Source organism: Elaeis guineensis, chromosome 5, assembly GCF_000442705.2.
Source record: "Elaeis guineensis isolate ETL-2024a chromosome 5, EG11, whole genome shotgun sequence".
NCBI classification, from domain to species: Eukaryota; Viridiplantae; Streptophyta; class Magnoliopsida; order Arecales; family Arecaceae; genus Elaeis; species Elaeis guineensis.
In genome coordinates this window covers 30614128-30682559 of record NC_025997.2, presented here as the reverse complement: position 1 = coordinate 30682559, position 68432 = coordinate 30614128, and the positions used below count along the sequence as shown (strand labels likewise).

The 68432-nt window shown below is 33.5% G+C and overlaps 1 protein-coding gene and 1 pseudogene across 1 annotated transcript; one reads left to right on the top strand and one right to left on the bottom strand.

Annotated features, from left to right (window-relative positions):
- The first annotated feature begins 7997 nt into the window (after window positions 1-7997).
- Window positions 7998-21609, top strand: LOC105045239 (receptor-like cytoplasmic kinase 185). The gene is made up of 5 exons (XM_010923445.4): window positions 7998-8398; window positions 9173-9369; window positions 9650-9839; window positions 19303-19694; window positions 20746-21609. The coding sequence occupies exons 1-5, from the start codon at window positions 8266-8268 to the stop codon at window positions 21349-21351; spliced, it is 1518 nt and encodes a 505-aa protein (XP_010921747.1). The 5' UTR covers window positions 7998-8265; the 3' UTR covers window positions 21352-21609.
- A 2364-nt stretch (window positions 21610-23973) lies between these two features.
- LOC140858141 (probable feruloyl esterase A) lies at window positions 23974-30417 on the bottom strand (annotated as a pseudogene).
- Between the last annotated feature and the right edge of the window lie 38015 nt (window positions 30418-68432).

Here is a 68432-nt window from a genome sequence, read left to right as displayed (position 1 = left end):
GATCATAAGAGCTTGAAGTACATTTTTACACAGAAAGAATTAAATATGAGATAGAGAAGTGGTTAGAACTATTAAAAGATTATGATTTAATAATCAATTATCATCCGAGAAAAGCTAATTTGTTGCTGATGCCCTTAGTAGAAAATCTGTGGAAATATGGCGGTTTTAATCACACACCAAAGTCAATTGTTAAAGGATATAAGAAAATGGAATTAGACATCCAAATATATGACTCAACAGTACGGTTAGCCAACATGAGGGTTCAGCCAACACTCATTGAAAGAATTTTGTTGCCCAGAATGATGATCACAACTAATAAAAATAAGAAATTCAGTGGAAGCTGGTGTTCAATCTGAATTCAAGATACATGAAGACGGTTCGTTAAGGTTCGAAAATAGGATTTGCGTACCCAATGATTCAGCACTCAAGCATGAAATACTTCAGGAGCACATCAGACCGGTTATACAGTTCATCCGGAGGTACAAGATGTATAGAGACTTAAAAGAAATGTACTGGTGGAATAATATGAAGAGAGAGATCGCTCAATTCGTGGCTCAATGTTTGGTGTGTCAACAAGTTAAAGCTGAACATCAGAGACCTGCGGGACTACTTCAACCTCTTGATATTCCAGTTTGGAAGTGGGAACATATCACTATGGATTTTGTAACTGGACTACCAAAGACTCCCAGTAAAAATGATGCAGCCTGGTGATTGTGGACCGATTGACAAAGTCTGCACATTTCTTCCAATAGAGTTGGATTTACCTTGGAAAGACTAGCAAAGTTATATATGAAAGAAATTGTAAGACTACATGGAATTTCAGTGACCATCGTATCGGATCGAGACACCAGATTTATATCACAGTTTTGGAAGAGCTTACACAAGGCATTAGGAACAAAATTGAACTTCAGTACAGCTTTTCATCCACAGACTGATGGTCAGTCAGAGAGAACTATTCAGATCTTAGAAGATATTTGAGAACCTGTATTTTGGATATGAAAGTTCATGGGATGAGCATCTACCTTTGATTGAGTTCGCTTACAATAACAGTTATCAGGCTAGCATTGGTATGGCACCTTACGAAGCTTTATATGGTAGAAGATGTCGATCACCGATTCACTGGGATGATGTCGGTGAGCGAAGAATATTGGGTCCCGAACTTGTTCAACAAGCAGTCGAGAAGATTCAATTAATTAAAGATCGACTTCGGGCAGCACAAAGCAGACAGAAAAGCTATGCAGACAACAGGAGATGGAAATTAGAATTTCAAGTCGGTGACCATGTGTTTCTCAAAGTATCTCCTTCAAAAGAATCTCAAGATTTGGCATTCGTGGCAAATTGAATCCTAGATATGTGGGTCCGTTTGAGATTTTGGAAAGAATTGGTGAGGTGGCTTATCGACTTGCCTTACCCCCTTCACTTGCAGGAGTACATAATATTTTTCATGTTTCTATGTTAAAGAAATATTTACCAGATCCAAGTCATATCGTGGAACTTGAACCAGTACAAGCCAGGAAGGATCTAACATATGAAGAATATCCGATACGGATCGTAGACCGTAAAGAACAGGTGCTGAGAGTCGCAACATTCCTTATGTCAAGGTACAGTGGAGCCGACATTCAGAAAGAGAAGCTACTGGGAGCTAGAGGAAGAAATGAAGCAAAAATATCCCCAGCTCTTCGAGACTACAGGTATGAAAAATTTCGAGGACGAAATTTTTTTTAGGGGTGAAGAATGTTATAGCCCAACCAAGCCCCGCAAAAGCCCAAAAAAAAAAAAAAAAATAGAGGTAAAATGGGAAGAAGACTCCCGGTAGGAGTCTCTTCTCCGGCGAACCCAAGCATTAGGATCCTAGGACCCCTCGAATCCTAGGACCTCTATAAGAAGTCCCCTTCCTTAGATCGAATCGGCCTCTTCCTCTCTCTTTTCTCCGTTTTCTCGAAATAGAGCGCGGACACAGTTGGTCTTCGCCGTGATTCTCTCCGAGAAGTCACCGGAGGTCAAGGTAAGCTTCCCTTTTTCCTCCCTTCCTTCCTCTTCCCCCGTGCTTGTGCGTGGTGGCCGGCGACGAGCGTCGCGATTTTTGGTCGGGAAAAGACTCTGTTTTGGGCCCTTTTTCGTGAATTTCCGACGCCGGCGATCAAAATTGACCGCCGGCCATGTTTCCTCATGACCGGAGGAGTGGCCCCCGTCGGACGCTGGCCTCGCCGTGGCGGCCGCGGCCCGAACGGCGATCAAGGCCGGAGGACCCGTCCTCTGTTCCGGCGCGGGAAGGGTGAGAAGAAGAAGAAGAAAAAGAAGAAAAGGAAGAAAGGAAAAGAAAAAGAAGAAAAGGAAAAGAAAAAGAAGAAAAAGAAGAAAAAAAAAAAAAAAAGAGAAGGGGCGGAGAGAGAGAAACTCTCTCTCTCCTCTCTCTTTAGATTTTAAGATTTATGGAATTAATTAATAAAAAAAAATAATAATAAATAAATATAATCAGGGTATCCATGGATTAGTCCGAAAACCCTGGATGCTGTCGACGAATTGATCATCATGGGGATATTAGATTTTAATAATTTAGTTATTTTTAATTCGATGAAATTTGATTTAAAATATGATATTTGACATATCAGGTTCAGAGAAGGATTTTGAGACCCTTAGAATTTTTAGTTTGGATTTTCTTTTGAGGTAAGTAGTGTTTACTTTTACTGAATTTATCTGGTAAATTATGAATTAAATAAATTTATGCATGCTTGCGATTGTAATTATTTATTGAAATAATTATTAAAATTATTTATGATGAAAGTTAATTGTAGAAAATTATTTATGATTGAAGTTATTTGTGGAGCAATTATTATGATGATATATGATCTCAAAGAATGTTATAATTGATTTGACTCGAATATCAATTAATTTTATTATTCTTAAAATAATATATGAATTGGAAGATAATATGAAATTGACAACCTGACTGTGTCGAGGACCCCGCCAATGGGGGCATATACGTTGGCAATTGACTGTCCTGAGGATTTATGTCGCCAGTGAGACCAGCGACATGTCGCCAGATAGACCAGCGACAAAACCGCCAGCGAGACCAGCGGTTCCAAAGGACTTGGCTGCCAGATGATTCGCAGCCCACCGCAAGCAGATACGCGGTATTATGACCCTGCCACAGGGATAATGTGGTCATAGTCATGGTTGGTAAGAAGAATTTAAGAAATTGATGAATTTAAGAAGAAAAACATAATTAGAAATTATGATGATTTGACTTTTATAAATGATTGACAGTATGAATATGATTTCATGAAATTATATATTGATTTGTTATGCATAGTATTATTTGTCTGATTTATTCAGTTAAAGGTATACACTGCTTACTGGGCTGTTTAGCTCATGATGAGTTTTATGTTTTTCTTACAGATCCAGAAAATTAACATGATGCGGAATTTCGGTTGGGAGAGCGATTAGAGATGGAGTTAACTCATTGATTTAGGATTTTTTTCTCAGAATTGATTCAAGACTTTTAGTTTTGTTTTAGTGTTGACTTTGTCAGACAGTTATTTTCTTTTGAACACTGAGTTTTGATTTGTTATTTGAACTAAGTTTTGATTATTAAATATTGAAAATTTTATTTAACTATTTGTGAAGATATCATGATGAGATGCCTTGCATGCTTATGAAAAAAGTATTCTATAAGTATGCGGCGGTTGCCATGACTCTCGATTCAAATCTCGGATCGGGGGCGTGACAATATCTTAGCTACATCAAAGTCGAACGGAACAAATCCCTCAATGTTTTACTTTTATCAGGCCAAACCTCAATTTAAAATCTAACATCTACACCCATGCCCCGGTCGATAGGTTCTAAAATCCAGCTCTCACGACGATAGGTGAAATGAACAAGCATAGAGCAAGAGGAGCAAGAAATGGGTGGAGGTGGTAGGAGCAGGAGCGCACAGCGTGTAGGGAAAACTTGAAGGTCTTGAGGAGGCTTGTTCGAGCGTGGGCCAATAAAATCTAGTCAAAGCTCAACTTTTGGTCTCACAACATGAGGTCATGGCGACCGTTACGAGATTGGGGACGTTCGGACTAAATCCTCCATGGTAACTGTTGCTGTTTGCCTTTTGAAAAAAATCATATATATCCTACACCAGATGGTCATGCACCACCTCAGTCAAGTCGTCTCATTCTTGCAGGCTCTATCACCATGCACTCATCTCGATGATCGATCCAAAAGAACGGAATGACTTGATCGGTGCGATGCATGGCCACGTTGGTGCATACAATACAGGACATAATTTGTCTTTTCTCTAGAAGACGAGCATGTCAAAACTAATTTCTGTCAGAACTCCATGCATTTTATTTTATTTTTCTCTCACTATATTTAATTAGAGGAAATAAGATATTATATAAATTAATTTTATTCATTCTAAATTTGATGCCGACGTAGGGACACATGGGAATAGTCGGGATTCTTTTGCGGTACGTGTTTTACACCATAGAGAGCTTATACAATACTCCATAACAATAATGTCATCCCTCGTCAGAGACAAATGGATATTTGGCATCCAATAATTTTTCCTACGACATGCTCCATTTGGCTGTCGCGATATATGATGTTCTATGTTTGATAGCCGTCCGTCTTCGTGTCGGGATGACATAGTCGGTATAGAGGCTATGTAGCCTTCTGCAGCGCAGAAGTTGTACTGCAAAGGATTTGGTAACCGGCCTACTGGGTTCACAAGCTATAGCATAGCCTGCTAAGTCAATCCAGCCACGAGCTAGGAGCTTAATATGCCAGTCAGAGAATCATACTGGGGTACAAAATCTATGGAAACTCGTGATTCTTCATTTGTTCATGAAATAGATCTCCCTACTCTATGTGCTATTGTTCAAGTAGGATGGGAGAAAGCCGGCCCAACTGTACTTTGGGTAAGAGCTGGACTCCAGCCGGTTGTCACCCTAGTTTTCTTGTATTTTTCCTGTGGCAATGGTTGTAATTACGGGCAAGTAAAAGAAAATATATCAAAGAAGCCAATAGGAGATCTCTTGTATCGGTTCTCTAATATATAATATGAATTCTGAAAGTGCATCTTCATCCCAAAAAGTATAACTTCATCATGGACCTTGCGTGGAGATCAACTCCACTATGATGTGTTCTATATATGGTGTTCTTTCTCATTATTGCTATCGCATAGTTTAGCTCCCAAGACCTGCATTCATTCTCTTGTTCAGTGACACATGCCTCCACCTATGAATGCAAATTAATCTATCTATTAATATGAGTTTCTATGGGTCTCTAAATTTGAACTCAATTTAATTCCAAGCTATATGTAAGGTGGTGAACTTTACATGTTTTACCTTACTCTCAAAGTCTTTCTTTCTTTAATTTATTGATAGGAATGATACCTGCGAGATGCACGGTTTTTCAAAGATTTCCTTCGATTTTTTCTGAAATTCAAAGAGGTGGTGAGTTTTCTCTCTTCTATCCATTTAATGTCTATATATATATATATATATATATATATAGAGAGAGAGAGAGAGAGAGAGAGAGAGAGAGAGAGAGGTTTGAACTTATTTAGATTTTCTTTTCTATTTTTTCTTTTGCGTGCATGAAATTTGTTAATAGATGTTTCTATTAGCTCTACTTTAAAATTAAATTTCTTTGTGCATGCATGCAATTTCTTTTTGTGCAGGTGGAAAATTTTATTTTTCAAGTAGAATTTTTTTTGCATACAAATAAATAAAAAATTTAACTAATTTTTCTTTTCTATGCATGCATAGATTTCTTTTATAGTATAATCTAGTTAATTTTCTCTTTTCTTGCCTCTTAAAACTCAATTTTAGTATGATTGAATTTTCTTGCATAACTTTTTTTTTGTATGTGCATGCATTTCTTTTGTGCATAAAATTTTCGTGCCATTAAAAAACTAATTATAGTATGATTGAATTCCTTTGCATAAGTTTCTTCATGTGTGCATACATATTTTTCTCTGTGCATATGAATTTTTAGTTTATAAGTGTGTACATTTTTTTTTAAGTGGATTTTTGCGCATACAAATCATAAACAAAAGCTAAAATAAATTTTCTTTTTTATGCATGCATGGATTTATTTTATTTGAATCTAATTAAACTAATTTTCTTTTTTTTCCACTAATTTTTTTTTTATGTACGAATGCAAATTTTAATGCATGCATGAATTTTTCTATGAGTATATGCATGGAATTTTTTTGATGATCGGAACTTTTTTGTGCATACGAATCATAAAAAAGTTAAAAGTAATTTTTTTGTGTGTATGATTGTCACATCACTAAATGTGTATGTGATTTTAATATAAATTAATCAATTCAATATAAATCTCTTTTTAATACGACTTACAAAAATATCTCAAATTTTTTATGAATTTTAAATATCTTTTTATCATGACTTTCAAAATTATCTCAATTTTCTTATGAATTTTAAGTTCCAATTTAGACATTATTTACAGAATTGTCTCAATTTTTTTACACATTTCTTTCTAATTTTTTGAATTTTAAAGAGTGGTTGGGTTTTATCTCTTTTTTCGTTGCACTAATCACAGCTATCTAGCTACCTCTCTCATGCATCTAGTAGAATTTTATATCAAATTATTTAAATATAATAATTCTTTTTAATTAAAAAGTTATTATAAAAAATGTAAATCTCTAGGCTACTTCATTGATATTTTTAAAAATCAAATAAATCAATAATGTTATAGTAAATAAGTCGAAGACCCACACATTGCATGGGACCGAATGTACAAAATATTTTTTTTAGATCTGATCAGATTAAAAAAATTATATATAAATACTAAAATAATATTTATTCAAATTCTTATGATCACTTCATATTCTCAACTACCTATATAAATAGGTTTTAATTGTAAGAATATAATAATATCATATATTAATAACATAATTTAATGTGAAGAGGTGCTCTTTTCAGGTGGCATAATAAAATTCATTTGAGAAGCTAAATTGACAATACTCCTTCACAGAGTATTGTTATATATATATATATATATATATATAATAGCTTTAATAAATGCTTCCTTAAGAATTATCTATAAAAAGCTATTAAAAAAAATCACTTCCCAATATTTGCCTACACCTCATTAATAAATCCAATACTATAGGATATTTCAGTAATTGTCATCTTTAGTTGCTATCTTTAAACAATGGAGTTATTTTGTAGCATATTTATGATAATTTTTTCCATCCATAACCTCATTCTTTTTTATCTTGCTATGCATTAACCATCTACTAGAAGGTATTTATTGCTCTCTTTTTTTTTTCTAAGATTAAGAAAATAAAATTATCATTTTTATCTTATATCAACTCATGACTCAATCCAATTATTTTGGAAAAATAATACAATATTTTTAGGAGGTTGTGCATAATTATCAAAGAAACAAAATTTTTCAATATGCTAGTTTTGAGCTCGTGCATTACGCACGAGTTTTAAATTTGATCATATTAAAAAATATATATATAAATAATAATATAATATTTATTTAAATTCTTAGTGTCATTTTATATCTTCGATTATCTACATAAATAAATTTTAATTATAAAAATATAATAATATCATATATTAATAATATAATTTAATTTATATAAATAAAATTTAATATTATTTTTTTATTAACCTAAAATTTGAATTTAATGTTTGAAGGATTGTTAGATAGGAGGATACAAAGCATAGAAAAAATTACTTAAATGGATAATCTCATATGCTAAAAAAATTATTTTAAATTTTTATTTTATAATATATATATTAGATTTGCAATTGCTGGTAGAAGCTACCTGAAAGAATAGGTACATAGAAAGGTTCACCTGGGAAAGCCTTTCCCCTTTTTTTTTTTTTTTTAATTACAGAATTACAACATTTACCGTTAGATTACGGCATTATGCGCTATTTTCTCTCACTACCCTCCCTCACCCCTTTCTTACACAAGTGCTGACTTTTCTCGGCTTCTCTCTCTCTCAACCCGGCCTCTCTCCCACTCTTATTTCCCTTGTTCTTTCCTTGTTTTTAAATAATAATTTTATCTCACCTTCTCTCTTCGTTCCCGTTCTCTCCCTTTAATCCTCTTCTTTCCGTCGTAAAAATTCGATCTTTTCGGTTCTTTGATCTGATCGTGGCGAGAATACTAGACTCTGCTGCAATCAGTAAGAACCGCGGAGGAGGTGAAGCGGCGCTGCTGTTAGAGCTCCCAGTCGGAGGATTTTTTTTTTTCTCTGTTGTAGATTTCCGTTCGTGATTTGGGATGGGTTGCTTCCCCTGTTTTGGATCGCCCGACCAGGAGAAGGAGGGGAAAAGTGAGGTGAAGGGAGGAGGGGATTTCAAGCAGGAAGCTCCGGCAGCCCCATCGTCGCATCATGTGGCGAGGGTCAGCTCTGGTAATTAAATTTCAAGTTTTTCTTCTCGAATATTCGCTTATCTTAGTGATTTTTGTCTGTCCAGTGGGCGATACTTGTATGATCTTGAGTTTTTCGGGATTTATTAAATCTGTTTGGTTTTGATTTAAGTCTGATCTAGGAATTTTAATTTTATGTCACAATTTTAGTAAAGTAAGAATCTTTTTCTAAATAAGAGGGGATTGATGGCTAAAATTTGTTCTTTTAACCATTTATCAGTATTTTGCTGGATAACGTTGGGGCTGATTGGAGATCAGAAACATGTCCATTGAACTGTAATTCTCTCGCTATGCATATGCGTGGATCTTCTCAAAGAAGGCATATAATTTTTCTTTTCCACTAAAAATGATGCTGTCAGTTGCTTTATAGCTTGATCAGGAAAAGATAGTATTATCATTTGTTATTTTAAAAAAAAATGTGTAGCATTGTAACTGTGTTCTCAAAACAAAACTAGAATTGTGGAAAGACGAGCACACTCCACCTCCATTTATGTAAGAAGAACATGATTAGTGCAAATGACTAACTTCGTCTTGGAAAAGAATGTACTCAACATATGTGGAACTTAAGAATGTGCTCCAACCTTAACTTGGATTCTGTCTCCAATGACTAGCATATGCATGCTTTAGATAATTTTGATTATGAATTCCTCAAATCTTGGAGTCCAACATTTGAATGGTATTGCTAACTGCTATAGGTTGAGTTCTTGTTCTTTTTAATTTTCTTATTCATTAACTTTGAGTCGCTTGGTGGTGCTAGACAAATCGAAGTCCATGAGCGGTTCAGAGTCCAAGAAGGAAGCTTCAATACCCAAAGAAGGAAATGGTGCGCATATTGCAGCACAGACTTTCACTTTTCGTGAGCTTGCTGCTGTTACCCAGAACTTTAGGGCAGATTGCTTTTTGGGTGAAGGAGGCTTTGGTCGTGTATATAAAGGACGATTGGAGAATGGACAGGTGAACTTTTTATATATATACAGATTAATGCATCGGCATTCCACGAACATTACCTTCCCTGCCTACAGAATTGCAATGTTGAACATGTGCACTGAAGTTGATCTCTGATTCATGCAGTTTATCTTGTTTCCACATATTAATTTTATACCTTAAATAGATAGCCCAGAGTTGTTTACATATTTACAGATATACATAGTTTTGTGTCTCTGTGTTTTTCTGATCAATCTTGGTTTCTAGCTGTCTTCTGAGTTGATTCAAGGAAATACTTTATTTTTGGCAGGTTGTTGCTGTGAAACAGCTTGACAGGAATGGCCTTCAAGGAAATAGAGAGTTTCTGGTGGAGGTTCTTATGCTTAGTCTCTTGCATCACCCTAATCTTGTCAATCTGATTGGTTACTGTGCTGATGGTGATCAACGCCTACTCGTTTATGAGTTTATGCCACTGGGATCACTAGAAGATCACTTACATGGTTAGATTCCATACTTTGTCTATGCTGGTGATAATATTGCTTTACTGTGAAGGCATTTCTATTAGTTGTGTTGGCAGTCTGTTACAACTTCCAAATGTATAATAAGATGCACTTATCAAAAATAGGGAGGGTCCAGAATGTTCTCAAATCATGCATGTTAAACCAATTTGATTGGCACATTAGTTTCCATCAGTTATGCAATTCTTCTCACAGATATTGGTTCTATATCTCTATATTTGGATTTGTAATTCAGAATTCCATTTCTGGGTATACTAGGATTGCTAGGGGTAGGTTTAGAGGGTTCAATTTTTTCTTTGACTGTATTTTGGTACTTATATTTGACTATCTTTTGACGTAACAATTAAAATTTTGAGCTTTTCTGAACATCTTGATGCGAAACATGATAAGCATTGAGGGGAAGAGAATATTTTAGAAAATGATCGAATATGGAAAATATTTCCTGTAAACAGACATAGGGAAATATTTTTCGGTTAGGCAGTATTCTTGTTTCAGCATATGAAATAGATATGTACAGTGAAATGGTATTATTTGTACCAACCAGCTATCTGTGTTAGTATTGGGAAACTAGGTAACAAAGAACTGCACTCACTTAGCAATTGTAAAGCCTTTCTGTCAACTCACTGTCAGCTTTATGTTCAACCTTATTATTAATCATCTTGGTTTTGGTAAGTTCTCACATACCATTTTTTTCACTTTAAAAGGTACATGATGGGCCCCAATCTAACTCATATTTTTGTGTGGAAAACAAGTATTCTTTTACCTTTTTGGAATCATTTTTGGAGAATTTTGAATAACTAAACCAACTTATGAATCTAAAGCCATATAATATTTAGGAAAAGTGAATAGTTGTTACTTTATGGAGTTTTAGATTTACTAAGAGTTTAAGCTTGAGTCAGGTACACTGAATTAGAACTAAGGCCATCATGAGGTCGGAGTACTTTTAGGAAGAAGAAAGATTACTTTCTCATTGTTATGTTCTATAATAGGGTCCATGTAGAGTGATGAACTTGAAGGATTTATTATTTTTTTTAGAAAAATCTTTTGTTATTATCTTCACTTATTGTTCTCCATTTTTTCCTCGCGCATAACAGAAACATGGATCTACAGTTTGTTTACAACCCTGTGTCAAATTGTTTGCAGAAAAGGCCTTCCTGGGAAGTTTTTCTATTCTTATGGTGTAGTACTAGCAACCTTCGCTATTTTTTTTCCTAAAAGGGTTTGCAAGTCAATTATAAGTTGAAAACTAAATTTGCCTAATGAACTTTCTAATTAAGAAAGAAGTTACTTCAAAGAGAATCCTAATGAAATATTAGTGGGTATGAAAAGGAATAAGAGAAATGGGAAGCAGTGTAGTTAATCTGTCAAGATACGACCGAGGTGTACGTTGAGATTATTTGGAGTAGTTTTAGTCATTATGAGAAATGTAGTATTATAGGTGTTCAAATTTGGTTGAATTTTTGGAATGTGTAATTTGATTCCATTTGAGATTCTCCAATGTGCCTTAATGACAACTCTGAATTTTTTGAGTTGTCACATGACAGTGTAGTTCAATTTTGGCAAAATAGTCAAAAATTCTTGTTTCTTTGCATTTATAACCATTCCTCTTGATCCTACATATTATTTTATCCCTCTGCATGATAGTCCCGATTCTTTCAGTTTTTCACTCATCTCCTAATATTAGAAATAGCTGAGCAGATGGGCGTAACCTTTCTGTATGGATAAGATAATTGGCCCTTAATTTGGCTATTCTTTGATCACATAAGTCCAAAAGCACACTTCTAAGCTACCATAATTATCAAATTGAAGTCATAAAAATCATCTGGGTGTTTTTGCCCATATAAGAACACATTTAATTTTAACATATAGCAATTAGCAAGTTATCTTCTCTCTATAAGATGGTTAATGGGACTTCTTTTTTTTTTCTTTTTTTGATTGGTTAAAGAAAGTAGATAATCTTGCGTTTGCTTGAGTGCATCTACTGCAAGAGCAATTTTTGTTTCCAAATGTACTGAATACCTTGTGACTAAATTACTTCTTTTAGTATTAATTTTTATCTAAGGGAACTTGCATGCTACTCATTCATCTTCCAAAGGTTAGATGCAGTAGTTCATTTAACAATAAGATACCTAGTTTCAAGTGCAAACCTTGTCAAGTAGATATTGAAAAGAGTTACAGGTTCTTGAAGTCCAAATTTCATGGTACCATGGAACCATTACAAAATTGTCATCTAGGAAAGGACAAGAGAGACATTTTTTGTAGGAAATCTTACAATACTTGATAAGATCTAGAGAATAGGCTAAGTCTTTGCAGCTGTGAACTAACGTCTGCCTGTTACGCTAAGTGTTCAAACATAAGATTATGATGCATAAATAGTTGTCTTCCCATGAATTGCTGAGATTCCCACTAAGGCTTCCCATATTTGCTTTTTGTAGGTGCAGTCCATGTGATTAATCTTTGCTAGCCCAATTTTATAGGGGATGCCATACAATTTGCAAATGGTTATCATCAAGGCTTTAAGAATGTCCATATGCAAGTTCACTACTTTGTACCATTCTATACCAAAGAGTGTAGGTATCAATATCATCATGTCTTCCTAGGATGCAAAGGAAATTGGCCATCACTACCATCATCTACTATTACTTCGACACCAGTCCATCTTGGCGATTCATGTGACACATATCTATGCTTCTGGATACATGTCAGACATTTCAGATATGTATCAACATGTTATTTTTTCTGTAGAAAGGCACATTTCCAAAACTGAGCCTGACATAATTCTCCTATAAATCTCATAATAACTAGAGGTGGAGCTTTAGTTGTCCATCAATCTTGTTTTCAAGATGGAGCTAATAAAAATCTTAGGTAGTGTTTGGATACCCAAATTCTGGGTGGAATAAGGGCTTATTCCACCTTATTCCCCCAAACAGATGAAAAAGTGGTGGTAGGCCACCCTGATTTAGCAATTCCGGTCAACCCTCCCTAATTCCAGGCATCCCTGGTTTAGCAATTCCATGGTGGACCATGGAATTGCTTATTCTAGGTCTTTAATGAGCACTATCTAGGTACATGGAATAACACTCCATTAATTGCACTGGAATAAGGGCTGGAATAGCAGATTTCCAACCAAACAGAAATTTGGAATAACAAGGGTGAATAGCTATTCTATGAGAATTCGTATTCCTATTACAGGAATAAGATTTTGGTATCCAAACACTATCTTAGTGAACTGTTATTTTAACTTTTGTGCTTGAGTGATGTTTGGAGTTCAAATTAGGAACATGTATCTCTATAATAATAGTCGATGAGGCATACAATCACTTGTCTTTTTATTTTGGAGTTCAAATTAGGAACATGTATCTCTATAATAATAGTTGATAAGGCAAACAATCACTAGTCTTTTTATGTTTCTTCCCCCTTCTGTTATCATCCTTGATGCTAATGCCGCTAAGTTGTAAATAAATTTAGCAAATTATCGATCTTAAACTTCATAATTTATACTTGTGATCACTTATTTAAGTATACAAGTCACCTCTGTCAACATAGCTGTGACCAATATTCACATAGAAATCGAGAGTAGCATGTTCGTGGTTATATATGAGTTTATCAATTATCAGATAAGTTAGCACTTATATTAAAGAAACACTTGTCAGTTATATATAATATCAAACAAACTAATAAGTTTTACACAGAACATTTCCATTCTGCAACATTCAAACTTTTTTTCTCTTATATGTCCCTTTGTCTTGTATCTTTTCTCTAGCCAGTTCAAATACTTGGATGCACATCCACATCAGAATCATGTCTATGTCCATGTAATACCGCCAACAAATACTCCCATCCATCATTGGAATCAGTTGCCCCAATCCTCATTATGCTAATCAAGTAAACTCCTGAAAGGGAAAACTTGCTCTTACAATTTTTGATGGTCCAGAATAACGCCGTGTGCTATAGAATATTTGAACACCCAAACTTGATTTGAATATCGACCCTTAAGATGGGCACGTCTTTGGTATTAGGCAATGCACTTGATGCTTGTGATAGAGAAACACCACTATGGGCAGCTTTCCAAGAGGAAGTTTTATATTATCAAAAAGTCAACTAATTTCAACAAGTGATATATTTCCTTTTGCACCTAATCTTATGAAATAATATGCTTATTTTACCATTTTGTGTCAATATCTTTCATGAAGAGTTTGTTCACCCATACATGATGGAGTTTAGGTGGATATTTTGCCTACATATTGTACGAAACAAGTCCATATTTGCAAATCTGCATCTATTTCTGTGCCACATTAGCATGTCTGACTGGTGAGGCATCCATTTTAATATAAGTAACACATTTGTTTAATGCCTTGCCTTGTAGCTATTTCATGAAAGCATCATAATTAATCATCGATGACCACACTCAATTGATGCTCTGCATACATTGTTAGGTATTTTATAAGTTATTGATCTTTAGTCTTTGGTGTTTTTCACATTAATATTTTTTGCTTTCACTAGTTAGATTTAAGTATTTCCACCTAGAAGTATTCCTTTTCCATGAGAAATTACCATGCTGGCTCCAATAGAACAGCTAGATTTTTCAACTTTCTAGTTTAAGACCTGAACTGTGCATCTTTTGATCATGGTCTGATTCCAGGCCATATGGTGAACTGCAGAGGTAGGTCTCTTTTGATGTCCTGTTGTCTTTCTGAAAAAGAAAAAAGAGGAAAAAAATGAAGTCCAGTAGTCCATTTTGGACAAAGATGCTCATGCTACGTTATTTAAGATACTTGGCTCTAGTGTATAAAAGATTAGGTAGCTAAGAAGGCAAGGAGTATCAATGTAACTAATTCAACTTTCTCCTGCATCAAGAGCATCTTTACCTTCAGTTCTGAAGTCATTCCTAGTTATTGGAGATCATCAATCAATTTGCAAAAGCACATGATCATCTGCCCCAAATCAGGGATTTGAATTGCCTGTCAACCTTTTGCCATATTCAACATCCAAGCAATTAAAATGTCACCTTTTCAGTTTAATGTTTAAATGAAAACAAACAAATCATTATCAAATCAGTTATTCATTAGCTGCCTTGCCATTGCTTGGTGATGTCTTTCTACTTGCTGAACACTCGAAGAATTTTTCAAAGGCTTCAGCCACCAACCACCAAAATGTCAGCATATAGAATGTGGGAGATAGTTATGACTGGCCCATGATGACAACATGTGGGGATGGTTTGAGTAGTCTTCCTATATAATGTAACAAAAAGGTGCTCTCCACACATAATGGAAAAGAATGCAAGGGTAGAGATCCTTGATGAGTCCTCTTGGAGAAGCAAGTAGAAGCATGGTTTTCAGAACTGTCCCAAACCGGATGGTTCGGGGCATGCTGAACCGGACCGGCAAGGAACCAGAACGGTTCCGGCCGGATTTTCGAAAATGGTCCAAACTAGTTGGTTCGGTACGGTTTCAAGTTGAACCGTCCGATTCGGTACGGTTAAGTCCGGTTCGATCTAGTTTGCCTTTTTCTTTTTTTTTTTTTTTGCTGGTTGTGGGACTTTTTTTTATTTTTTTTTATTTTCGGTACGGTATGGTACGGTACCGATCCACAATTGGCACGGGGTCCAGTACCGGTATTTAAAACTTTGAATTAAAGAAAAACTTCAACATTTATTTGAATGCTGAAGAACACAAATGATACATAAGATTAGATGCCTTTCCTCCATTATGGTCAAAATCCAATGGCATAGAGCATGCAATCGACTGCCAATCAGTTGAGCTGATCATACACCCTGCTCATGTTCATCCGAATGTTCTTGATCATGTTCTGTAGCATGATCAGATTGCTCTCTAATGGTCATCTCACCTTCGCATCTTCTTTAGTTAGCGAATATGATTAGATCATCTAATTATATAGAAAAACAAAGATACAGAGTAAATTTCTTAGGGTTGCCATCTTTAGGTGGCTTGTTAAAAACTGTTTGATAAAGATAGGAAATCATTTTGGATTCAAATTTTTTGCATGTACACCCCAGGAAATTTCCAATTTTACATGTATGCCCCTGAAAATTTTGATTTTACTCAGGTTGCACTGGATTTATTTTCGTTTTGTACGAATGCCTCTGCCATTCACTTCTGTCACCAGCCATGGGACTAAGGGTCAAAGTGAGTCTTCATTGAAGTTAGTCTTTAATTACAAATGGCCAGATTGCCCCAAAAAAATTAAAACTTTGATCTAGAGGAAGGACAAAATAGTCTTTTCCATGAATAATGGCTAGTTCTGACAGCTATTGTGATGGAAGCAGACAGCAGGGCTTTTGTACTACAAAGAAAAAAAAATCCAGTGGCATCTGCACAAAATCAAAATTTACAGGAGCATACAAACGAAATCAGAAATTTGCAGGGGCGTATACATGCAAAAATTCCTGTTGAATTTACTCCTGGAATTGAAACATTTCTATCAAGCACAAGATCTTAGCAACCAAAGACTCGGAGCTTGCCCCATATGTGACCCTTTCCTTTGAGTATAACAGCATATTTCACAAAACATCTTTAAGAATTCTGTTACTCACTCTACAATACTTTTTTCTTTTCTTTTTCTTTTTTGTTTTCTCTTATTTTATTTGGTGTCAAACCAGTGCATCCTATTGTAGTGTGTACTGTAGGTTCTAATTGAAGGTGCTAAGGGCACATAAACACATTCATGAAATCCATAGAGATATTAAGAAGGCAATGAAGTCTCCATGATGAACGGTACTTATTGCATGTGGATGACTTTTTATTTGTTGGTGAAGGTTAGATTATGTAAATGGAAGTAGGAAGAATTTCATAGAAGATTTTATTGTCAAATTCTTTAAAAATGTCTTTGTACTTGTTTAGTATCATCTACCATTTCAGTTTCTAAATGATTTTGCCATATCATGTTGTTCCATTTTGGGATTGGCACTTATCAGTATTAGAAAGATACAGACATATTGATGGAAGCTTTCAATCGAGACAAACCTTTTTTTTTTTTTCTGTTCTTTCCAATTAGTTTTAAATGGCATACTGATGTTGAATCAATTAGTTTTTTTTTTTTCTGTTCTTTCCAATTAGTTTTGTTTCTGTTCTTTCCAATGGTTTGATTTCTGGGGCACATTGTTTGTATGAATCATGGAATGCCGCACCTGGCCGAACAGCCCAGTACATCCCATATCATACTGATCTTGCACCATACCAACACTGTAATAGGATGGTGCCTGTATTTTGATGCTGATTACGTATGCACTTTTGTTTGTGATCACAGGATATTAGCATTGTTGATGAGAGTATTGTAAATAATATATTTTCAAATGTCAATTATCTTGGTAATGATTACTGCATTTGCTTTCTATGATGCACTATGTCAAAATGATGTAATTACCAAGCAATTTCTCTGGATATATTTCTTATCCTCCAGTCATCATGAGGATGAATGTCCAAAGGAGCGTGCAATTATAAATGGACTAATGCTGATTCACCTCTAAAAAAAACTTGCAGAAGGATGCTAAAGTTAAACAAACTTTTCTAAATCAGGGCGATCCTAATGACATGTGATCTTGGACGGCTGCCAGCTGAGGTGCAATATAATGGACCTCCACGTTATGTGGTTTAAGTGCCTAAAGCATTGGCAGCTTTATTTTCTTCTCTCCAAATATTAGCATGTTTCCCTTCACTACTTTGCCTCGTCCATACAGGGTAGTTTTGCTAGCAATCTATTTAATAGTAGTATTGCAGTTAACCTGAAGCAGCTGTTATTTCCCAGTTCTAAGGATCTTAAAACACTTCTGATTAGATATAATTTTTTTTTTCCTGCACGTTCATAAGGATTTTAAGGCTCTTTTTGAGGTTTATATGGAATAGATTGTTCTGGTCAATGATCCCTAGTTTGTGATATTTGAGTTTTCTTAGGAAGACATTCCTCAGAGAGGCTGACAGTTAATGAAATCCCCCTGCATAAACCTATATAATTTTAGCTTGTTTTTCATTTTATCCTGGAAGTCAATGACCACCTATTTTCAAATCCTTAGCAACGTGTTTATTAGGTTATCATGTTTCCTTTTAACCTTGAATATGCTTAAAGCATATTTCATCCTGAAAAGTTGATTTAAACTATTTCAGTTAATTGATTCTAGGAATGTATCTTGTCTTCGGTTTTGAATAATATCTTGTTTATGAATTTCAGTGCCCTCTTCTTGACTTGAGTCTGAGAGACTTCCTACCGTACAGTGGCCACAAGGAAGTCCTGCATTTCTTCTGGCAATATAATTTTTAATAGTTTTTGCACTTTATACCTTATAATGCTACTCTTAGCTTCCTCTGGTATGATCATTCATCCACCTGGGCAGAGCAGGCCGCACTTGCCAGCATTGTCAGATCTCAATGGAAAATTCAATTTTGGCCTAGATGTAGAGGAGCGAATATGAGTTGGAAACATCTTTTTCTTGATAATAGACTCATCCAACGATTAGAATATAGATATGTATGAAAATGTTGAATAAAGATGTTGATTTAAAGATGCAAGACATTGGATGAGTTTAAGACATTATCATCATTCCAATTGAGTCATTTTTTGAGTGGGACAAAATATGTGCTTGTGGGAACTGTCCTAAGATGATTTAGATGATACAATCAATAGCAGAACCAAGTGCAGAAGTGGAATATTTAAAACAGATCAGTTCACTGACTGGTATTACTATTAGGTTGCATGTTGTATCACATGTTATGCATTAAGAGTTTGGAAATTTGATATAAACAATAAAATCTCGTATGTGAATAGACAAGTTGAGGTTGGGTTTGGCTCAACCAAAACCAACCATGTTAGGTCTTGAGCCTAATCTTAATTTAGTCTGACCCATTAAGGAATCAACCTTGCAACCATACCCTGACTAGATCCAAAGAAAGGTTGCACGGTAACCTAATTAAATCCAATGACAGAAGGGGGCTGGTGAGTGTAGGTCTTTATAATGGAAGGAGTTAGCAAGATACAGCTTTGGGCAAGAAATTCAATGCCATTGGAGACTTGGAATAAAAAACATCCTTTACAATTCAAATTAGATTTTTTGCTAACTTCTTAAGCCATCACATCCACCCATGAGGACTGCTACGTTGCCATCCTCACTTGCTCTTCAAGAGGAAAAGTAAGCTAGCACTAGGAAACAGACCAAATCGGCTGGGATTTCTATTAATGATGCCACCAACCTAACCATTCAATGCAATTTGGATCCAATTGGTCAGCCAGGTTGACCTGGTTGCGATCTAAACTCATTGGCATCCCAACTTGTATAAATCAGTCTTGATAGTGAACATCACATGCACTGAATTTAGACGGAACGCTGCTTTAATTTGACTCCTGATGTTAAGATTTCTTTTGAGGTGCATATTTTTTCGATAGTTCAATAAGATGAATCCTTTTAAGATGGCTCATTTTACCTTCTTCTGAGTAGATCTTCCATCTGACAAGGAGCCCCTTGACTGGAATACACGGATGAAGATAGCAGCTGGTGCAGCTAAAGGATTGGAATACCTGCATGATAAGGCAAATCCTCCAGTAATTTACCGAGATTTCAAATCATCTAACATCCTTCTTGGAGAAGGATATCACCCAAAACTGTCAGACTTTGGGCTTGCAAAACTTGGTCCTGTAGGTGACAAGACTCATGTCTCAACAAGGGTGATGGGAACATATGGTTATTGCGCTCCTGAGTATGCTATGACTGGACAACTTACAGTGAAATCTGATGTCTACAGTTTTGGTGTTGTCTTCCTTGAACTAATTACAGGGCGTAAAGCAATCGACAACACTCGGCCTGCTGGGGAGCAAAATCTGGTGGCATGGGTAGGTTGCTCTTATATTTTTATCAAAAAATTATATGTGTGGACGTATGTGACTTTGCTTCTAGCAAAAGGCGAGGGTATCTACTCTTTAGAATCAATAATGGAAACTAAAAATCACATGTTGTGGTAGTCTCTAACCTATGCATCTAGTGGGTGTAAAAAAAAATGATTAGTTAAAATAATGTGAGATGATGCTTTTCTATGATCTAAGTATTAAAATGTATTTGTTTTCAATCTTTCTATATTTTAACATGTACAAATCATGATCAATAAGATGGATTCTCAATTTAAATACTTTGTCTTGTATTTTAGCAGACTGGCACAATGAAAATCATCCATTTGGTTGGAATATGCATAGGTCAAAGAAACAGGTGATATTTGGTTTATACGCATTTTTAATACTATACATCATGCTCGTTGGTATAGAACTTTGATTTAATGCTCGATTGTCAAATTCGGAATTGAGAGGTGTATGTACCTCCTCCTCTCGAGTGGAGCATAGTTCATGATATATGTACGTACCCCAACTTTTTCAGAACAGGTCCGAGTCAAATAGCAATGCTTTGAAGCACTTCTTTTTACGTTACGTTATTTCAGAAACCTAAGGACTCCATCGTATGGACATGTAAAATATAGGATTTTCAATCCTAATAGGAAAAGAGGGAGGGGGGATATATACCCAATTTAAAGTGAGCAAATATAATTCCATACTCGATCTCATAGATACATATAAAATTCTGTGGAAAGCTGTATTCAATGAAAGTCATATGCAGGGCTCGGAGGGAGATCTTTCATATCTTTTGATACATGCACACACATGCATACGTTCATACATGCGTATGTATATGCATGGCTTGAGCTAAATTACTATTAAGTAACCTTAATACAAGGATTTCTACAAATCAAGTACATGAAGATTATTTTTAGAATTCTATTTCTCATCTTTATGTCCATAATACTCTTGAACTATATTTGCTATATTCGAAGAAAGGAATCAATATGTTTCATTTGTTATTTGATAGAAATCATCTTCTTTTTGTACTTATCTGCAGGCTCGACCATTATTTAAAGACCGAAGAAAATTTCCCAAAATGGCTGACCCGTTGCTACAAGGCCATTACCCAGTGAGAGGCCTATACCAGGCCCTGGCTGTTGCAGCAATGTGCTTACAGGAGCAAGCGGCAACTAGACCTCTTATAGGAGATGTTGTGACTGCACTTTCATATCTTGCTTCACAAGGTTATGACCCGAATGCTCCTGCTCAAAATAATAAAGTTGGTCCATCTACTCCTAGGGCTAGGGACGACCGAAAAAGCCTTGGTGGTGGGAGCCATCAACATGGTGTTCAATCACCACATAGAAATTCTCCTGACTTCAGGCAGAGGGATCTTATCCGAGGAGCAAGCTATGGAGCAGATATTGGCAGAGGTGGTGCCGGTGGTGGCTCTGGACGGACATGGGGGTTGGATGAGTTAGAGACAGAGGTATCTCAGAAGGACAGCCCAGTTGACATCGGAAAGGAAAGGGAAACCCCAAAGAATGTCCACCGAGATTTCAATAGAGAGCGTGCTGTTGCCGAGGCTAAAGTATGGGGTGAAAATTGGAGAGAGAGAAAGCGGACATATGCACAGGGTAGCTTCGATAGCACAAACGAGTAGCTGAGAGGTGGTTCCAGACAACCCTTTACAGGGTGCATTTGATCTTTGTTGGTCTTATAGCAGAAATGCATGTATAGGTCAGCACTCTGTGGATCAGAAGGCATCATCTACACCATCTTGGTTCCATGTTCTCTCTGTGAACAAGATTGATGTTCTCTGTCATGAGTGCTGCTCCTTTTGTAATTTTTCGGTGGAGAATCAGGTCAGATGCCTCTCCAGGTATTTCCTGGATGGATGTAAAGTGTTTTATGAGTGGAAGCCTTGTCATTTCTCTGTGATGAAAACCAAAGATAAAAAAATGCATCGAAAATATAGAATTGCATTCCAGAGCAAAAACATGTAGCCTAGCACTGGTATGTTTTATGTGCAATTTGTTGCACTTTGTATTTAGGGCATTTCGAGCCTAAAGTACAAGAAACGATTGTCATAATTTTGTCCATAGAGTTGAATCGGAGTTTCCTTTGGTAATACCTATATTTCATATGACTACCTTACGTCATTTTTGTGTCATGATTCTAAGCATTGACGAACATTGGCCGTGATCAGTTGATGTTCTCTCTTGATTTCTAGGTTTGCATTTTAGTGATGTGCTACTTTTTTTGACCTGTATCTGATCAGTGTGCTTGACTGTGGTTCTGATGTTCATGATCATATCCTGTTATAGAATTATATATTGAGATAAAGTTCAGCTATTATGTTCCAGATACTGCTGTTCATGCAATTTCCTCAGGCACCTTATCAGTTCAGCAGTTTCCACTTCTTCATTTGCCTTTTTAAACCCTTGCTCGCTGAACTTAATGTCATGAATTTCGAATCACAAGCCAATTAAGATGGGCATGTAGGAGTTTTCTATGTTAGCCTTCAGCAACGCCAGTCTCAGTTGCTAATGTTCATTTATGCATGTAATTAGGTGTCATTTAGTATATTTTTTTAGTGCTTTACAGTACTTGCATGGCTTCAAGGTTTACAGTTGATGGACAAGAAAGCTCATGTCTCTGTGAGTGTGATGGCAGGCCTGTTCGTAGTAAATGTGCTGGCTAATAGACTGATGTTGATTACTCAAAATCATCGCAGCTGATTTAGTCTGATCCAAGGCGAGGGATGAACTGATGAGTACCTGAAAGCAATCAATGTGAGCTTTGACTTCGATGTAATCTTTTGGCTTTCAACTCTATGTGCAAATTCAAGAATCTAGATTAACATTCTCTGTTAAAATATTAAATAAACTGCCTTACAAGTAAATAAGAAAACATGCTTTTTGGCAGCACGAATAACGATTACAAAATTATACAAACTCCAGAGTTCAATCTATTCATGGTTCAACGGCTGTAGTTTTCTATTAATGTTGACATTAAAGATCGGTTTATTTCCAATAAGTTTTTTAAGGAATTATATTGCATCTATTGAAATCTAGTTGTTCAGTCTTTCCACCCATGTTTGTATTAAAAGAAACTGGGACTCTGAGCTTGTTTCGTTTAGTTGTTAATTAAGTGTAAATAAGCTTCTGGCCAGGCCTGAGCTGCTCAAGTCCTGTTATCTCCCAAGTGGAGAGGAATGAAAGCCAGGATATGAACACTGGTAATACGGGTGAATGCCATGTATCCTTAACTCTCGCAACATTTACAAAACATTCTGTAGTGCAGAAGTGAAATTTTATATGGAGTGCAGCAGTTGCCAATCAAAAAGGGACTATGACTGCCGATGATAACTCGTAGCTCGGCTGGTTGGTACTTCTCTCCATGAACAAGATGAGTGTAATGGTGAACATGCATGCTTGAGAGCATGATGCCGAGCTTGAGATGAAGTTGAGCGTGTTCTATGTATAGCATTCATTCCCCAATTTGGAGAGGGAACAGTGCATTTAAGCATTTGATCTCCCACACACATCCCCATCTGCCCCTCCCTTGATTGATTGCACTTGTGGCGACCTAAACTGCTTCATTCCCGGAACACTCCAACAACTCCAGAACAGGGTTAAGTTGCTAATTTTTAGCAAAAATGCCTAATTTCCTTGACATTTTCCTTTGAAAATTGACCGTAAAACTGGCTGGCTTATTGATTGATGAGAATGAACTGGTACTGGGGTTTCTTTGGTCAATATTATTAAATGTTTTCATTTTGGAGAAGATGGCAACAAGAAAGAATGTACGTGAATGAGGAAGCATTACTGCTTGATTATGAGTGAGAGTTTATTCAGTAGCTCATTATTGTCCTTTCGGATCCTCTCCAATCCTGAGACATCGCAATTCACAAACTATGATGGATGATTGTAGATGAATGCCGGTGGATCATGGAGAGTTGCTACTGAGTCATACATAACAGTAGAGCTAATCAGCCTACAGACCAACTCCAAAGTTGTATTCCGGAATTGCCAAAGGATTAGGCAGCGTAGGTCCGGATGCCTTTGCTTTCTAAACAATCTGAAAACATCCAATTGCAATTGGGAGAATGTCTAATACAATTTAGCTGCCATAGGTTTTAATTACAAGAATCAGTGCAAAGCTGTGATTTATATTTGAAGAAGTTTGAGGCAGTTCATCCAATCAAGCAATTAGCAGAAATTTTGATGCTATCCATTTAATGATTCTTCATCAATCAAACATCTTGTTTACTCAAACTGCATAAGAAACAAATGTAATTTGGATTAAAATATCATGATCACCACATTAATTGCAGAATTTATCAATCCACATGTGCGGATATATATCTTTCATAACAATAAACAAATTAATATAGTTATACAACACATACAGACTCTTCTTTCCTTGGATCCACCCGTTGGATCTTCATAGGCAAGAGAACAACTCGCCCTTCTTTTGTGCTGATTCACTAATATATTAAACACCAAATAACGCTAAAAAGAACTGCTACGACTACCTATTTCTGAACTTAGCTTTAGAATTGATGAAACAGCTGGGTCCTTAGACAGCTTGATGTTGCCGGCGAGGTCTGTTTGGAACTGTATAAAACTATTATCCTGTACAATATTGTTATCCATTATTATCCTACAAGTGCCCCAAGTTTCAGCCTGTAACTCGACGCCAAAATATTGCAGATGATCTGAAATGCTGTTCCCACTTACAGATCTTTGAGAAAGAAAACCAAATCAGAGAGGAGCATGAATAGCATCACACATTAAATCAAAACATCAACACAGATACGATTCACATATACCTGCTACATCTTGGATCTTCACCAGAACCATCACAAATCTCCTCGACCATGTATACCAGACTTCCTAATCCAATATTGTGTAGCCATACCTGGAAATTTTTCAGAAATGAGCTATGGCTTTCTGAAGTATAGAAAAGGTTAAGACTTCTAAGCAAATGAAGGGTTTCTGGATGTCATTAGAATGACATTGAATAAGAAACATTTGGAAGAAACAACAATCTAGATAACAGTCCTGAAGTAGTGCCAGGTTCTAAGACAGCTAGACTACAGTGGACCTCAAAACTAGGCAATTCAATTCAGCATAGAAGTGAAGATTTATAATCTAGCAATAGCAAGATGATGCCACAGTAACAGAACAAGGTGTTAGGGCTATTCAATGACAAGGACAAATGCCGCAGCACCGAATGCCTCAGCCCAGAGATGGAATGCATTAAAAGAAAATGGTTGATATAACTTTTTAAGAGCCTGGCTATATTAATGTCTATGGAATTAAATTACTATACTGAGCATTATTTTACCTCTCTTGCAAAGTGATGGTATGTCTTTTGGGGGAAATAATAATAGTACGGAGGTAGGTGTACCACCATGTCATGTCCATTGGTAACCCGAATTGCATGCGGCACATATTTGTGAAAGTATGATGTGAAAGCCGCATTCCCAATGCGAGGTTGTCCAAATGTCATAAGTTCAACATTGTGTATGCCATAATTGACCTACAAAAGAACAAGGAATAAATGCCAAGTCATAGATTCAATTGCAATGAGATGGGAAAAGCAACCAACTATAAGTCTAAGACTGGATCCTTCAAGCCTTCACATGAGAAGTTCACATGCCATTGCAGAAACATGATTGTACACAACTTCAAGGGAACAATATCTCTAAAAATTTATATACTAATGCATCTCATAGGAGATGGAGAAATCAAATGATGACCCTACATATCCATGCTTCAGTGCTTCCCTATACAGATACAAATTAAGTTAAAAGCCAGGAATGATCGGGAAATATGAGTCTAATATTTAGATCTACATAGAATACAATGTTTTTTAAAAAAGAAACCACTTGATACTTCTACATGTATATGAAACAATGATGAAGACAGATAAAAGAAAAAACAAAAACATCGAAGGGGAAATTTCAAGGAAAAAACTCAGCTAGGATAGCCTGCAAAAGCACCATCAAAATAGTTTCTGCCAGCTATGAAATATAAGCATAATAGATGCACTTTGAAAGGGCAAATTCCAGAGCAACTAAAGGTTAAGGGAAAAAATCAATAACGAATGTTCTGATACAAATGATTTGTTTTTCTTTTACAAGACCAGACAGTGCTTTGGACAAGGAAGGATCAAAATGTTCACTTAACAATATCTGTAAGTTCGAAAGAACTTCACATGACAGCTTATAACTAAGGTGAAATGTTGCATATAAATTACCATAATGTAGTTGGTGAAATAATCAGACTATCGACGGTTGAGATGATTATGCTACAAATTTTACAAGAAGTTTCATGAGAAAGATGAAGCAAAATAAAATCATGTGAAACATGTGATATACAAAGCAGGATGTTCAGCTCTAGATGGAAGATTTTTGTAAGAGATTCTCATAAATATAATGTTAAGTCCAAAGAATTAAACAAGAACTGTTTTTCTAGAAAATTACTGATATATAGATCAAATTTGTATGAGAGGTTTTGATGATTTTTACAGTAAGATCAAAGCACAAAAGGAAGCCATAGCCCCTCCCATTGAATGCCCTGTAACCATTATGCGAATATCTCCATATAGCTCCCTGGTCCTTTGGACGGCACTATAATCCCAGGACGTATTGTAGTGTTATGGTAAGCAGAATAAAATCCTGGTGCACCTGCAGTCAAAGCAGGAAGCAGGTGACTTGTAACAACTCTCCATTTCACAATTAATACATCTTCAAATGAACAAAATAGTGCTACCAACCATCGCATCAGGCATGTCTGGGTAGTTCAAATCAAGCTGTTTCCAGAACAGGTCTTGAATCCAATTCTGAATGCTGGTTAAAAAACAATAAATCCAATAAAAATAGTCGGAGCAACTTAGGAAAAAATGGCCTATGCAATAACCAAGACAAAATTCTTCAATACCCTAACAATAATGATGCCAAATTAAAAGCCTTTACTAAAGTTCCCTAATGGACAATAATCAATAATCACCACCTACCAAAATCATCAACAGATTTTCCAAGCAGAGGCAATTTTCCCAAGGATAAAAAAAACATAAGAACTCTAAGAGTATCTCAAGAATGGAGATTAAACTGTAACCAAACATAATGTATGAGTAATCACGGCCGGACTCACGACTATGAACATTCTAAATGAGACGTCTTGCATACAGGTTGGGGAATGATTATTTAGCAAGTTCAAGAGTATAACAAATTCCAGTGGCAGATTTTTGTCTGGTTTGCTGCAGGCATCTAGCATGCCTCATTCATATCAAAGAGAATAGAGATGGCAAGGCCACACTGGATATTGAAATGATAGTGGTGGTGGCAGTAGTGTAGGAGTGGTCTAGACTCAAGAAAAGGACAACAGATACAGAACTAGCAGTAATGTTGTCATTGATCACTAAACTGATGGACCAGATCATGTACCTCGTATGTGAACTTTCTTAAAAGGTAACCAACCTTAGTCATACTCTTAACCATTGATAAAAAGGCAACATCCATCCTCTACCTCCCTCCTCTAATGAACAAAAGAAACATCATAGCAATACTTTCAAAACTTACCAACCTACTCTTTCCCTACCTATTCTGAAACCTCTAATAAAGAAACATGACCACATAAATGAAGAACCCACGAACCAAATCTCAATCCTAATGGGAATATTACATGGCTAATGATATATAATGAAAGTTTCACACATATTTAATAGAGCTATTCAACTTGCACTAATTTTTGTAACTTATAATTCAAGTTACAGAAAAAAAAACCAGGTTGCCCCTTAGCATAGACAAGCTTAAAAGAGTGAGAAAACCAAATTTTCATTAATACCTGTTCTCTTGAGTTCCTCTGAATGCAATTATGATAGCATTAAGATCATGAGCAACACCGACAAAAGCCTGCATAAATAGTTTATTCATAACAAAAATTTAAGAGCTTGTTTACTTGTGTAGCTAGAAAGCATAACATAAGGTTCAAAGATAGAGCTGGTGTAAAGTTAGAACAAACCTGTAAACAGTTTTGGACATCAACAATCAGCTCTATCATCTCAAACCCCTGTATCAATACAAGTCAGTCTCGATCAGTTACCCCATCTTCAAAAGTTATAGGTAATCTTCTAAGAGAGACAGTATCTCAAAGCTCTACACGCATGTTCATTTGGCTGAAACAAACATAAAAGGACATTCCATATACCATTGTCATATCATTACACCTTGTGCAGGTCCATGTAAATAGGGCAGTTAGATCTGACATATACACCTGCAAAATGCAGCAAATTGCGCAGGTGAGAAATTCTTAGGAAAGAGAAACTCATTCAACAAACTTGGATACCTGGTTATACACAAGTATTCATTTTAGAGATATTCAATCAATCATAGTATATGCAAAGCCAGTCGATTTAAAATGAGGGCAAAATCCAAAATTATTTATAAACCAGTAAACTTTACATGTGTAAGCTCTGGATGATAAATGTGACATAACAGATTCACTGAACATAATATTTCAGGCATGTCTAGCTAAAGATCTGTTTAAATCAAAACTTACAGCAGAAGCATACTCCACAAGTATCGTGGCTAGAGTGTGGTTATAGATATGACTGTAATCTTCATGCTTGATCCTAAGTTCTGTGATCATGAAAGCATAAAAGTCAAACACATGGTCAAAATTCCAAAAAATACTGCTAGAGAAACAAGTTGCCAACATCTTAACTGCAAAAAATCATCAGATAATGTAATAAATGGATTTCACAACTGATGTTGAGAAATGCATGCACAAATGTAGCAGCAGCATCTGTTTAACTCAGCTTCATTTCTAATTTAAGCTTTACTAGTTCAGCACAAGAAAGGTTTTTAGATGGCTGCTTGAAATAAAAACCCAATTCTATAGTGCGCACAATATCTTCAGCAAGCCAGAAATATGTATATTAGGACCCAAATTTGCAAAAGACCGACCATAAATTTCCTCACAGCAGAGTTTGTTCAAATAAGAAGCTTGTTCTAATATGTTTAAGGGCCAAGGAGTCAATAAAATAGAATATAAATATCCCCTACATCAAAACAGAAATGGACAGTATTATGCTCACACGATCATGATGCATAGTTCAAGATCCAGGAAGGTCAAGGCAGAACGCATAAAGAGATTTTTTCTTTTAAAATTTATTTGGGGCTCGTTTTTTTAAAGTACAGACACTGAGAAGCATAGACTGTCAGATCAATCAAAAATTCAAATCATAACTTAGCTGTCTGATTGAGGAAAACCATTGTGAATCTGGAAACACCTTTACGAATTTGTTGAGAAACATCCTCATGATTGCTTTACTAAGTCATAGAAGTCACAAATGAATCATCAAATTATGAGCATTTGTGTTCATATGTATGCAAGGATGATGATTCCTTTAAAAAACTAATGAGATGGAGTTTTTACATGTATCAGACAATATCAGATTAAACAGAAGCACCCAATCTGAAGATGGCATTACAGAAATGAAGAATGAATGTTATAGTAAATAAATTATTTTCATTGTTTAACATCATTAATGAGATCAAAATAAGATACTTATTTTTTGTTTTAACCTATTCTTTTATTTTGTTTTTGTAGTCTTCACTTTTCTTCTTTAATCCAACATGTACGGTTCAAAGCAATACAAAAGGAGTATAACATCTTCATTAAGATATTCCTTCCCCTTTTCACAGCTCAAAAGGTATAACAGACCGGAGCCCTTTAGAATATAAGAGCTAGAAAGCAAATTATGTTGTTAATGCCATATAAGACAACGTTACTCTACCAACATGGAGGAAGGCTACTAAAAGCGTCAATAAAGAGATGAATGTATCTTCAAGGAGAAGCCTAGCAAATCGGCTCCCATGGACAACAATTAAAAGAATCATGCCCAAATAAGCATGTGACGACGCAACGGTCGCAGTCAATTTTTCTTTTTTCCTGAATTTCCTATCTTCAACATTCCACCACTCACCCTGAGAAGCGCTTTGAATAATAACATAAAGTAAACAAAATTGTTTCACAAAGTAAGTTTGCATTCTCATAAGATACTAGATAGAAGCAGCACAGCAGAAGCATCCACAAAGCAACCCAACAACTACCAAAATTAAGAGGATATTTTAAATTGATAAACCCTCCCCATCGAAGCATATCTAGCGATGCTCGTGCTGTATGTAGAAACCACTTCAAAGCAAAATATCACACGGCAAAAATGAAAGATATCACTGGTCTCAAAATTGAAGCTTGATAACGAAAACTATATGGAGATTACCTCTCCCTTCCGAAGCTGAAAGTAAGAAGATCAAAGCCACCACCTTTAGCCATCTCCACCGTTCCATTACTAATAAACATTCAATAACTATAAGAAAATAGAAGATGGCTATAAAAAAAAATAAAAAATAAAAAAAAAAAAGGTAATCTTGCAAAAACTACGACCATAAAATTTACTCAATTTCCAGAGTAGCAGAAGAAAATGGCTCAATCAGGGTCAAATTAGTCGAAAATTAGGGAAAATTTGATGGGGTTTTTCCAGACAAGTACCTTCCAGACGACAAAGCCCGCTCCTCTTCCCCCTTAAATGATTAAATCGACAGAGCTCGAAGAGGGTAGAGAGAAGGAAGATAACGAGTTATCGAACCGAGAGACCGCCGAAGATTGAAGCAGGCGATCTCCCCCTGTTTTTGGGTCGTCGTCGTTTCTTCGTAATGTAAAGCAGATAAGAAGAAGAGAGGATGTACCAAAAAAACGAAGGAGAAGAGAGAGGGTGAAGCAAGAAACGACCTGTTTGCGGTAATGCCCGAAATGCCCCCAGTTGTAGGCTTCAGCCAACTATTCTGAGTGGACTGGGATAATAAATAAAAAAAAAAAAAAAAAAAAAGCTGAATTGGGCGTGGAAGGAGCTCGGTACTGATTGCAATGGGCCTACTTTCTATGAACCCTTTTAGTGAGGATGGTCATCTTTTCCGAGTACGGCACTGTGCGGCCCTTTTAGTGAGGATGGTCATCTTTTCCGAGTACGGCACTGTGTGGCCCTTGCTCATGTGGAATGCAAGTCTGAACCAAAAAAAACAAAAAGCCTGGACACAGAAATACAGGATAGATTGATTTTTTTTTTTTTTTTTTGGTAGAACAGGATGGATTGATTTTGCCACATTTCTTTGATGTCTATTTTAAATTTAAAAAAAAATTAAATCAAAAATTTTAAAATATCAATTTTTTTGATTAAAAAATATAATATTTTTTTTTATTTTTAAATTTTATTTTTTATCGATGCATATTATAATATGACCAAATAATATATATCAAGTAAACTAATTATCTAGTAAATCGATATGTATCTCTAGATAATCAGTACATAGTTTTGAGAATATAATCTTTACAAATACATAGTACATAACCAGATAATATATATATTTAGTAAATTAGTCATCTAGTAGTCACATTCAAATATATCTCTAAGTAAATTGATATATATTTTTTAAAATATCATATTCATCCGTACACACTATATAGCAGTATGAAACTATAGATGAGGCGGACTCATACTCTAGTAAAAATTATATTCTAAAAATTATACATCAATTTTCTAGAGATGTGCATTAGATTATTATTAAATATATATCAAAGATACATATAGTATATATTAGAAGTCAACGAGTATATATTATCTGGTCATGTCATATATATGGGTGAATATAATATTTCAAAAACTATGTATCAATTTATTTGAAAATATATATCGAATTATAAAATAACTATTTTACTAAATATATATCATCTAGCTATATATCATATATTAATAAATACAATGTTCTGAAAACTGTATATATATATATATATATATATATATATATAACTATGTATCAATTTGTTTGAAAATATATATCGGATTATAAAATAACTATTTTGCTAAATATATATCATCTAGCTATATATCATATATTAATAAATACAATGTTCTGAAAACTGTATATATATATATATATATATATATATATATATATATATTATATATATATATATATATATATATATATATATATATATATATGTATGTATGTATGTATGTATGTATGTATGTGCGTGTGTGTGGGTATTGACTTATTAAATGGTTAATTTATTTAGTTATATCACCTGACTATGTAGTATATATCAATAAAAAATATCTTATGAAAATGAAAAAAAAAGAGAATGATATACTTCTTTTAATCGTAGAACTAATGACTCTGTTGGTAGGAGGGCCTTTGACTTCTCCATTCTTTTTTTTTTTTACGATGAGCATTATAAAAAATATGACAAAATCATAAGCCCATTCTATATTTGTTTCCCTGCTGCATGCCCCATATGATTTTTGTTCCTTGATTTGAGAGTATTGATTCAATAAGAGAAAAATGCCTAGGCAAATGGTATACACAACATGATACTCACGTGAGTCGCACCAATTTTTTTATGCCATTGTCACATGACAAGAGTAAATTTTTGCCAACATAGATAGGGCCTCATCTCAATGCTCTTAATTAGAAGCCTCATCTCAATGCTCTTAATTAGAAGTGAATATTCTTTTAGAGGGAAAGATTCAGAGTACTTAGAGTGAAACACTAATACAATTATTGTTCAGGTTGAGTTGGATTTGGGTTGAATAATGTTAGAGGATAACTACCCAACTAAATTAGAACTTGGCTCCATTGGAGAACTCCAGTCACCCAATACCAATTTAAGTTGAATCCAACCTTTCATTTCTTATCTAGTATAAATCACCTAGAGGAAATCATGTCTGAGTGTCAATCCATATTTGGGAGGTAGATTGAGATTCAATGCCAGGTCAAGTCAAATTTTGGGTGAGGTGATTAAGATGAGATTTAATTGAGCCCTAATGTTTTGTTGAAGTTACTCTCCTTCCCACAAGAAAGTTAGAGTAATAATGCCAAAAGTATCAAGGACTTGTTTAGTTCGTGGAAAGAATTGCTGGAAAAAGAAAAAACCCCTATTATTGAATGAGCACTTTCAAAAGAAAGATTTTGGAAAGTGGCATTTCCGATAAGAATAAAAATGATATGGATATTATCTGTCTGAATCCATTTTCGTATCCAATTAATTCAGATATAAATAAAATTTTTTGGATCCGACTAATATCCGTATTCGTATCCATATTTGTAAAAAAAAATTAGATATAGATATGGGTAAACAACTATTCAATATGTATCCGAATATCCGAATCTACATATAATTTTATATAATTTTATATAGCACTTATTAATTTTTTAAAAAAATATACAATATATAAACATATTATTAACTTGATTTATCATATATTTAGTAATATTTTTGATTCTGTAGTTATAAAATTTAATTATTTAAATTATATCCGTAATTATATCCATACTTTCAGTATCTGAATTATATCCATATCTATTTAAAATAAATATGAATATAAATTTTTTATCCAAATAATATCCATATTTATATTTGTCAGACAAAATAAATATGAATGCAGATATATTAATATCCGATCCGAATCCAATCTGATTTCAGCCCTACTGACTATGGTAATAAAATTTTCATGTTCTATCGGAAAGAAAAATCCATATGGTATATGGGCTTTTGGCTTTCTCAAGGGCTAAGAATTAAATTTTTTTAAAATATATATATACTTAATGCTCTGAATACAATAGATTAAGATTTTTATAAGTATAATATATATTTTATATAATTTTTTTAGAAAAGTACATACTCATTGCTCAACCAAATAAAAAGCACTACGAAATGTATCATTTTTTTCATGGGCAATAAAACTTGCCAAAGTCATTTTTTTAGATATCAAATTTTTAAAAATTAATTTTTTAGAAAATATATTTTTGAGAAAAAAAATTCTCACGAACGAATGAACCTCAAGGATAATGCCAATGAGGAGGGCTAATGCCTTGAAACCTATCAACCACTAAATTAGCTTTGTTTTGGGTTTTCGTAGCATTAGATAAGTGGACCATTTGTTCCCCTGTAGCTTGTGTCATCCAACTATGAACACTTGAGTTCCAGTTGAGTATGGACCAGCATTAATCTTACTTGCGTTATTTTTCTAATAAAATTGCGATGAGAAGGCACCTAAGAAAACAAACCTTGCTACATTTCTTTTCGTGCATCACTACGTGTCCTTCTCCATTCATGGCTTATTTCTCTAGTAGTACGCGGCAATCAGTGATTAATGCGATACATGAGGGTGAGATGTTACTAGCCATTCCATGACATCACATCAGTATTTGTGGACCAGCACACTAACAGTGAAGATTAGAGCAGTTCTATTTAGCAGTTTTCCTCGCCTGTTTCTACGTTTTTGGCACTTTGCCAACTTTTCCCTTGAATTTTCCCAAAAACCAAATCAGCACATGGCTTTACTTGGACCTATCGTATCCTTGGGAGCATATAGCCTTAACATGCAGACAAGGGCTCGGACATGGCAATGGAGTAATTTTTTGTCCATTGCATTTGATGGAGAAAAAATATACTGCTTCGTCAAATTATGCTACATAGTATAATTAACAAAGATACAAATATTTAATACAATTTAATTTTTTTTAATTTTTTTTAATTAAAATATTTTTTTATTAAATGCTATGATAATCCAGATAATGTTATGATGTTCTGTTATTTTTTTCATATTATATAACAGAATGTTGTAGGATACAATAGAATATTATAATATTGTTATGATATTTTGTTAGTTTTTATAATTATTTATAAGATGTAACAGGATATCATAGGATGTAACATGATATCATAATATTATTATGTAGTCCTGTTATTTTTTATGACATTCCAATAATTATTTATAAGATACAATATAATATTATTATGATATTCTGTTAGTTTTTATAATATCAGAATAATTATTTATAGAATGCAACAGAATGTCATGAGAGTAAAATAGAGTAAAAGACTGAAAATAATATTTTACTTAAAAAAAATTGAAAAAAAATCGAGTTATATTAAATATCTGTCTCTTTATTAATTGCACTACATGGCTTAATCAGATGAAACGGTGCATTTGTTCTCTACTGGAGGTGATAGACAGAGAATGATAATCTTTTATAACGGGCTTAGTACTAATATCAAAAGCCTTACCTATTCTTTGGATTGACCCAACCCAATCCATAGTAATAAGTTCTGGTTTATTTGTTAATATATAAAGATAACTTGCCCACTCTCGTAATCTTACGGGACCAATTCCTTCTCTTTCCTTTATTCCATCTCGCCGTACTTCTTTTAATCCCTTTTCGTGTACAATTCCACTTGCCTTTTTATGTTATTTCTTTTGGGTTGAAGATGCACTACGTATCTTCCGCAACGAGCATATACTTCGCATCTTCCACGTCTTTATCCTCTCTACTCAACCTGGTAGGAGATCACCAATTTTTGGCGTATGGAGAACGGAACGAGTCGCCACGGATCGCGGTGGGCCCAAGGAAGACCCACATCGTTCGTTTATATATGAACGGTGGACGCTCTCATGATGGGAGACTCACCGCATCTTCGAGTGTTTCTCGTCTATACGCAGGGTTTAAGAGGATTTATTAGGACGCAAACCGGCCATTATGGACCTGACCGGGCTTTCAATCGGTTGACCAACCGGTGGGGCCTTGTGGCTTTAAATAATGACCTGGTGGAGGAGAAATTATTGGTTGGACCTGATCGTAACGAACCGGAAATAATTTATTAGTTAGGAGGCATTAAATATATGTTAAGGTCACGTGTTGTTAAGGAGGGAAAAGATTTTAACAATCTCTAGTCCACGGTGAACTAGGTCGGACCAATAATTGATCCGGGTCCATAGTAGCTGGTGTTGATAGACCCTAGTAGAATTTAGCTCTCCATATCTGACTTGTTTTTGGATGTATTGGGTGAATTTTAGGAGCAATATTTGGGGCTCGGACTCAAAGACCCTTACTTCACTTGGGCTGGGCATGGGCATGGCCTTGTGGCCGGACCGCCGAGACTTGTTTTTTTTTAATGAACCTGATGTATATATCATAATCCTTGTATAAATACAGCCACGAGATTCAATGTGTAAAATATTTAAAACTAAGTAGGGGTTACCGAAATAGAAGTCCACCTCAAAAAGATGCAGGGCAGCAACCATTTGCTAGCAATCTTGTACCAGTGGATATAAATCAGTTTCTGGAGGTATTGATGTCGGTAGCCATCTGTAATTGTCCAAGAATCTCTCTCCAAACTAATGTGCGGGGCATCCAAAATTTTTAAAAGTATATATCAAACCTTTCCATGCTTTGGCAATTCTGGTGAGTAAAGGATGGAGAACATTAGTTGTAGGCGACTTCAATTGCAATGATGGGCCATCTAAAAAGAAAATGATGGTAAGCCATTTGTGGGGACAATTAGTAGTAGAAAATTTTATAATTTTATCCCTTCAAGTGGATTGTCAAATTTCGATCACTATAGTATTTATTTTGTTAGGTGTAATAGTTAACACAATCAAGCTAGAGTCTAGAAGATAATTTATAGAGCTTTTTCTAGTAGTTGCTCCACCTTCCCCATATTATATCTGATCATTGCCTTATTTTGATTGATATTGCTTTTAAAAATTTTTACAAACCATCATTTTCTTTTTGAAAAATTTTGGTTGTATCATCCCCAATTTTGAGATATTATTTAAAGTGCATGAAATATTCCAATCATAGGTGATGCTGTGTATGAGTGATTTAAAATTGAAGGTTACCCAGCAAAGATTCAAATCCTGGAATAGATTGGTAGTAGATAATATTTTCAGAATGTTAGAGGAGATCAAAACATCTACTATCAAGTAGGAAAGAGCATGATGAGAGTAGTTTATTTTAAGGACGATTTGGTTATTCTATATTCTAATCTTGCTCAACAACATTTCTTTTGCAGCAAAGAAAGTATATAGAATCAAAAGTTTCATGGTTTTAGGAGGGGGATAGAAATGCAAAATTCTTCTATAGGGCTACAATTCTTAGAAAAAATATGAATGGCATTTGGTTTCTCAAAGATAGTAATGGGAACATATTGAGGATGGCACAACCATCAAAATGAATTATTCAATTTTTTCAGTACTAGATAAATGATGGTGGATGATGATATAAATACAATGATACTACTCTTTATAAAATTATTACCAAACTGATGGTGAATAAAAGGCAACATATGTTACATCTATTGATAAGTCTGGAGCAAAGTATTTCCATTAAGGGGAGAAGTATCTCTAATAATATTTCTATGGCTCAAAAAATTATGCATGATTTTCAGAAAACTCCAATTAGTTATAGTTATATGGCAACTAAATTGGATATGGGGAGAGCTTATAATAGAGTTCGATAGGATTTTCTTTTTTTTACATCTCTTCCTCAATTAGTTATAGTTTCCCTTCTTTTGCTATTTTGATTAATGCCACTCTTTCTAATACCTTTACTCTTCTATTAGTGTACTATAAGAATGTTCTTTGTCTCCCTATTTATTTATTATATATGCGGCTGCACTTTCATGGATGTTAAAAGCTACGGCGGAAGCAAATTTTTTATTAGTGTATTAGCCTTCTCAAGATTTAACTATCACTTATCTTCTTTTTGCTGATGATTATATTTTATTTATCTAAGCTATTTTATCTAATGCTAGAGCTTTAACTACAATTTTGGAGAATCATTGTCTAATTTTTGATAAAAAAATAAAATTTAAAATTCTATAATAAAATTTAGTCCAACAATCAATGCACTTACCAAACAAGACATAAAGAATCATCTTCATATTAGAGGATCAAATGGTTCATGGCATTATCATGGAGTTTCTATCTCTGGAAAAAGCTTTCAAATGATCTTATTGATATTGTGCCACAATTTTTGGAAAGATTAGAGGGATGGAAGTGGATGGCATTATCTATAATGGGATAAGTTATACTTATAATAAAGTCTTTCCTTTCTTCTCTCTATTTATTTGATGTCCCATACAATAATTCCGAAGGTGTGCTTTTGAAGTTCGGGAGTATTATTTGAAATCTTTTTTTTTAATTCTATTAATACTAGACATATGCATTTGCTTTTTTCAAAGCGTGTCTATCAATCTACTAAAGATGGAGATTTAGGTATTTTCTCTTTGATTGCTAGAAGTGAAGTTTTAATGGCAAACTATGCAGCGAAATTTTTTTTGACATAGGTGGTTTCTAAAGTTCATTCATGAGAGAAAAATATGGATCTTGGTCTTTATTATCCTATTCAATGATTTATCCTCCTAATGGCTCCCAATTATGGAAGAAGATTTGTTCATATGCACCTATTATTTTCTCTAATATTAAATGGACTATTGGCAATGGTGAATCTATTAACGTGCTTCAAGACCTTTAGTTGTCTGCCATTCCATTAGCAAGGTGGTCTACACATGTTGATATGTTTCTATGCCTGGGTTTCTTATTAAGAGTTGGTTTGTTCAAGATGAGAGATGATGGAATCATAATTTTATTTATCAAGTCTTCGTGATAGATTAGTTGATAAAATATAGTCTATTCCAATATTGGTGGAGATATCTTTGACGTATTGGTATGAGGCTTATTTTCTGATTTGTCCGTTAAAGTATCTTATCTTTATATAATCTTTTTGATTAGTCTCCAGCTAAATCATGATGTTCATTGTGTTTGGAGGATAGGCATCCACCCTTGGATTGCTCCATTCATGTGGAAAGTGGCTCAATGTTGATTACCATGTTATGAATTCCTATATTAGAAAGGCCTTTGTATATCGAGTTATTGTGGTTTATGCCCAAAGGTTGAGCAAACTATACCTCGTATTCTGTTTTAGTTAAATTGGCAGCGTAAGTTTGGAGATAGCTCTATTTCCGGATTTTCTGTTCTTTCAAATACTTCTCTTGATCTCTTTCTTCAGCATGTTAGAGAAAAGTCATCCAGTAAATACAAAAAATAATTAAAGTAATTTTTTTATTATATTGTCTATCAAATTTGGCTGTCTATGAATGATTGTATCTTCCAAGGTGCAAAGTTGACTGTAAGAGTGATTTAGTGCTAAATAATATTATATTAGCCATGGAGTTTCTCTAAACGTCTACTTTAGAGGGATCTTTGAGAAGAGAGGAAATATGTGGCTCTTTCAATGCAGCTCATGCATCCCTTTATGCATATATGTCTTTTGGAACTTCACTCCCCCCCAACCATATCAAATTCAATTTTGATGGTAGTGTACAAGAGAAAGATGCTTTAGGGAGCAGATTTTGTAATAGGAGGTGCTAATTGGATCCTTTTAGCTATTGGACCTACATGGGAAGGATTGACTTATGGTATCAGAGGTTGAATGCTTCTCATATTTATCTAGGGAAAGATTTATTGATAGTTGTCAAATGGCTTTCTGATCCACCTCCTGCCAATATTAGTGTTTCCCTTCTTTTACATGATTGCTGGTGGATGATGCATACTTTGCTCTCGATTAAGAGTTCTCACATCCACAGAGAAATTAACATGCTGTAAATTGGATAGCAAGCTATATGACTAACCATACTAATTCTACACTATAGAATTCTTCTACACATCTTCTATAATAATTTTTATTATTTTATTTTTTAATTTTCATGGATATATTTGCACTCGTTTTAAGTAATTAATTCATCCATTTTATCGAAAACAAAACTATCTTGTTTATATATATCATTCCACAACTGCAAGCGATAAAGAAAAAGAAAGCATTTTGTTTGAATATCAATATCTTTGCTCATCAAAACTTGTATCGGATCATCAAAGAAAAACAATTGATGAAGAAAAGGGGGATTATATTAGCAGCTAACATCCAAACTTGTCTACTGTAAGGGCACAAAATATTTTAGAATAATTTTAAGTGATGATATGATTATAGGTGATCACATGATTTTATGGATCACATGACAATCCATAATATTTTTTTATTAACATGACCTCACAATATTCTCTTTTGTTAATATTATTTTTTATTATTTTTTTTTATTTGTATGATTCTGTATTAGTTGTTATTATTTTTCTTTTATGGAGTCTATACATTAATATATATAACCTGCAAGATGTATTGAATAAAATTAAAATAGAGATAATAAAAGTGCTTTCTTCTCTCCATCTTTCTTTCTTATTTTTTTCTTTTTCTTTTGCAAATATTTTAATATGGCATTAGAGCTATCGATCTTTATATTCCTACAGATCCTTTATCTTTCAGTAGATCTATAGATTCTCTATTTTTTGATAGATTAATATTTGAAGATCACTTATTTAATAATAAATGTACAGCTCCTCTCCATCACTTTTCTCCTTAGCTTCAGATCTTCAGTTATCTCTTTTTATCATCGCTTAGTGAATTTCTCTCCATCATTGATTTTGGCTGCCTTCTCTTTGAGTGTCGGCCTTCTCTTCTATGATATTTTTATCTGTGAGGATCATCAGCCTTTAGCTGTTTTCTCTTTAAGCACCAGTCATCTCTTCTATGATATTTTTATCTACAAAGATCATAGTCTTTTGGCTGCTTTCTCTTTGAGTGCTAGTCCTAGTAATCGTCACTTCCTGTCTTCTCATAGTCACGTCATTTAAATCAGTTATACCAACAAACACATCAGTTTATCATATTAGCTTCTGAGTACGTTTACGATCTAATTTTCCAACTCAAGTTGGCATTTATAATACCACCTTGAGTTTAAGGGGGGTGTTAGAATAATTTTAGGTGATCACATGACAATCCATAATATTTTTCTTTACCAATATAATCTCATAATATTTTTTTATTAATATTATTCTATAATATTTTCTTTATTAGCATGATTCTATATTAATTATTATTATTTTCTTTTTATGGATTTTGTACACTAGCATAAATAATCTTTGAGATGTATTAAATGAAATTAAAATAGAAATAATAAAGATGATTTCTTCTCTCTTATTTTCTTCTTCTGTAAATATTTAATAAAATAAAATGTTCAATATTCTCAACATCCTATCCACAATATTCAAAATAGATAGTAGAGTCAGCAATAATCTTTCTTTCAAACAAGATGATCTTCCACCAGAATGATTGACATGAGGTGGAGCTAGAAGTTGCCTCTTGTTTTCTTCTTCTTCTGCAAATATTTTAATAAAATAAAATATTCAATCAATCCAAAATATTCAAAATAGATAGTACAGTTATCAATAATCTTTCTTTCAAGCAAGATGATCTTCCACCAAAATGATTGAACATGAGGTGGAGCTAGAAGTTGCCATATTCACTTGTAATTTGCTCTATTATCAAGATGAACAATTTCAGCTAATATATAAGCTCTAGATATTTTCTACCCCATATGAGTTTATCTCGCCTATTACCTCTAGGAATATAGATGGTAGCTATATAATCCACTAACTTTGCTGGAAAGATTTATTTTAATAACTGTAGATTCTAGGTCTTATCCTCTATAAGTAAATATGCACCCACCAAGTCCCTATGATATGCGACCTCATAATTAGAGGTCCAAGTCAACGTGTACAATGGAGAAGCTTCCAACCAAAGGATCAATGAATGCATGAGTTGAAACCCCATCATCCACAACCCATATGGTATTATTAACCACTAATTGTCCGCCATAGCCCCATCCCTCCATGTGGGTGAGGAAGAAAAAAGATATTTGCTTAAGTATTCTAGTCCCCTTTAAACTAATACTGCACTTTGAACACTCTATTCCATAAATAATAAGGTTGGAAAATCAAAGATCTAGCTACCTTGGCCACCAAAGCTTGTTCCACATCAAAAAGTTTAATTTGATGCTAGCCCGCCATGTGATATGTTTTGGCAAATTTGCTCTCATGCAAGTAGATGAATTCTCCTACCATCTGACGTGAAGCCCCAGTGAAAAGCTTTAAAAGACTCTCTAACTCATCTAGCACTCATGTAGTGGAAATAAAAATATTTGACATCAGATGCGATGGGATTGAAGAAAGAAATGGTTGAAGTAAAATTATTCTTTCAGGCAAGTATAGCTCTTTCCACTTCTAAGATTGTACTTTCCATACATTAATGTAAAATCATTGGACCAATAATGTTTTAGTAGACAATGGAGCACCCAAATAAACTCGATTTCCAGGTTTAATATATATCCCCCAACAACTCACTAATTTTTCTTTGTTTATGGTTGATATTTTTTGAATAAAGAAATTTGCCCAATTCATTGTTGTGACCCGATTGATCACAATATTGCATTATAATCCTCTTCAGCCATATAATCTATCGAACCATAGCCCCAACTACTACAAAGTAGTCATCAACAAAAAAGAGATAAACTATAGACCATTTAAACTGAGACTATAACAATGCAAACTAAATTAGTGATGGATACCATCTAGCATAAATCATGAGAAAAAAAATGTCTTTTGCATATGGGTCAAGAAAAGAGATTTTTGTATTTTGACTATTTTGGTAGAAAGTGAGATTTTTATATGGACTAAATAATAGTTTTAGCAATATTGCATGTAGTGTCCATGTACATGGAAATATGACATGTGTCCCTTCATGAGAGTGTAGCTGCCCTTTTTGGTTCTATAGTTTATTGTAAAAAGTGATTTTGCATTTTCAATAAGATTTAAGCATGGAAGAAGATTGCATCATGATCTTTTTGGTACAAATTGCATCATGGTGATAAGAAGATGTTACCACCGACAAATTTAATTAAACAACCAAATATCACATCATATACATGTTTGTCTATATGTATGTATGTATATGTGATAAATTAAAGAGATATTTTCCCACATGCCATGAGACAATTTTTCTAAAAAAAGGACTAAAGACTGTTTTATATTCAATACAATACACTCTAAGATGTAGAATTACTTGACTAAATTCTACAACTCCATAAGTTCCCTTTTTAACTTTTCAGACTTATCTTTGATTACTTATCTCAACAATACCATTATTTAAAAAGAAAGTAAAGTCATAAGCATGCATTTATTTATGCAAACATATATAATCAATCAAGCATTAGGAGAACTTTACATGATTAGGTTGCTTTATGTAGCATGAAAGGCATGGTCATATGAAACATGAAAGAAGTTTTTCTTTTGTTTTCGGATTAAGTATGCCCAAAATCTTGAACTTGTGAGAGGTTTTCAATTTCCTCATAAACTTTAGTTCAATGCAATTAAGTCATTAAACTTCCAAAAATTTTTAAGTTAGATCCTGACTTTGAATTCTATTTGATTGCCATGATGGAGATGATCATATGTTGTCACATGCCATTATGAAGATGGTCACTTTGAATTCTATCCTCTTTTTGGTTACCGTAAAAAAAGAGCCTCGAACTTCTTCAGCCCCACACTACAAGAAAATTAAGATACACCCATATGAAAGATATATGGGTAAAGGCTTAAAAAATGTGGGGATACGCCTACACTCATGTTGGTACATACGTTTGGTTAAACATGGGTATGTCCAGCGTGGGTGTAGCTTATACCCATATTTTTTTTTCATGTATATATCCCCTGCTTTACCCACATAACATCTAACGTAGGTGAGAGTGTATACATGGGTGTAAACCTAGTGTACATCCTCCTTTATTAAATGTGGGTAACTAAATACATACGAATCAGAATTCATAGAAGTTACCAAAATATGGGTATAAATGGACCTCTACTATCAATAATAAAATATGGGTATATAATCAATTTTTAGATGTTACTGTCCTATCCAATTTTAAAATATGGATCACCTGTAATAATAAATAAAAATAGAAATGGTGCATTGATAACTTATTTAAGCATCATGTACCACTGAATAATATACAAAGACTAATAGCTTCAAAGAGATGAAATAACTGCAAATAAGATAATCTTCACCATTGTATTAAAGAGAACTGAACATATATAGTGGTAGTTTCAAAAATATTGTCCCAACAACCTTTTTAGTTTTATTAAAACCGAAAGAACAAGGCCATATACCATCAGATTTTTGAATATAAAAGAAAGTAAACACTAAAACTCAAAAAATAGAATAAACAAATTTCAGCTGATCTCCTGCACTTTATATATAAGTTCTAAGCTCACTTTTACTATACCAAAAAGAAAATAAAGTAAACTTAAATTGATGATACCAAAAAGTTAATTTTGCAAAATCTGAGAGTTTATCAACATATGAAGCCATTAGCAAGACAATCTCTATCTTTTCTTGACACCATCTATCATATCCCTGACTTGAATTTGTAAATATATATATATATATATATATATATAATATATATATATATATATATATATATAATATATATATATATATATATATATATATATCAATCATTTTAGAGCTTAAGTCACTATTAAATATATATATATATATAGACACATACATAATCTTTTCACCAAACAATATGAGTGCCCACAACATATTTCATTAAAGCTCGACTTCTGCTCTTTACAAGCAATAGAGCATCAGGTTTAGTTGTATAAGAAACAGAAATCTCACAAAACACATCTTCCAAATTTTTGTCCACCAACATCTTGCCTTTATCATCAGACATGAATGTTCCTTTGCCTACTTCTTTCTATGAGATATCCAGTAAAATAACTTCTTCACCCTACAAGTACTGATTTCATAAGATCTAATCAGCAAGTCCTGATGACTCACCACTATGACAATATTGAACCATTCTATTAAAATCTTCAAATTCGTGAAACTAAATTTCACTTACTATTTTAGATGATTCAAGAATAGGTGGTGTATTCACTTGAGGTGAGATTTGTTCAGCTCTATCACCATTCTAGAAACAACTAAGAGTTAGCCAGCTTTCTTAAAAAAATATTAAAATATGAGTGTGGCACAAAGTAATGATATCATAGATATCTCTAGGCTATGTTTGCTACTAACTGATGATATTTTATTTTTCTTTGACGAATGGTTATCAGTTTCTTTCATGTTGACAATATTTTATTAATAAATGAGTACAATTAACTTAAAATAAAAATCAAATGGTCATCAGCTTCTTTGATGAATGGCCATCAACTTCTTTCCTGTTGGCAATATCTTATAATAAATGAGTACAATTAACTTAAAATAAAAATCAAATGGCAAGTAGAGCGAATGGTCATTAGCTTCTTGCATGATACTTTCATAATTTCAAAAAAATTAGATGATAATTCTGAAAATAAAGATTGAGTTATCCAATCTCATTTGTATAGAAAGAAAAAAAAAATTATATATTCAACTGGAGTACCCACTAAAGCCGTTGAACCATAAATATTTGCTACTTGGATTTGGAAAGTTCCAACTTGACCTGCAAAGTCATGAACCATTTTACGCACACTCTCATTTTTCTTTTTCAAGACTTCATTAGTTGCTTTAGGGCCTTACAGTGAACTGGGAGTTGGTCCTATCCCTAAACAACGGACCATGTCTAACCTTTCTTCGTCAAACTATTTAAAAAACACCTCATCCTCTTCTGCATCTTTAAACATCTCCTGTTGGTTTCCAATAGACATGTATTAATTACAAAAAATAAATATTATAATAAAAATAAGATAAACCTACAGTTTAATTGACTGATAAAGGGTACTTATAATGAGTCCAACAGCAACATCATGTATAGGGTTACCATCCTTTCTAGTACAAGTCTTGGTCCACATGTGGAGGCAGCTCAATTTTTTTTTCTATCCTTTTAAACTGAGTATACAATATAAAAAAAATTAAATGAACACAATAGACATATTCCTCAAAGCAAATGCTTAAAAAAAATTAGATGGATTTTACCTGCAGGTGATTGATTTGCATGAAGCTCCTTGTTCCTGCATAATAAAGATACTTGTACTTCTTCTTGCAGTCAATATTGGTATTTGTTCTTTTCTGTCATTGTTCCATATACGTCAAAATTTAAGACCGACCTCAACCACTTCACAAAAAATTGAAACAATTTCTATATATCTGCCACTGTAGAGTACACCAACTGTTGGTACCTTTCTTCCATTGAGCCTCTGGGACATTCTTAGGTACTTCACCTTTTCTTTTTATATTCTTATTACAATTGCATGTGAAGTACTTCTTTTTTAAACGGTACTTCATCCCTCTCTATTTTTCTGCCAAAGTCTTCATTGCAAAATTATAATGCTCATCTCCCACATCATACTTCTTTTGAAATAAGAAAAAATAATATTATTAATATATTATAATAATAAGTGCCAAACCATAGATGACATAGAAATCAATATCACCTTTGTGTATTTTCAAAGGTCAAGTTTAGTAGTCTTAGGTATCTTTTGCCAATCATTCATACTAACTGATAACTGCTCATAGAACTTGGTTAGGCTAGTCAAAAAGCTCATAAATGATTATCCACCATCCCTAACTATCTGTCCATACTCATTCCACTCTACATGAATCATCTTATTAGAATCCATCGTATACACATCTTTCATTTGTGTCTCACCATGATACTTTTTTGTGGGTGGCTCTTCAGGTTGGAACACCTCTCTTTTCTTTGAGGCTGCACCAGTATCATCTTCATGTACAATGCTCTGCTTTGCAAACCTCTGCTCCTCAATGACTTGCCTAGCTGCACTCTTTTTCGCATATCTCACAGAAGTAAAACCAGCCACAAAAGAATCTAACTCCGTCATTGTAAACCAGTGATCATTAAGCTGAAAAAATAAAAATCAATAAGTAAATAAGTTAGGAATGCCTATAAAATTAATACAGAAGTTAGAGGACTAGAATATACAAAAAAAAGAATCTTATTTAGGGAGATAGTCGTGGGAGCAACCTGTATAAAATGACAGATATAATATGTAACAAAGTACCCACAATCATCCCCATTTGATTACATTGGTACCTATTATTAATGAAATATGAACAAAAAGATTAATGGCTATTACGACTCTATGTTTTATATAAATAAATTATTTATTCAAAAAAATATCACATAACTACCTTTAGAGTTATCAATGGCATAGTCCACATTGCTCTTACATCTTTTGACCTCTTTTCACAGTCATACATGTTAAAAACAAGACTGCACGTAGACATATGCAAATAGTCTAAGTATACTAATAGGAATTGACTATGAAAGCCAAAGTTGAAAAATAAAAATCAGATTTATTTGTATACTATCTTAATTCATCTTCATATCTATCACCACTATTGTTTGGAAAAGAATCTAATGGCAACATGCAGGGTGGAGTGATCGAAGTAAAACTCTCACCAAAGTTACAAAAAATCATAATAAGCCAATGATCCCTAATGTTAACAAAATGTAAGTGCACATTCTCTCATAGAACATTTGGCAAATTGGAAATAACTATACCTAATAACCCACCAAATGTAAATAGAAAGGATAAAATATTTCTTTTCAAAGACTGCTTTGTTTCTTATCTACTTTGAATTTTTTTTTTTTGATGGCTTACTCACATACAAGCTAAACAATAAGCAATCAAAATAATGAAACCATGATTATCTCTCTGAACTTAGCTTGCTCCATATGTACCTAGAAATAATAAAAATAGATAAGTGAAAATAAACCAAACATAAAATAGATAGCACCAAAGTTTGAAGACTATTGGAAACTAAGCATCCATACATCCTTGGTATATTTAGTGTAAGAATATCAAGAACCAAAATTCGTACTCATCCCACATAAGTAGAAAAGCGACTGGTTGCCAACCTCTTTTGTATTAAATTTTCTATTGGTTTAAGTAACATTCCCTCATCTTATTGTTTATCTTCAGCACTACTATCATATGTCTCTTCAAGATCAATCACTTTCTTATTGTCCACTGTTGGTTCAGAATCACGTCCTTCATGATAAGTAGATCTTATTCTTGGTCTATCTCAAGTAGGTACAATCATCGGATTTTTCTTTCTAACCTTGCAAAAGAAACTAAAGTAATCATCACTTTTGTTTGAGTATAATAAATATTAGCTTAGTTAAGAATTATGTCATTTACATATACTCTCAGTCGAGATAGCAAATATCATTGCAACAACACTTATAATTAAAAGGAATGATGTTAGTACAATAAAACCAAGAAATAAATAGAAACATTGTTCATATATGCATAGAAATATGTTACTATTACTAGGTTACAATCTCAATTCCTTCAATATCATCTCTTTCCCATGTTATATTGTGCTCATCCTCCACATCAATCTCATTGTCATAATTGCTAGCATGAGATCTATTTATTGCTCAATTTCCAACCCATCATCAGCATCATTGAAGTCCTCGTTCATATCAAAGTAATCCCTTGACTTTGCCTTTCTAACTATATGCCATCCACTTTCTTTTGAATCTTTTACATTCCATACTTACTCCACTTGATTAGCTAATACAAAAGGCTCTGAAGTGCGCAATTTATGATTAAAATTTACCAATGTCAAATTCTCATCTTCTTTGATATCTCGATTGACATCCACCAATTCACACTTAAAGAGCAAAAACTTCTTCTCACCATAATAGATTAACTCTACAATCTCATCTAAGACTCCATAATAGGTCACATCACTATGTATTGGATTATTATCTCTTGCACTAGAGAAGCTTGCCATTTTAGCTGATATCATAATGCCACTATTTTGAGTTTTCCTCCCCTACTTAGCACTCATTGTATGAAATCTAAACCCATTAATTAAACACCCATTGTATTTCTTGACTATATTAACTAGATGTTTTTTTAGGCAATGAATAATAGTTGGTAAATCTTCTTTGCTTTGATGTTATAGCTCCTGAACCTATAAGAAAGGCATTGTAGTATTTAATTAGTGATCACATACCTCTTCTCACAAGACAAAAATCAAGAAAATAATGACACATCACATACATATCTGCCCAACCATTGTGGAAACTTGCTCACATGGATACTTTCAATATCCCTTTTTGATGAATGAGGTCGTTCCTTTTGGATCAACTCTAAGTGCATCCTTAACATAGAAAATAATATTATATGTGAGGTTTCTAGTAACACCTACAAATTTTGTAATATTATAAAATAAAAAATTATATTTTACTTACAATGCATATGGTTGAACCTCTTCTTGATTGAATAATATATATCAATGAGCTTGATCCAACTCCGCATTATCCATCTTACAAGAACTCCCAGCACCCAAAGATCGGCCTAGGTTAATGTATATCTATCCCAAAGTATCAACTTCAGTACGATCATCATTTATCCCATGTGTATTTAGCCATGTCTCAACATCATCATCTAAGAATCTTGATGCAAAAGCTACTGTTTTCGCAGCCAAATAACCATTTGCAATTGAACCTTTTGGTTGTCCTTTATTACGCACATATGATTTCAATCTCATCAAGAACCTATGATCATGATCCATAAATTTTACTAGTCTACAAGATATAAAAAATTAAAAAATATTAAATTCAAAATACACTTTTCAATTGGATACATCCATCGATAATTGATTGGACTAGCAAGTCAAGTTTCATATGGCAAATGAACAAGCAAGTGAACCATCACGTCAAAAAAATTAAGAGGAAATATTATCTCCATATGGCATAAGAAGACTTAAATTCTTTGACCAAGTAAATAAAAATTATTTGCTGAAGAAGTCTTTGAGCATGATTGTAAGAAAAACTTATTCAATTCAATGACTATCCACTTAACTTTCTTGCTATTTGTAGATCGGATTGCTATTGAAAGTAGTTGTTGCATAGCTATGTGATAGTCATGGCTTTTCAGCCCCCACATCTTTCCATGCACTAGGTCAACAGCCTAGAGATGTTAGCTGCGTACCCATCAGGAACCTTCACATCTTTAAGAACTTGGCACATGCTTTTCTTCTCTTTTTTACTCAATATGAAACGAGCTAGTGGCAACCAGATCTTTTTTGGATCTAGAGTTTTGGGATAAAGAGATGGTCTTATATTTAAATCGACTAAGTCTTGTTGAGCTTTCAAGCCATCTTTATTTTTACCATCAATTCTCAATAATGTTCCAATCAAATTGTCAAAAATATTCTTCTCGATGTGCATTACATCAAAGTTATGGTAGATAGATAATAACTTTCAATATGACAAATCAAAAAAGATATTCTTCTTTTTCCATACCAGGTATTTGTCTTCCTCAACATTATCAGGCTCTTTTATAATATTCCTCTTCTTTGACTTCTTTTGCTTTGGTACTCTCTTCAAATTTTTGCTTGAGTTTTTTTTTTCTTCATATTTTTAAAATTTTTGAGGTAAAAGTAAGACCCTCTACTTGCTGAAACACTTTACTCCTAGAAAGTGAGGTAGGTGCATCTTTCATATCTTTTTCTTATCATAAAATCATGACTTCATTCATCGAAATTTATGATCCTTATCTAACCACCGTCTATGACTAGCATAATAATATTTTCCATCAGAATGTAACCAATCAAAGCATGTATCTTTATTACATTATGGACAAGCCAATCGTCCATTCGTGCTCCAACTTGACAAGTATGTATATGCGAAAAAATTATTTATGGTCCATAATAATGCAGCATGCATTTAACCCTCACCTCTTGAAGCATCATATGTGTCAACCCCATTTCATAAAAGATTTAATTCATGAATGAGAGGTTATAGGTAAACATCAATTTGTTACAGATCCATGTGGACCTGGTATAAGCAAGGATAGGAATATATAAGGCCATTTCATATACTTCATGGTGACAAATTATAAGGCAGCAAAATAACCGCCAAATGCTATAGCTCATACTCATATTACCAAAAGGATTAAACCCATCACTTGCCAAGCTAAGGCAAATATTTGAGGGTCAAATCCAAAATCATTAATGACATCAAGAGATTTCAACAAGATGAATCAGCTGGATGTCTCAAGATGCCATCTACTTTTCGCTTTTTTATGCCACCTATTTTTGCAGCCAATTCAGAATATATGTACATCTTCTGAAGTCTTAGATTAATAAAAATAACGAAGAATCTTTTTGGACTTTCTTTTCCCTCGATGACCATCACAAGTTTCTTTTTCAATCCATCTATCCTCACCATGTTTTGGATAACTTGTTGATCCTTATTCTCCTCCCCCAATACAAAATACAATCGTTGGGACAGCATCAATCTTTTTATAACTATAACCTAATGTGATAATAATCTTTTTAAATTCATAAAAAGAATTTGGATGTGCATTGCCTTCTGAAGAAGGGTTTGTACAACTGCATCATCAAATCAAAAGCTTTTGGGACATTCAGTCATGCACTTAATGTTGAACAAATGGAGAATAAAGAAAGCTTCTTGAAACTCTTATATCTTCAAATAATGATTCTTGTGAATCTTCAAGTAACTTTTTTAATCCATTTAATTATCCATCTCTATCTCCAGATCAGTATCACCATATTCAAATTCTTTATCATCATCAGCTACAGCTTTACGTGCATCTAGTACCATTTTATATGCCATCATCCTTAGTGCAATCTCCATTTGTCCTATTTATGTTAGAAGGGATACTATGAGCTGAAATATCAAATATAATTTTAAAGTTTCTTATCCTTAATAACTCCATTAAAAGCTAAATGTGCTCTAATTGTGTCTTTGTCATGGTCAAACTACAAACACACTGTAGACAAGGGCACTTAAATGTATCACTGCCCAATCTCCAATATGCATACTTGATGAATCCATCAACTCTATTAAGATACTGTACTATCCCCTAAAAAAATAAATACGGTAAAATGAAATCGAAGTGTTATATATATATAAATTCTATCTTATAAACCAATCTTCAATACCTTGGTAGATTCAAGCAACTCCAATCTATATCCATAGCTATATATGTATCTAAAATAAACACAAAAGAAGAAAAATAAGTAAAGGATACTGAAACAAAATTTTTGAGAGGCTAACATACAATGATCAATAACAATATTTACAAGTTCAAGGTATTGATAGTTAAGACTGAATGCAAAAGTTAATAAATAATATGCCCACTAAGCAATAAAGAAAATATATACACAACACCTTATCCTGGAGTTATTCTCCATAATAAATTAAGAAATTAACTCATAGAGAATATCAACATGAAATTAAAAAAAAAGGCACACAAAGTTAGCTAATGACATGTTTTAATCAGATGGGTACTGTAGGCCCTATTCCTCAACAAAATTGATGGCACCATCAAGAGAAGTGATGGGGATAGCATAACTCCAAACACACCCAACCCACAGAGGACACACATCTAAATTAAACAATATTAAATGATCATGAAGATAAGGCAACAAGGACTATACCATCTGAAAGTAATATTAAAAGGACATCAAGACAAAGCAAATAGGGACCACACTCAAAAAAAAAGTATATAAATAATAAGACCAATGCATGCTGACAAATAGGGAAGTTAGAATATATATGGGGACAAAGGAAACTGATGGCCTGAAGACATTTCCAATAGGTATAAACAAATCCTCTTACCCCCAACAGAGCTTTCTTCTACCTCTTAACAATGGATTTAATAAACATCCTGTCCTCAGAAACCTATAAACTATGAAGTAACTATATAGTACTTATCAACAAGTGCAATCCAGAGAAGATAGCCCCAGCCTCCTCACTGATTCAATGAAGCACAAGTACCCCTATATCATACCCAATTGTTGACATCATATGCATATATAGAGAGAGATGCTTGGAGCTGCGTAAAGGAGGCTGAGCCCTTGATCCCCCTCCCTAGCTACCTTCAATTTAGAGATAAAGAGAGATGCACTGGGAGTTAGCGGTGAGGGGCCGAGCCCTGACCCCCCTTCCCTACTACCTTCAGTTTAGAGAGAGGGGGGGGAGAGGGAGCCGTGATCCCGTCCGCATTGCCATCGATTTAGAGAGAGAGATCATGGATGCAGTGCTCACCATCGTCGACGACCACCACCGCCGTTCACGTTAGGCCTAGGGCCTTCACCTGGAGAATAGAGAAAACAAGATTAGGATATATCGATTTGGAAGAAATAAAGAGAGAGAATGGAGAGTGAGCAGGGAGCAGGGAGCAAAGAATAGAGAGTGGAGAGAGCAGATGACCACCGCCTCCATCGCCTTTGACGCGAAGCCTAGGGCCTTCACCTAGAGAATAGAGAAAATATGATTAGGGCATGTCAATTTGGGAGAAATAAAGAGAGAGAATGGAGAGAGAGTGGAGAGCGGATAGAACGGATGATCGTTGCCAACGATCACCACGTCCACCATCATTCATGCCGCCGCCACTCTTACTGCCTCTGTTGCTGCCAGATTAGGAAGTGGAGAGTGAGGCTCTTGGATCAAACGGTGTGAAGGAAGGTTGTGACAATGGTAGGACTAGGCCATGCTTTATAGCAGCCAGTCGGAGCGCCGACGAAAAACCTCTGTAACCAGCAAAAGAACCCTAGGCGGTGGAGAGGACTTTCTCCCTCCACACGGTCTGATCCAAAAGATGGGGCATCAGGGTTCCTGTTGGTGGGACAGGCGGTAATTTTATTATTTTACTTAATCAAAGAAGATGGGGTCGGTGCTTTTTTTTTTTCTTTTTTTTTTTTTTGTTTTGGCGCTCCTCTCTTGGCGCTAGTCACTTTCCGCCAATACTTAGTATATTTTTTAGAAGATTTGAGTTATCCATATTTACCTATTAGCAGATTTAATTTACTCATATTTAATCATTGAAATATAAGTTAAAAATTAATTATGATATTTTCACATTTGACAAACATGGGTATATACAATTTTTTTTTAGAATTTGATCTTTTACCCATATATGTACTTTATGTGACTAAAAAGCATAGGTGTATATGACATTTTTTGTAGTGCCAGCACCCCCCCCCCACCCACCCCTGTCGCTCTCTTCCCCTCTTGCAGCTAGGTTTTCACTTTCTAATTCTATCCCTTTTTTCGATCCGACAATTGAAGATCAATGATGGCCATACAACGAGCAGAGAAAGTGAGAAAGAGAGGAGGAGAGTTGGAAGAGATGGCAACTAGAAGAGTTAGAAGGTTCAGATCAGTATAGGTATGGTTTTATAACTAAAATATGGACTTCTTCAATGAAGATTTAGAGGTTGTCCATACTATTTATAAGTGTGATCGATATCTTGGATTTATGTTTATAATTTTGTAGGTGTTTAACTATGCTGCTATGTGTTGTTTAATTGTGATGTCCATGGGTGTTTGTTAGTGGTAGAGCAATTCATATTATGGGTATTTCATGTGGATTGACCTTGAAATAAAGGATAAAATGAAAGCAGCTCTTCTTACAAAAAGGGATGAAGCTAGAAACTTGAAGAAGTAGATGTTTTAAAAAGAGAGGCTATTGATATCAAAATGGAGGTAACAAAGTGGAAGGTTGAATATGGTGGGATGAGGAGAGAGCTTGCAAACCATATTGCAATAAAGAAGTTATATATGATTGCAATCATACTTTTATAGGTTCTCCTAAAAAATATTGATTATATTTTGAGTTAAAAATACATTTGTGATTTTGTAATGATCTTGGAAGTGATGGTTGTAGGGAGAAAAAAAATAATGTGATGGGCTCTTCGAAATCAGCTTTGTAATGAATATTATGTAGTAATATTGTTAAATGTAATGCTTGAACTTTATATATAATATTAAATATTACCTTTGTCTACATATGTAATTTTTAAATATTATCACCTTTGTGTTTAGCTATAGTAATGTGTTATTGCCTACACCTTTATATGTGATGTTAATATAACTAGAGAAAAACAAACTCTTAAATATGTTGAAACAAGGATACAGTGCCACCATAGTGAAACATGAACCCTTTGTGTCCAACCATAATGTAGCCACACTAGATTATATTACTTTGCATTGAGGATATGCTGAAACATTAAGTTATTTTACATGCTAAAATAGTGCAGCCATAGTGTAACATATATATGAAATCATTTGACTTGGGTGCTGAAACAATGAACATTGAACCCTTGATGTTGCTTTCTTCAATCTAATTAAGATTGCAAAGCCCCTGATCCATGATGTAGACTTTTTATTTTAATGCAAGAGCAAATTTTAGAGCTTTGAAATATGGAATCTGAGCTCATTTTTTAGAGCTTAGATGGAATCTGAGCTCAATGCATGGCACTTGACTCTAGAATAGTATGCTTTGAAATATATTGAATATATGGCATATGCCAATGAGCTCTGAAATATGGATACAAAGAACATGGACATATTAGAGTAAGCTTTGAAATCGGGGAGCATATGGATACAGGGAACATTGATATAAGCTCTGAAACAAGTATGGAAACATTGTTATAGGTGCTTGACACTGCACATTGGACATTATCTAAGATCGCACATTGAATCATGGATACAACTTCCTAAGGCTAAGCCTACATTGAAATTGAGACTAAGATTGAAATATTGAAACATGGAAACAAGTGCTTGGATATAAACTCTGGGATTGAAACATGGATACATGCTCTAAGACCACAGATTGAAATAGGTTCCTGTAATATGGGTTCAAGCATTATGAAACAAATGCCTGAGACTAAGACATTTAGCATGAGCACACGTGCATGAGACTGCACATTGAATAAATAAATAAAGTATTGAACATTGTCTACACATTGAAAATGGAACATATAAAACATTGAAAATTAAAAATTGACTGCATATTGAACATTGAACTATCTGAGAATTGAAATTACATTGAGTTGTCTGTGCATTGATCATTCAACATTGAACTTACAAAATATTGATCTAACTTAACCGTCTGAGTATTGAAATTATAGCATCTGAATATTGAACTAAAATTGTCTTAACATTATCAAACAACAAACACTGAACTCATAATAAAAACATCAATTAGTGGTGCCTAACATCAACTAACATCCACCTAGACTTTTCATATTGTACATTCACAGCAGATTTGGACAGCTTCACCAATAGCAACTAACATCCACATCTGCAGCTAACATCCACAGCTTCTTCTAGCTATCCCCAAACTACTTTAAGTGCTTGATTGAGAAGATACTAATTGACTAGATCCAACATTGCTTCTCCAAAACTATTTGCTATGCACTCTAACATTTAGACACATCCATTTCATATTTTGTTTAGATATTATGATTTATCTCCCTAAATTTGTAAGTAAGATATACCCTAAGTTGTTGACCCTATAGTTGATTTTGATGATTCCAAAATATTGAGTATGATTGATACTAATCATGTGTTTCAAGAATGAATGCAGGAGTTTCAAAGATGCTTAAATTGAAGAATTTATCCATGAAAAAGATTCTCTCAAGTTGGTAAACCAAAGCACTTCAAAGAGCATATTTTCTCATATTTGGTCAAGAGGAGTCGACTCTTGATGAAGAAGAGTCGACTCTAGCACATTGAAAGAAAACTGGCATGGAGTCGAGTTGACTCGAAAAAAATCGAAGCCGACTCCATTCGCAGGACAGAAAGCAATTTCTATATGTCTGAGACTGAATCGAGTCGAAATGAAACTGAGTCGACTCGAAATGAAATTGAGCCAACTCTAAAAAAAAATCGAGTCGACTCATGATACAGGACAGCACTAATGACTAGTTTTCTGCACACCTTCGAACGGCTATTTTTCCATCTCAATGGCTAGTCCAAGCCTTCCAACGGTCAAAACTCTTTCTCCAGCTATTATGAAGCTTATTAAAAGATGGATAATCAATTGGGAAGAAAGATCAAGAAGATTTGAAAGAAAAAACATCATTTCCTAGAGGGAACATTGAATATCATTGAAAAGAGAGAAAAGAGAGGATTTTTGTGCATAGATTTCAGCAAGCTTTCAAGATCAATCTTCTCCATCATTTTTTACATCCTCTCAAGCATCATTCAAGATAAGTTGAAGCATCTTTTGTGTAATTCATCAGTAACTTCTTCGGACTTAAAAGAGTTCATCTTTTTTATTTTTTGTTTGTGCTAAAATTTATACATAAGATTTTATTTTCTTTACAAGTTTCTTTGAAGAAAAAAACTTGGAGATTAGGTCCATCCAAACTTGAAATTGGATATTATGAATTTTGGTTGATGAGCTCGAAAAATCAATTGGATTAATAGTGAGCCCAAAAAACTATCGATATAAGATTTTAGTTGGTGATTCCAGAAAATAAACTAGATTTATTTGTGAGCTCAGCTAAAATAAATACATTGTAATAAAAAAGATTATAGTGAAATTTTCAAGGAGAGCTTAGAGAGTGGATGTAGGTGCGAGGTTGCACCGAATCACTATAAATTTGTTTGTTTATGTTATGGCTTCCTTGCTTTCTTTATTTTACTTGTAATTTTTTATTTGTATTGTTTAGATTCTTGATTTGCATAACTATCTTACTTCCGCTGTAGCTTAAAGTCTTCATGTTACAAACTTTCTAATTTGCATAAATTAAAGCACATACTTGTTTAGAGCTAAATTTGGTTAAAATTTTTAAAGAACCCAATTCATCCTCTCTCTTAGGTTGCTATCTTTCTAGATAATAAGTGGTATCAGAGCAAGTGCTCTGTTATTAGTTGTTGACCTAACGATTTTAGAGTAAAAGATCATGACAATCCCAGTTGGATCCTTATTTGTCGAAGGACAATCAATCTCTAGACCATCACTATTTAATGGCACCAATTATACATATTGAAAAGCTAGAATGAAAATCTTTATACAAACTCTAGATTATGATATGTGGAGAATCATAACTAAAAGACCACACACACCCATAATTAAAATAAATAGAGTGCTCTTTCTTAAGCCCGAAAAGGATTGAGATGTAAATGATAAAAAGATGGCTCAATTAAATGTTAAAACCATCAATATACCTTATTGTTCATTAGATGTGCATGAATTTATTAGAATATCAACTTGCACATCGATTAAAGAGATTTTAGATAAATTAAAAATTACTCATGAGGGAATAAGCCAAGTTAAGGAGTTCAAAATTAATTTGTTTATTCATAAGTATGAAATATTTAAAATAAAACTGTTGGGAATAGTGTCCCAAAGCCAATCGTCAGCCTGTTGACGGTTGTGCTCCTTTTGTATTAGTACATGAATTATAAATAAATAAAAGTTATTTTGATATTTTTTCATCACAAATGTTTCATCTTCTAATGAACTCCTGTGTTGTGGTGAAGTCCTTAGGACTATTTAGACTCGACAAAGGAGGATTTGTCGCTTAGTCCTTAAACATGTTTGCGACCAAATGATACGTTGTTACCAAGGAGACAATATTTATCGAGCATAGGTCGTTGTGTGCCATATGGGTTGGTTGTCCTCATAACCAAAGAGTGTGGAGACACTGGTATGGCATACAGGTGAGATGTAATGGTACATCTGCACTGAATGTGACCAACTCCGGAGCTATTTCTGCTGTCAAGATTTGCTCCGATGGGATATGGGTATAAATGTCCCTCCGACCTGAGACCGCCACGGTGACTTGCAAGCAACTCACTGCACTTAGGCACTGGACTACCTGAATTTCTAATTCAGTGATGGAAGGTTGCTGGGTGTAGTCAAGTACTTGACTTGTCGGTGCGTGTGTCAAGATGGGATTGACCACTCCAGTTTAGGAGCTGTGTATAGTCGTGTTTCAATTTAGCAAAACCTTGGCCAGGGTAGTCCTAGTGAGGAGTCATAGGACTAATTGAGTTGAGCACGATTCGGATGATATCATCAGGGTTGACAGTTTAACCCTGAGTCATCCTAAACACAGGGGTCAAAAGGGATGAATTATACGGTAACCATATTCACGTAGGTTCTGAATATTGCGATTGCGATTATTCGACCTATCCGGTCGTCGGGTACCATTGCTAGATGGTCACTTCGATTAGTACAGAAATTGGTTCCTGTGCTATCGACTTAGGTTCGAACCTGCGGGGTCACACACATTAGAGGTTCCTTTCTGATCTGATGGCTGATTATGAGTCTTATCTATCTGAAACTCTATGATTAAGAATTAAGATTCTCTAATCATGAGTTCCACACATTTTGGGTACCGGGGTCAAAATTTTGAATTTCGAATTTTGAATTTGAAATTTGAACTCTTTGATCAGGGTTTCATATCGATGGTCTCTGATGCCTGATTGCCCATCGAATTTGGACTCAACATTTATGAGAGGTTTAATTAGTGATTTAATCACTAATTAACTCAATTTGATTGAGTAATTATTTTTGGATCAAGTCCAATTGAATTGGATTCAGTTTGGATTGACCCGATTAGGTTAAATGTTGACCTAATCGCTAAGGTGGTTTAGTCCCTGATTTGATCAGGGGTTAGATTTAGTTAATTCCTGATTTGATTAGGATTTTATTAAGCCTAATTAAGCCTAATTATGTTGGGTTTAATTTGGTCTAATTGTGCTCAACCTATTTTAAACTAGGTTGGCTCAATTTGAATCAAACCACCTTGTTTTAAATTCCCTGCGACACCCAACTTCCTTGCACCCATTTGAATTCACGAGAAGAAACTTCTCGTGAAATTTTTCTCACGCAAAACCCTTCCCCACATTCTCATTTGTGCGCCATATGGATGGATAAAATAATTAGTTAGCCATTCAAATTCAAAGCATGTTTGAATTTGAATGGATAACTTATCACTTGCCCTTTCATCCTTATCCATTTTGTGCGCCACATTGCTTACACGAGAAAAGGTTTCTCGTGAAACTTTTTCCACGCACAAAGAGCCACGCCCCTTCTCTTCTCATACCCAAAAGGATAGGGATAAGTTGGTTTTTGTTTGAATTCAAATTTGATTTGAATTCAAATGTGTAACCTCTTGTCTTTATCCTCTCACGCGGATAAGACACGTTCGACGTTGTTTTAAAAAGAAGAGAAAGGTGGGACGTGCGTAGAAAAATTAGGAGAGAAACTTTGGGGCGTGAGGAAGGCTTCTGCGTAAGGTGAAGGTCCAAAACCTTCCGAGAGAAAAAGAAAGAAAAGAGAGAAAATTGGACGCAGGGTTTTTGGTGTGTACCCTAGGGTTTCTACCTAGGGTTCAGGAAGTGAGATTGGTGTGCCACGAGTGTCGTGAGTCCATCAAATTTTAGAGAGAGATCCATCAGCCTCTCAAGTAACTGTGCAGATGATCTGGAGCATCCGAGAAGTCAGCACACATCGATCGAAGGAGTTCGATCAACATCTACCATCAAAAGGGTGAAATCACGAACTAGCATTCGTGAGGAGCTGATCAGACGGGAGCTTCGTGTGGACGATCCGCAGAGGCCAGACAGTTGGGTGGCTGTGACGTGATGATCAGAGCCCTCCGACGGTGATCAGATTGCGGTGATCGACTACCCACAAAAGGTGATGTGTTCTGAACACAGTACTGTAAAACGTTTACTGATTCAAATTTGAATTTCAAATTTAAATGCATGCTGTTGTATCATATTTAGATCCTAGTGTAGGGTTAATTAGTATTAATTAATGAGATTAATTAATAATTTCACTGTAAAATAGTAATTTTGAAAAAGTTTTAAAATTACCATTTTGCCCCTGCACTAAATTTTCGCTTCAGAAACAACATGAGTCAATTTTTGATATGTTTACTAGATTTAAGGATATAATAAATATTTTAAATGATCTTGGCAAAATTTATACTAATCATGAACTTGTTTGGTTTTGAGGTGTTTGCCAAAAGATTGGAAAGTTAAAGTGACAGCCGTACAAGAAGCAAAAGACCTCTCAAAGCTATCCATAGAAGAGTTAATAGGTTCACTCATGACACATAAGTTAAACATATACCAAAAGAAACAAGAAGAAGAGCTTAAAAAGAAGAAGATCATTGCTTTCAAAAAAAATTCAAAAAGTTTCTTATAAAAAAAAGCTTGAAGAAGAAATAAAATAAAGAAGAAAGATAAAGAAGAAATATAACATGCTACAATTGCAACAAAAGGGGTCACTATATACCAGATTGCCCCTTATTTAAAAGGAATCCCTAAAAGATTAAAAAGAGTGCATTATTAGGTATTTAAAAAGATAGTGACACTTCAAGCTCCGATGAGGAAGAGAAAGCAGTAAATCTTTGCCTCATGGCCATTGAAGATGAGATAAATTCTAAATTTTTTTTTCAATTTATATTTGATGAATTATTTAAATCTTTTAATGACTTAATGGATGAATTCAAAAAGATAGAACTGAAAAATAAAGGATTGAAGAAATCAAATCTTCTTTTGGCTGATGAAAAGAACAAATTATTAATTGAAAAAGAAGATTTGTTGAAAGAAAAGAATACTTTAACTAAAGATAAAGAATTACTTCTTAGATCTGAAAAATCTTTAGTTGAAGAAAATAATAAGTTGAAAGAAAAATCTGAAAAGTTAAAATTTTTTGTTGAAGAGAAGAAAAAATTGTTAAAAGAAAAGAAATCTCTTTTAAAGAAAAATATGAAATTAAGAAAAGAGGTTGAAATATTGAAACCTATGCTTAACAAGTTTACAATTGGATCCCAAAAATTTCAATCTATTTTAATGACTCAAAAGACTATTTTTGATAAAATAAGAATTGGTTATAATTCTTTAAGAAAATAAAAATTTATCAAAAATATGTTTAGCAAAGCCTCATTTGAAAATCATTCCATTACATGTTTCAAATGTAACAAAGTATAGGCCATAAAATTTTAGAGTATAATATTAAAAGAATTGATCAAATCTTGGTTAAACAAATTTGGATTCTAAAAGAAATCTTGTGCTCTAACATCCATAGATCCAAGATGACTGGGTACCAAAAATTAGCAAATGATTTTACAGGTGTACTAAGCATCCAATGAAGCAAAAGAAACTAATTCTTATGGATGGATGGCTTGGACTTAAGAAAATGGATGATGATATTTGGTAAAAGTGAAAATACTTCTCTCATCATACCATTATTAATTACTGTAGTTATTGAATATATTTAATTGATTTTGATGATTTTTCAATACTTACAAAGTCTATGTTCCATGATTTGAATATATGAACTTTGAATATATTGATCTTATTTAAAATTTAAAATCAGTATGCTCTCTTCTATGCATCATACTTAAATTGATATGAGCTTAAAATTCTTTTTTTTCAAATTCAACATGATCTTTTAGCTTCCCCATATCACTTCATTCTTTGAATACTTAAAATAAAAGAAGCATAATTGTACATGGATCTATTTGATTGCAAAAATGATAAATTGAACTAAATTTTGATATTCTCCCATAAAATACTTAATTATTAATTTTTTTTAAAAAACTATATGAATTAAGTACTTGAAGATAAGAAATTCTATTCATAAAAATTAATGCTTGATGATTTACATTGCATTTTAGTTTGAACCTTAAGGAGTTAAAAATCCCTTAGTTAAACTTAATCCTTAGAGCTATCATCTAATTTCTACTTTATTTGATCTCATTTGATTTGATTGATTATCATATCCCTCAAACGATTGATTCTTGATCTCCCAAATCAATTTCAATATCTCTCTTGAATATTGATTTGATTACCTATTGATTTCTCTTCAATTTAAGTCATTATTCTTGGATCAAAATTTTTTGAACTATTTTTTTTGTATTGAGGAGTCCACTCTTAGACCTAGGGAGTCAACTCATGATGCTAAGATTCTTTCTTAGTGCATTAGTATCTTGAGCAATCCATCTTTTTGATATATGTAGCTCTCATATATTTTGAATGTACTGATGTATTATAATTATACTTTGATAAATCTATAAAAATCTATTTTTTTTTGAAAATTGAGTATATTTGATGATGCTAACATTTACGTATATCTATTTGATTAAAATTATGCATTGTTTATAAAATTAAGGAGAAGTAAAACACTCTAAAATGAATATACATAATTTGAAAGAGAAGGGAGGAGAATCAGGAGAAAATAAATTTTCTAACATTTATTATGAAAAATAAAAAAAATATATTATTGAAATATTTAAAAAAAATTATTTTAAAAACTTAATAAAAATAAAATTTATTGATGATCATTTATATTTTATTTATCGTGATCTATTTACTCTATTGACTTATTTTTAAAAATCACTATTTACCTCTAAAAAAATTTACTGATGAACATTTGTATTCTTAATACTTTGCTTAGATTGATCTTTTGATAATTAATTGGTATCAAGCTCAATTTGAAAAAAACTTTGCATAAACAAACTAAAAAAATGCCTTTATTTACAAAAGTAAGGGAGAGAAAATATTAAAAAAATTAAAAAATCAAAATTTGAAAATACTTTTGATTTTGAAAATCTGAATTTGAAAGTTAGAAAATCTAATTTTAAAAATTAAACTCTTATTAAATGTGCCTAATTTGAAAGAAAAAGGGAGAGAAAAGTTGAAAAGTAATATTATCTAGCTTTAATTTGAAAAATAGAGGAGAAAATATTGTTAACATATCAAAAGAAAATAAATTTTTTAGTATTGAATCTAAAAAAAAATAGGAGTGATGTTTGTTGCATATTTAAGTTCAAAATGAATTATCTAGCCTTAATTGAAAATTCAAATTAATTTGTGTTGAGAAAATTGAATTTGATCTTAAATTCTTGATTTAAGCCTTCACATATCTTTAATTTGACCGAAAATGCTAATTAATTTGAGTTAAGAAAAATTCACTTTGATCTTAAACTCTCAATCAAACACATTATAATTTTCTTAAGTTGAGCTTTCATGTATTTATTTAATTTGAATTAAGAAAAATAAATATGGATCCTAAATTTTTTATCAATTACTTTATGATCTCTTTAATTTGAGCTTTGATGTGATTTTAATCATAATTTGATTGTCTGATTATTTTTGATAATTAATTAGAGTCAAAGTGAACTTGAAACATATTATTACTCCAAACTAAGTGTTTTTACACACTTTCAATTTTGAAATTTATTTGAAAATCTGAATATAATAAAGAATTTTGATATGCTTTGAAAAATTCTTGTAAAATTATTTGTATTAAAGTAATTTATACTCAAGAAATGAATTTGAAAAATTAACTCTCATTTGCTTTGATGCTATCATTGATTTGCTTGATACATTCTCGATAAATACTTTTTCTAAACTTAAATAAAGAATTTTTATTAAAAAAATGGATAAATATTGAATTAAATATTATGCTTGATTTTATCATTCAAATCTTTGCAAAGTCCTATTCCTCTTAAAGCTCAAAAGTACTTATTTAAAAAATTGATTATAAAGTCAAATTCATTCAAAAAAGAGGGAGAGCTTTTTGATATTTCAATTCAAGCTAATTTCTGAAAAAGAAGAAATATTTTAAGCATATTTTTAATCTAAAGATAAGTTATTAAAGGAGAGATGATTCATTTGAATTAATTTTCTAAACTTGACGCATCTCTCATTTTGATACATTTTTATTGATTTTGATAATTTTCCTTGATCTTTTCCATGAGCTTTTTGATGTTGTTAAAAAGAAGGAGAGTGATGTTGAGTATATGCTTAAAGGATTAATACTTAAAAAACTCAATGAATTGATACTTAAAATAAAATTTTAATACTCATTGATTTGAATTGAAATATTATTTTGATATGAGTATATAAAATATATGTAATGAACCAAAAGATTAATTGAGAACATTTATGAAGTGTGCATTCATGTACTTAATCTCATTACTTCATGATATATATTGGCAAAATATATTGAAATATATTATTTATTTTTAATTATGTATATATTCAAAATTTTATCATCATCAAAAAGGGAGAGATTGTTGATCTTATAGTTGATTTTGATGATTTCAAAATATTGAGTATAATTGATACTAATCATGTGTTTCAAAGATAAATATAAGAATTTTTAGATGCTTAAATTAAAAAATCTATCCATGAAAAAAATTCTCTCAAGTTGACAAGCCAAAGCACTTCAAAGAACATATTTTCTTATATTTGGCTAAGAGGAGTCGACTCCTGATAAAGAAGAGTCTGACTCTAGTACGTTGGAAGAAAACTAGCACGGAGTCGAGCCGACTCGAGAAAAATTTGAGTAGATTCGAAATAAAATCGAGTTGACTTGAAATGAAATCGAGTCGATTCTAAAAAAAATTGAGTCGACTCGTGACACGAGACAGTACTAATGGCTAATTTTTTACATATCTTCGAACAGCTATTTTCTATCTCAATAGCTAGTCCAAGCCTTCCAATGGTCAAAACTATTTCTCTAGCCATTATTAAGCCTATTAAAAGGTGGAGAACCAATTGAGAAGAAAGATCAAGAGGATTTAAAAGAGAAAACATTATTTCTTGGAGGGAACATTGAATATTATTGAAAAGAGAGAAAAGAGAAGATTTTTGTGTACAAATTTTAGCAAGCTTTCAAGATCAATCTTCTCTATCATTTTTTATATTCTCTTAAGTATCATTCAAGAGAAGTTGAAACATCTTTTCTGCAATTCATCAGCAACTTCTTCGAGCTTAAAAGAGTTCATTTTTTTTATTTTCTATTCATGATGAAATTCATGTATTGTATTTTGTTTTCTTTACAAGTTTCTTTGGAAGAAAGAAATTTGGAGATTAAACCCGTTCAAGTTCAGAATTTGGATATTATAAGCTTTGGTTGGTGAGTCCGAAAAATCAACTGGGTTGATAATGAGTCTGAAAAACTATCAATATAAGATTTTGATTGATGATCCCAAAAAATCAACTGAATTTATTTGTGAGCTTGGCTAAAATAAATATACTATAATCAAGAAGATTATAGTGAAATTCTCAAGGAGAGCTTGGAGAGTGGATGTAGATGTGGGATTGTACCGAACCACTATAAATTTATGTATTTATGTTGTGGCTTTCCTTGCATTCTTTACTTTACTTTTATTTTTTGATTTGCATTGGTTAGATTCTTGGTTTGCATACACTATCTTGCTTCCACTATAGCTTAAAGTCTTCACCTCACAAACTCTTTAATTTGTTTAAATTAAAGTACGTACTTATTTAGAGCTAAATTTGATTAAAATTTTTAAAGAATCCAATTCACCCCCCTTGGGTTGCTACCTTTCTGGGCAACATAAGCTTCCCTTGAAACTCTTTTGCAAACCACTTGGCCATCATTTGCTTATTCTTATGACATTTTATATATCTTTGCTCCCACTATAAGTTTTAATTTAAAATCTATCTATTGTATTCTCATACAAACATCATAGTTTAAATAGAGAGCCACCAAATATACACTTAATTATTACTTTACTGGCATCATTCTTACTAAATCTCATATCATACCTTTGTGCTATATTTTCTTAACCCCATCTATAATATCCAACCCAACCATAGCACAATTTGTAAAGCATCAAAAAAAGTCCTTAAGGGCCAGCACATGCAGAGCACGTGCGGGAAGATGGAGTTATCCTGGGAAGCAGGCAAACACACAGAGAACTCCCGAAGGAGTTATCTTCCAATTAAGAGAACCAAAACCTTATGGAAATCAAAGTTAAATCGATCATAAATTCTTCTAGAAAAAGCTCCATTTTGAAGGCCCTCAACCCCCTTGATTTTTCCTCATTAAGAATCACCAAAGCTCGCCTTTCTTTTCCTTTGTTTTCTTCATGATATTCCAATGGTGAATGCTGATTGGGCAGCCGAAAATTGGATTAATACTCGCAAAAAGATCAGGTAAATCCCTCCACTCATCTTTTCCTTAATCTTCTCTAGTTCCTAAGCATGAATCTTTGCCAAATTCTATTAAAAATTTCTGGGAAAAACTTGTGTACTGATTTCTCCAAGTTTCTATCCATTGATTTTAGTTTTCCATTGTCGTTGGCCATTGTCGATTACCGGACCTAGGTGGTTTGTCGCCACCATGGCCTGCTCTTCTGGCCACGAGCAATTCTAGCTAGGAGGCGACCTCCTTTTCTCTAGAAATAAGGGGATAAAAGGATCCCTGAACTGTGAAAAGAGAGAGGAAGAAAAAGAGAACACGGGTCTGTTCCATGAAAGAAAAAAAGAGAAAAAGAAAAAAAAATGAGAGAGAAAGAGTTTCTCTCTTCCCTCTCTCCCTACTTTGAATTTAAATTCCATCTTTATCTCTCTAAAAGTTTCACTTTCTCTCTTTATAGATTTTCTCTCTACATATTTTCTCTCTCTAAAATTTTTTCTCTAGATCATTTTTGTTTCTTTATGATTGATTTAGTAAAAGATTTTCTTCCAAAGATTCTAATCTGATCCTAGCAAAGAGAGTCCTAATTTGTGGTCATCAGACAGTGTGTCGGCATCCATCTTGATCAAATTAGGATACCTATAGATTTGAAGCATCTGTATCCTAATCTAATCCACGAGACGTACCTAATTTTCAGTACAATCCTAAGTGGGATTTTGATTGAAAATTTTATTTTGATTAGTTATAGAATAAAATTAATGCAAGGAATATATTTTGCATAATAGGTTTAAAAGATTTTCTCCAAATTGATTGGATTTATCTATTCAGTATTCGTTAGAGATAAGTAATGAATCATCTTCTTGAGATATTTCATAATTTATTTTGGAAATAAATAATTAGCCTTTAAATTATATATGATTTATGAAATTATATTTTGAATGAAAAGTGATTTTTGAAACATCATGATTTATTGATTTATACATATATTCAGTGAAATTATGATATCTATATATGTTATGATGTAAAAATAGTTATATGTGGATCAGATTTGTGCTCTCAATCTAACTATATTTCAGTAGGTCTTTCCAATAGAGATTATACGTTAGTACTCAGTGGGCCTATCAATAGAGATTATACATTGGTACTTAGGAGATCCCACCAATAGAGGTTATATGTTGGTATTCAGTGGACCATGTCAGTAGGGGTTGTGTATTGGTTTTCAGTGGATCTTACCAGTAGGGATTGTGTGCTGGTATTTAGTAGATCTTGCCAATGGAGGTTAAACATTAGTCATAATTAAAAGTTGATGAGATATATGTATTTTGTCTTGAATTAGATTTATGATTATGCACATATATGAATATTTGAAAAGATTTGATTTGCATTGAATAAGCATGAAATATGTTCTTATGTTTTTCATGGCTTTTGCTTTTGAACATCATATCTTATGATAACATATGAAATATCTATTTGAGATATTCATTACTTACTAGACTATCAACCTCATCACCTCTCTCTTTTATTTTTCAAATTCAGATTCTTAATTACGGACGTAGGTACTACTTTGGGAGTGAGTTAGAAGTGAGAGTCGATAATATAAATTTATTATTATATTTTTACAGGATTATTATTTAAGGTTTAATTGAAGTAAGATCTTCTTAATATTATTAAAATTTTATGAAAGATTAAAATTAATTTTAGTTAGTTAAATTTTGAACTTGATTTATTATGAATTCTGTTGTGATGTGTATTGATATCATTTTTGAAACATCTTGTATGCTTGTAAAGAGTGTTCTTTATGAGTATGCGGTGGTTGCCATGACTCTTGGTTCACGATTTCTAACTAGAGGTATGATAATTTATATAGTATCAGAGCATAAGTGGATAAGTTATGATATATAAAATCAGCCATAGGATGAGTGTAGGTGGATAGATATTAAAGATATCGAGATATAGATCTATTATAATTGCAGTATAAGTTGTCTTTATGATTTTTGACTAAATCTTGCAATTATGAATGAAAAAATCACTTAAAAATAATAATTTAGATGGTTTGATATATGATGGACAATCTATGGATCATGATATGATTAGTTAGATTTCGATCTAAAATAATTGCAAGAGGATTGATCATGAAATTTTATTGTATACTATGATTATTAATTTGATCATCAGTTGTTTGAATGAATTGCGAGCTCAAATCTAATATGGGAGAATACTATGATATTG

Coding starts and splice junctions, on each gene's coding strand:
- LOC105045239 (XM_010923445.4), top strand. CDS start 8,266: ATGGGTTGCTTCCCCTGTTTTGGATCGCCCGACCAGGAGAAGGAGGGG. Junction 8,399..9,172: donor TGTGGCGAGGGTCAGCTCTG/GTAATTAAATTT, acceptor TGGTGGTGCTAG/ACAAATCGAAGTCCATGAGC. Junction 9,370..9,649: donor GACGATTGGAGAATGGACAG/GTGAACTTTTTA, acceptor TATTTTTGGCAG/GTTGTTGCTGTGAAACAGCT.